The sequence below is a fragment of a genome, unplaced genomic scaffold (genome assembly GCF_019419815.1).
Source record: "Pyrus x bretschneideri cultivar Hongxiangsu unplaced genomic scaffold, Pyrus_bretschneideri_v1 Contig3, whole genome shotgun sequence".
In the NCBI taxonomy this organism is placed as follows: Eukaryota; Viridiplantae; Streptophyta; class Magnoliopsida; order Rosales; family Rosaceae; genus Pyrus; species Pyrus x bretschneideri.
Window position 1 is genome coordinate 1,797,026 of NW_025999612.1, and position 72,089 is coordinate 1,869,114.

At 39.1% G+C, this 72,089-nt stretch overlaps 3 protein-coding genes across 9 annotated transcripts; 2 read left to right on the forward strand and 1 right to left on the reverse strand.

Moving 5' to 3' along the window:
- The first annotated feature begins 8,871 nt into the window (after window positions 1-8,871).
- LOC103931839 lies at window positions 8,872-12,686 on the forward strand. 7 transcript variants are annotated; one of them, XM_048589015.1, is made up of 6 exons: window positions 8,899-9,043; window positions 10,519-10,602; window positions 10,889-10,975; window positions 11,061-11,169; window positions 11,444-11,795; window positions 11,883-12,686. In XM_048589015.1, coding segments are annotated over exons 4-6 (972 nt in total). In that variant the 5' UTR covers window positions 8,899-9,043; window positions 10,519-10,602; window positions 10,889-10,975; window positions 11,061-11,167; the 3' UTR covers window positions 12,501-12,686. The 7 variants fall into 7 exon arrangements, with proteins under 7 accessions (XP_048444966.1, XP_048444972.1, XP_048444971.1 ...); XM_048589014.1 differs by having other exon boundaries at window positions 10,921-10,975; XM_048589013.1 differs by having other exon boundaries at window positions 10,519-10,975.
- Window positions 12,687-14,811: 2,125 nt separating this feature from the next.
- Window positions 14,812-17,283, reverse strand: LOC103931840 (F-box protein PP2-A12-like). The gene is made up of 3 exons (XM_009341374.3): window positions 16,957-17,283; window positions 16,467-16,585; window positions 14,812-15,505 (listed from the first exon to the last, which is right to left on the reverse strand). Exons 1-3 carry the CDS (start codon window positions 17,281-17,283, stop codon window positions 15,082-15,084), a joined length of 870 nt encoding a protein of 289 aa, XP_009339649.2. The 3' UTR covers window positions 14,812-15,081.
- A 43,810-nt stretch (window positions 17,284-61,093) lies between these two features.
- Window positions 61,094-61,495, forward strand: LOC125479626. The gene has a single exon (XM_048589174.1). It carries the CDS (start codon window positions 61,094-61,096, stop codon window positions 61,493-61,495), a length of 402 nt encoding a protein of 133 aa, XP_048445131.1.
- Window positions 61,496-72,089: the final 10,594 nt, after the last annotated feature.

The following is a 72,089-nucleotide window of genomic DNA, read 5'->3' on the forward strand; positions in this document are numbered from 1 at the left end:
TTCACTCTCTTGGGCGATGTGGGATCTTACAACGTCACTACCGTAATAGCTAAACTCCACATACTTGAGCAAGCTCCTTGATCATTCTTAACACCATATATTTCTTCCACTCTTATCTTTTCTAATCTCTCTATATATATATAAACAATATACACACACACTAACACGTTGCATATAATTGTCATTATACAAAGTCTCAACAACATATTTATACATTTCTTTTGAATTCTCTAACACTGAAACATGTAGAATACATTTTGCATCAATATAACTACTCTCAAAATTCTTCTAACCAATATATAAATACCCAAATCCTCATATTGAAGCACTAATTCTCCTTCATAATTATGATTATGTATATAACAATAATTTTGCAAGTGATTCTCTAAAATCGTGAACCAACACTGAGTTCAAACCTAACTCCTAGAGCTCATATTAGCTATAGAATAATTCATAACTCAATTGCAAAATTACAAATCCAAAGAGATCATAATTCTTTGTAGGGGTGGAAAAAAAATACCAAATATTCCAAATCGAACTGAAACCAAATCGAAAATCCCAAAAATTTTGGTACCCAATACCCCACCGATCCTGAAATTTCAATATGGAAATCGGTCTCACATTTTCATTTGTTCGGTAATCCCAAACCTAACCGAAATAAAAAAAAATATATTATTTAATTTTAAATATATATTTGGAATTGTAACAACCATCGGATTTGGTTGAGATTTAATCTCAATCGTTGAATACAAATCAAACCCTCATAACTCAATCACTTTCTTTCTCCGTCTCTCGACTCAACCTCACCTCAGACCTCACCTCACCACCCTCCTCGCCGATTTCTCTCTCCGTCTTCGAATCCGGCCACACCCACATTACATAAGTGACTCACCTCTTTCTCGACTGGCCTATCACCTTTCTGATCTCTCTTTTTCTCTCTTTCTCTCTTTCTCTCTCGACTTCTCATCCCTCATTGTGGATGAGCCTTCCTTCATGACACAGAGGCAAAGCCACGGCCACCGGCGCCGCTCACCTCTCTAATCTTTCTCTCTCTCGACTTCTTCATCCAGATTCCAGTGCTCTGTGCACCAATTCTCCCCTAAATCAGGTAAATTTTGGAATTAATTTAGGGTTTGAAATTTAATTTAGGGTTCGAATTCTAGATTAGGGTTTGTGAAATTTAGCCCTTGGAAGATATTGATATGGAGGTTGATGATTTATGGTTTATACAGTTAGCTTTTACCCAGCAGAGTAAAGAAAGAGATCGTTGAAACTTGAACTTGATGTTAAAGATTTGGTATGTCACAAATCATCTCTCAAACTTAACTTTTTTTTGTCCATTATTTGATTTAGCTTCTTGTTTGGTTATGGGAAATTAAGATTTGATGTTAATGCTGAGTATATATTCGGATGTGGAGGAGGATATTTCAGATTGTGCATATGATGTATGTTAGATAATTACATTGAAAAATAAAGAAGAATTCTTGCATTTTTGTTGCTAATGTGGTTGAATTAGCATTGAAAAGAATTGTGCTTGGGTGAATTGGAGCCGTAGATTTTGTTATTTTGCGTAATAGTTGTGCTGAGTTTGTGTTGCCAAGTTCTTGTTTTGAGGGTCATGAAGTAGAAGATATGTAATGGGGGTTGAGCGGTCTAAGGGTGGAAAAAAAAATACCGAAAATACCAACCTGAACCGAAAAAATCCCGAAACCGAACCAAAAAAATACTAAACTGAAAATCCCGAAAATTTTGACCGAACCTATCCCGAACTTTCGATACGGGAATCGGTCTTACATTTCCATTTTTTCGATAATCCCGAACCGAACCAAAATAAAAAAAAATATATATATATATTATTTAATTTTAAATATATATTTGGAATTGTAACATCCATCGGATTTGGTTGATATTTAATCTCAACCGTTGAATACAAATGAAAGTTTAACCCTCAGAGAACTCAGTCACTCTCTCTCCGTCTCTCAAGCCTCGACTCGAACTCACCTCACCTTAGAGCTCAGATAACCTCTCCGTCACCACCTTCCTTGCCGATGTCTCCCTCTGTCTTCGAATCCAGCCACACCCACATCACACAAGTGACTCACCTCTCTGATCTCTCTCTCAAATCTGGTAAATTTTGGAATTAATTTAGGGTTTGAAATTTAGTTTAGGGTTCGAATTCTAGATTAGGGTTTGTGAAATTTAGCACTTGGAGTTGGAACTGATATGAAATTTAGTCCCTTTTGTCTAAATTTCAACACTTTCTCAAATTTCAAGAACTGGGGTTTGGGATTTCAGCTAAGTTTTGATTTTCCAATGCAGATTTTATGCACTTACTTCATGGTGCTTCCGCTGCGCGATGAGGGTGCAATTTCCTTAGGTCTGTTGAGCATGCCAACCCTGTTTGTGGGGTCATTGGCCCTCACCTCCATTGTCGCATCAGTTGCAACTCTATTTTCACTCTGCCCAACATTTCCAAAGGCAAGGTATATGTGGGTATTTTCACCATTTCTTCGATATGGGGAGCTTTGAAATTGTTGTTTTTTGTGGTAAAAATTGTTTATTTTCATGTGGGGTGTCCCTGTAACTTGTTATTTTTGGTTGAAAACAAAAGGGTATATTTGGTTCCTGCCAGATTTCGATATGTTGTGTTTCTGCCTTTTTTTTTTTTTTTTTTTATACAGGGAGTTCAAAATGATTGTTTTTGTGGTTGAAATTGATTCTTTTGATATGGGATGTTTCTGTATGGCGAGATTGGTTTTTCTCTCTACCTATGCCTAACAAGAAACAAGTAGATGATTGGTTTTTCTCTCTACCTATGCCTAACAAGAAACAAGTAGATGTCTTATCCTTACTTCCCTTGTAACGTTTATCTGAGGGAGGGGGGTTCTTGTTAAGTTTCTACAGTCAAGGTAGTAATTTTTAGTTTGATGGTGTCATAGTTATTAGTTTGTATGTTTAGGAGCATATAATATATAACTCCATTTGCTTTAATACATGGATAGGCATTATGCAATTTTTGGTGGAAGTGTTAGCATCAATATTGGTAAAGAATTATGCAGTATGTTAGGATTGTGCCTATATCTCGGACACAAGATTAGTTTTAAGATGTAACATTTCAGGTACTACCGTGCAATCTCTTTTCATGAAGGCCACTGCTTGAAACGTTTGGGAAACATTCCCTTGGATGAATACAATGTTTCAGTTATATGATGCATGTGTTGTCCTAAAATAAGCTCTCCGAGCTCTTGGGATTTCTGTGAGTCATGTCAATGAGATGTTCATGCTCTTGAGCAAGCTGTATCCTAGTATAAGCTGTATCCTTGGGATTTCTATGTATGAAGCTAAAGGCTAAAAGCCCAATATGTATGAAGTTATGCAATTGATATTGATTGCACAAATTAGGTTGGGCTATAAACCTAAATTATAATATAAAAAGATAAATTTTAGCCTAATAGCCCAAAAGTCCAAAACTATTTCGGGATTCCCAATTTGTCCAGAAATCCCGAAACTATTTAGGGATTATCGAAAATTTGGTTTGGAATTGGTCTTGACATTGGGATTCCCGAAAACATCGGTTTGGGAATCAGGACAAGGGTTTCGGTTCGGTATCCCATATTGAACCAGCCCTAAAGCGATCTATTGTAGTCCAGTTGATGTTGCATTATGCTTAAATAATGATGTACACAACTCCAATGTTTTGATTCTTGGAAGTTGAAACTTTTGTTGAAACTTCTGATGTTTTATGGTATCTTTATTGAAAATTTTAGTGCTAGTAGGTAATTGAAAACCTGTATACGTTGTATGTTTGATAATATGTTCTTGGATATATTATTTTCTCTCCCTTCCTTCTTGTTTGCATAATCGCAACTTGATCTCTGGCTTCTGAGTCTTCATTAATTATTATGTGGGTATAGAAATTCATATGTTTCGGTGAATTTTATAGTGTTCAGTTACATAGTGACTAGGTTGGATAAGTTATCCTTCATTTGTTGCATAAACCGAGAATTGAAATATTGGCTTGATCTTGGTTGTGCCAAGATAGTTTATAATACCACTGAATTTAAAGGAATTCAGGTTTGATGTTGCTTTGGGTTGATGCTTTTGTTATTAGAAACTAGAAAGACATGTTACCTGACAAAAGTGACGTCACCATCTATTACCTCATTCTTTGAATGCAGGCAAAGCTTGTTGAAAAGGTATCTCTTTTGCGTTGCTTTGAGAAGGTTTAGGGAGTTGCAATAGATTTTGAATGTCCTTTTCTTCCCTGATCTGTTCTAATTATGCGTATTTGAAAGTTTGTTGTACTGTGGTTAAGCAATGTCAAGTTGTCGTCACATAGAATTGCCTGTCATGCTTGTCCAATTCATATTTGAAATTTTGATTCTCTTTTTTGTTCAATGGTAGAAGAAGTAGTGAGAGAATGGAAGGTCCTCCTCAAAAGAAGGAGTGAGAGAATTCTTAAGCATTTGAAGAAATGCCCGGGTTCTAGTCTCTTTGAGAGTGGATCCGAATCAACCAACATTGACACAAGCAAGATAAGAGGTGCAATTGTCACTCACACTTTCAATAAAAAGACTTGATAGGAGATGTGTGAGATGGATTATAATAGTGGAGATACCTTTTAGGGTGGTCGATCAAGAGGACTTTCAAGCTTTTATTCGTGACTTGAATCCAAAGTACAAGCTTCCTAATAGGTATAAGGTGGCGGTAGTGGTTTTGGAGTTGTTTTTCGAAGAGAAGGCAAAAATAAAAAGTGTGCTTGAGGGGTTGAGAGTGAGTATCACAACTGATACTTGGACCTCGATTCAAAAGATAAACTACATGGTTATCACGGCCCATTTTTTGGACACTAATTGGGCATTGCATAAAAGGATCCTAAACTTTGTCCCAGTTACTTTCACAAAGGTGATGATATTAGAACATGTCTAGAGGGTTGCTTGAATGATTAGGGCATAGACAAGGTGTTTAGCATTACCGTTGACAATGTTAGTGCAAATGACACCACTATTGCATACATGAAAAGAAGACTTAAGTCAAATGGTACTCTTTTACTCGACAGGGCTCACTTGCACATGCTTGTCAAATCCTTAATTTGATAGTTAAGGGTGGAATGGCGGAGCTTAGTTGTGGGATTGATGCTATAAGAAATTGTGTGAAGTTGATATACTCATTCCCGGCAAGGTTGGAGTCTTTTAGGGAATATTGTGTCTTGTTGAGACTTAATAGGATGTCAAGTATCCCTTTTGATGTTTTCACAAGGTGGAATGCCACCTATGAAATGCTTAATAGTGCTTTCAAGTTTAAAGAAGTGTTCTCTAAGATGGCCTTTGAGTGTGACTCTTTTATTGCTTACTTTAAAGAGGAGGTCTCGAAAGAGGATGGGGTGACAACAAAGGCCAAGCGGGTGGGTCCTCCGGAGGTGGATAATTAGGAGAGGTTAGTGAGTTTTGCTCACTTTCTAAAAATGTTTTATGATTCCATCTTGGCATTGAGTGCAACCCTTACTCCAACGTCACACTTAATACTTAGCACGGTGATTGCTTTGCAAGTGGAGATAGAAGAACAAATTTTAAACACCTCTAATGCTACTTTGCAAAGTGTGGTTACCTCAATGAAGCTCAAGTTTGACAAATATTGCAGTGACATTAAAAAGGTGAACCCTATTATCTTTGTAGCCCAAGCACTTGATCCAAGGTACACATTTAAAATGTTGGAGACAAATTTGGAAGAGCTTGGCTATGGATGGGACAAAATAAGGGAGGAGAAAGTAAGGGTTAAAAGCTATGCAACTGAGTTGTATAATGCATATAAGGAAGGGTGTGGTAGTAGTACTAGTACTAGTACTAGTAGTAGTGATACTTTAAATGTGGAGCAAATATCAAGTGTTGTACTAGATGATGGGGGGAGGGGTGTGGTAAATATTGATGTTGCTAAAAGGATAACAAGGAAGATCCAACAAAAAAGAGCGGTGGCACAACAAAATAAGATAGCCAATGAAGTGGATATGTACTTTAATGATCCACATCAAAACTTAACATATGAGGGTTTCAATATTTTGGATTGGTGGAAAGGAAATAGGGGTACATATCCAACTCTTAGTAAAGTTGCTAAGGATGTATTGGCCCTTCCTAGTAGCACCGTTGCTAGTGAGAATGCCTTTAGTCCTTTTAGAGCTTCCTTAACACCTAAAACGGTTGAGGCTTTGGTGTGTTCTAGTGATTGGCTTCGAGGAAATGAATTTTGTTTCTACAAGGAGCTTACACTTGACGAATTCAATTTCTACAAGGAACTTGAACACTTTAAAAAAAGTAAGTAAATAATTTAATTTTTATTTTCTTGGTATTTATTATCTATTTCTATAATTCAATCTAAATTATTTGTGGTTTATTATTTTAGGCACGGCTAGTTTGGGAGGTGAGAAGCATACAACACAAGGAAATGAAATGTCACATCCACCTCCTCGACCACCTCAACTTTGAAGTTCAACAACGTCAAAATCAATCACTACCTCCACGAGCACCCATTTTAAGGGGAAGGGCTCAATCATCAACATCAAGGGGAAGAGTACCAACAAGAAGGGAGCAACCAACATCATCAACAAGATCAAGGGGCCGAAGAGGCCAACAATCTTCATAAACTTTAAGCTTTTGTTTTTGCTTTTGGTTTGTGACTTAATTTATTTTGAAAATTTGGCTTGTAACTAATTTTTTTGTTTTTGGGTTTGTTACTTAATTTATTTTGAAACTTTGGCTTGTAACTATTTTTTTTGCTTTTGGGTTTGTTACTTATTTATTTTGAAACTTTGGCTTGTAACTAATTTTGCTTTTGGATTTGTTACTTAATTTATTTTTGTTGCATTCATGTGTAGTAGAATATATTTGAAGAACAATTCATAATTTCTTATTTCAATTAGGCTATAAATCTATGATTGCACATATTGGTATGTATGAAGTTAAAGGCTCAAAATAGATTGTATTGGTGGCTCAAAATAGATTGTAGTGGGCTGATAATTTCAATATAAAAGGCTGAATTTTAGCCTAACAATCCAATATGTCAAGTTTCAGCCCAATAGACCAAAAGCCCAAAATTAAAATTTAATCCCAATTTGTCCCAAAAGGGAAGTGTTATTAGCACTTTAAAAATCTCATTTTACACTTCTCACAAAGTGTATTTTTCTTTCTAAATATAGAAAGTTTGGAGTGTAGAATGAAAATTTTGGACTGCCAATAACAATTCCCGTCCCGAAATCCGAAAACTATTTCGGGATTCCTGAAATTTGGGATTCCCTAAAATTTGGTTTGGGATCAGTCTTGAAATTGGGATTCCGGAAAATTTCAGAGGAATTGGGGTATGGTTTCCAGTTCGGTATCTTATATCGAACCAACCTTGATTCTTTGTATCATTTTAGGAATAAATCTGGCAATTTGTTCACAGGTTACTCACTGCATATATAATCCATCAACAAATTGTGACTTCTAGCTTCATATCTATCCCACAAGTAATTCATAGACCTATTCAAGCCTAAATTTCCTTTGTACATACTTGCTCTTACATCAAAATATATGAGTAACAAAATCTAAGTGTTCGTAGCATCTTAATCTCTAATATACTCATTCCAACATTGCACGTAACTAGCTTATTATAAAATCCTTTTGCATAAAATCCTTCTTATTTGTCCACTACTCAGGATCAAAACAACACCAGAAATTACAAAACTCTATGTCGCATCAAATTCTCGTCTCATTCAATTCTTAACTCTAAGATCAGTTCTAATCCCTCAACTAACTTAAAAATTTTCTCAAGAAATTCATTTTCTAGAATTTACTTGAAAAACTTCCTGTTTCCTTCACATTTAAAAGTCAAATGAGTTGAGTACATACTGACTTCTCCAATTTTTTTTTCATTACAGTGACCAAACCTAAAAAAACATAAAAAATGATAGATGTCCTATCTATCTTTGAATGGCAAAAACATTACAACTACGTACTCAGTTTATTTCTTACTTCTTACCACAATCCTCTTACTTAAGTCCACCTTTCAAGTCCTCTCGTCCTTTAGTTACTCCTAAACCCATTTCACCTGAGAAATTCATCTTAAAGTTATATGCATGCATTGCTTAACTTTCATCCTTTTCGTTTTTGGATCAAACTTAATTTCCTTTCTCAAAAGATCCACATATGAATTCAATTGTCAAGATCATGTGCAAAAATTGACTTCACATTTAAGCCTATTTGCACACTCTACATATCACTATAGGCCAACCAAAACCCTTACTTCCAAACCCATCGCATAGATTCTTCTAAATTCAAACTTATTTGGCTCATGCTAATCTTCTCCCACAGTTTTTATCCAAGGGTGTCTAATACCTATGCTATGATACCATCCTGTCACGCCTCAAACCCTGGTTCAAGGCGTGACGCATTACTGGCATGTGATACACATTGGAAGGTAAATTGGTAGTTTTTCCATAAAGTATTAGTGTATGAAGTTAACTTTGGAGGGTAAATTGGTAGTTTTTCATAAGAAATAGTGTAAGTTAACTTTGGAGGTAAATTAGACGTTAGATTCGCAACCTATACGAAATGTTAAGGGCTTATAGGTGAGAAGATGATAGGATTACACTCTAAAAAGTGACTTAAGTTGACGAAAAATTGGATAAAATAGCTTTGAATATAATATTAGAGATGAAAATAGCAATTTTTAATGAGTTTAGGGACTTATTTTACCAAAAAAATAATTCAAAAACGTAATTTTCACTGAAATGATAGTTCAGAGATTAAATCGACACTTCAACCTTTAACACATGACACGGATACTATTCCCACGGAAAATACGCCCAACGAAACCAACCCAATACGCCCAACAAAGGGCTCTTCTTCTAGTTCGATGTCTACATATGCGGTTTCGATATTCGAAAGGAACATTCCCGAGTCCACAACACTGAAGAAAATCCTCCACTGCGCGATTGGCGACACCAATCAAAATCGAGCGCCAACGACCCGAATCTTCTTCTTCTTCTTCTTCTTCTTCTTCTTCCCAAAATGTAAGTAATCCAGAGAACCCACCAATTCGAACTTACATTTTGAGTTCTTTTTTTTTTGTTGGGTTTTCTTTTCTTTTTCCAGTACAACTGTAGTTTATAATTTAATTTTTTTTAATATATTGTTATGGAATTTCGTAGTATAGTTGATATAGCTGAATCTGTGGGTAAAATTTTGTGAAGGCCAATGGAGATTGGTTGCAAGATTCCAAAAAAATTGAACCCTTGGTATTGAATGAATGAAGTTTGTTCTGCTCTGTGATCAACAAACACACACACACACACACACACACACACATACATATATATATGTATATATTTGTCTGTTAATTTAATTAGGAATTTAGGATTCAACCTTGTTTTTTATACCCTTTTTGTGTTTGATGGGGTTCCTAAATTTTTTTATGAGAAGAGAATTAGATGATGTGAATATTTTACCATGGAATGAATAACCGCAAACTGGTTAGTTTAGTGTTTTTATGTTTTTGTTCTGAAGCTGCCAGAATCAAATCTGCTTCCATGTTAAGCACGACATATAAGAATTATATGAGCAGGGACGGGGCTAGAAATTTTATTTACTGAGGCCAACTTCTGAAAACAAAATGAACTTATTATCCAAAAAAAAAAAAATGTTATAAATGATCGAATAATGATGTGTCACAATGTTATTGTTACAAAGATTTAGATTTGGGTGGATGATATTTGTTAGAGAGGTAAAGCGGGAGCTAAAAGGAAGAGAATTTGTATAGGATAGAAATCTCTTTCCTTGCCGGTTCTAGCATCTGTTAGCGTTGATCCAGCGGCAAGGGCAGAGCCTAATTGTTAATCTCATTGATCATATTCTTATACAACGATAAGTATCTTGGGTCACTACAGCCATAGAACTATGCAATTAACTAGGTGAGAGTAGGATGAGGATGAAATATTGGTTTATTGAGTTTAGAGAATGAAGGTTTATGTGGAACTAATGTATTCTTCACGATAATCATGAATACAAAGGTTTTTCTGTTTCTTTTTCTTACAAGTTGAGTGGGGGCAGCTGCCCCATCAGGGCAATTGCTAACTCCATCTATGGTTATGATGGATTAGGAGCTAGTTTGTTTCCGCTTTCCAGTTTACTTATTTCTTTGGCAATATATGATGGTCGAAATTATGATAGACAGATAGAGGTATCAACATATGAGCATAGATGTTAGCCTACAAGATTTGTTTTTCTTTCCATATTTTTTTTCTTTTTGGTGTGTTTTCGGTAGTTTTTACAAAAGAATATGGTTTTATTATAATGAAGAAAACAATATTTGTTTAGACCATGAGCAGACAGCTGACTGGAGGCATCTATCTTTGTGTATGCGATGTTTTTTTTACGCTGAGAAGTTTTCCTGATAAGTTAGTATAATGCACCTTCATACGTAAATAGAGCAAGATTCTTGGTAGTTTGTTTATCGTAAAGGGCTTAATATTCTCAATTGTTATGGCAGGTACTTATATGTAAATGAAATGCGTGCTGAGAATCTCAACCAAAACATTATGCTGTTGGTTTAATTATCAACTATCGTATTGTGGTCTGAATTCTTTCTTATAAAATTCAGCTGGTATTTTATCCATATTGAGATCTGTATGTGTATCATTCGTTTTTTAGCTCTCTCTCTCCGTCCATTTGTACTCTGTGTATCAAAAAATTTTGGTCTTTGTTTTCTTTTGTTCTGATTTATTTGCTAATTTTGGATAACTAAGTTTCTCATTTGCTAATCCAAAAGTCTTTTTTTGTCAAATCCTTTCAGTAAATTAGCATATCAAATTCATGGGAATTTAGGAATTAATGTACACTTGTTGATCTTTTTTCAAAAGCATATTCACTGAGTACACGTCCTGCGTAACAGACTTAGGTGGATATCAAAATTTATGTTTTGGAATGAGCTTCCTGCTAAAAGAAAGGTAATTTCTTGTACCAGCTTTGGACACATGCCTTTATCTTCTTCTGTCTTTGTATTTATATTTATTTTTCCTGAGTTGTGTCCAGATATGACATGAACTACGAAGGGAAGTAAGGATATCCAGCAATCCATTAGCGGTTGAAGAGCTAATTGATCGTATATCTTGGATTGTTAGTGTTTTTGTTTCGGAAACATGTGAGACTTTATGCATCATGTATATCTGTGCAATGTATATCCCTTATATCTTTATTGTAAAAAATATTAGTTCACTTACAATTTAACTCTATTCATCTTTGTCGTGTCATTACCGTTCATCTTACCGTTCTAAGTCACAGTCATTACCGTTCTAAGTCATTCCTTTTTTTAATTATTTTAAATTACGCAATTATCATTTTTACGCTATGCAATTATTGTTATGCTGTGTTTGTAGTTGTGTCACATGTTTTTTTTTATGTTGTTATTTTATTAGGATGACTTCTAATTCAGCTATAAGAAAACGAGGAAGGGGTCAAAACAAACGTTTCTGGACAACCAAAGAAGATTCTGCATTAGTTGAATCATTGCAAGAATTATATCGCAACACCAAGTGGCGAGCTGATAATGGTTTCAAAAATGGATACTTAACCCATATAGAGGCAATGCTGGAAGCTAAACTGCCGGGTTGTGGAATACAAGCGTCTCCTCACATTGAATCACGAGTTAAGACATTGAAGAAAAAGTATTGTGCCTTAACCGAGATGTTATCTCAAGGTGGATTTAGTTGGGATGATAAACAAATGATGTTGGTTTGCAATAGAAGTGTATATGATGAATGGGTGAAGGTAAGTCTGCAGATATCCTTATTCATTTTTTCTTATATTTTCCCGTCGACTATGGATTATAGTTTCTGTAATATTCTGTAATTGTAGAAAAGAAGGGATGCAAGTGGACTGTATAGCAAGCCATTTCCATTCTACCATGTTTTGCGGGAGATATATGAAAAAGGTCGTCATACTGGTACAAATGTTGGCAATGATGATGATGATGAAGAGGACATTAGGCAAGAGGATGCAAACATTGATCAAACTCATGGCGGGGACGATGATTTGGGTGAAAATGTGATTCTGAATGCGGATACGAATATAGAATCAGAGTCTGAAGGGATGGAACAGTTTGATGTATCATTTAGTACCCAACAACGAAGGCCTGCACAAAGTACCCCAAGTGTTTCAGATCCCGGTCGCAGGGTGAAAGCAAAGGTAATGGAGGAGGTGACAAAGAATTTTGGGAGTATGGCAGCTTCGGTACAAGCGATGACGTCTAAGATTGATGCTCTGATTAAAGTTCTTTCAACTGATAAACAAGTGGCTGAATTGCAAGCTAAACTTGACGGTGAGTTGAGCAAAATTGAAGGCCTTACCGGATTGCAAGTCTTTAGAGCGATAAATATACTGGCCACTAATCATGACCTGCTGAGAGTGTTCTTTACCATGTCCGAGGAAAGGAAAAAGGTATACATTACGCATCTGTTAGAGCATGGCTTATGAAGGATAATTATGCAGTCGCGTTTAATCTTCTAGTCAATTGTAATCATATATTTGGTATAAAACGGTATGACTGAAACATTATTGGCGCTGCTTATTAGTGACGATTGTGACAGTAATCTTTGTCATAATTGATCTAAATTTTGAAATCGAAAGAGCTTAGATGCCAAAGTGCTTTTGGAGAAGTAATTTGCAGGCTAAAACCGCAAAAGGCGTAACACTTTCTAACCCTTCGTTTCCATAGGAGTCAAAGCACCATAAGTCATTGCCCGACTCTAATGGAAAACGAATAACCATGACCAAGTAATGGATTATCTTTTGGTGGGGCCCATATCGAATCGGGTACTTGTTAGGGTTTTCTTGTTAGAGAAGTCTTGGTTCGAGTATGATGCTAACTCAAGTTGTTGGGTGTTCGGGAAGAAAATTTTAGAATTCAAAAGAGTACAAATAACATTAAGAATTCTAGTTTGTTGAGGGTGTGATTTAGTTTTATAGTTTGTTTGTAGTTTATTTTCATGAACGTTAAGATCTTGGGCTAGTTGGAGAATGATTATATAGGAAATACCGATGTCTATAAGCGTTTTTGTTGGACTTGCGTCACAAGTTCAACAAAATTTTTGTTAACTATTATTTTGAAGTGCTTCATGATGATTAGGTTGTTAACTCGGAGTTCTTGTACGCCCCTAAAATAATACAGGCCTAGAGAATGTCCAGCAAAAGCCCAAAGAAGATTCAGAGAAGAAGAAGACAACAAAGGCATTTGGCTAAAAAGTTGGCCTAATAGAACTAAGGGAAGCAACTCTGAGCACTATAGACGATCGCTCCACTGTCTGGTTTGACTATCGACAAGGAGGTCAATCACCTTCTCATAAAGTACTTTCCGACCACTTGAGGCAAGTGGGTAAACTGACAACTTTATAGCACGAGGCCCCATAAACAAACATACTTGGATGTCAACTCCAAGCCACTTGTTGGGCGTCAGTGAAAACAAAAACCTATAAAAAGACATAAAGGTCGTTAGACAAAGCGCTTGGGTAGGCATTTCCTCAGTTACTTAAGATCGAACGGAGCGCTCGATACGTGTTGACCCAAAAAACCTTTCAACTAGTTCTGAGCAACTATCACTTCATCTCTATGTGTTGACTAAATAGAGGAGTCATCAACAAGTTAAGCTTACATGTTAAGATCATTTAGTGCTAGAGCAGTGGGAGTCCTTGAGAACCTAGGACCTTTGGGCTCATTGGAGACCTATATAAGGGAGACGAGTACATCTTATAGACGGTCGGACACATAAGAGAAAATAAAAGGTTACACTATAACCGAACGCATCTTGTAATCTATATTCAGTACATACACAGAGCACTACACTGGGAGTAACCCAATTTTAAGGCTAAACCATTTAAACCTTGATGTCAAATTCTTATAGTCTGTATCGAAGCTCACCAAAGGCCCATCATATGGGTCTTTGTTGACCTCCTAATTTTAAGCATGAACAGATTGGCGCCATCTCTGACAAATGCATACAATTTGGTTGCATTTTTTTACCAAGCTAACCGAAGTATGTAATGTGCCGAGCATCATGATAGTGGTCTGACACCAGCAAACCCTCCCTAACATCCCCTGGACGTCGGAAGTGGAGGTTAGGATGCTCGCGAGGTAATGAACCGAAGAAGGATTCGAGCAGAATAAGACGCTCGGGAGAAGAGGGCGCAAACTTTTGAGCAAAAAACCAAGGATCCTGACCATAATCCCTAGGATCGCCCCGTTGAGGGCCGCCATGAAGAAAGTGATGGGTGTGAAGAGATGAAAAGCGTGTGAGACCTATTGGAGACAATCCCATAAAGCATGGGAGGTATCACAAGCAATAGTGATATGAAGTAAAGATTCAGAGATCGTACTCATGAGATTACTAATCATCAGTTGATCCTGTTGGTACAAACACAGGTACTCAGGACAAGCGACTTTAAGAGGAGAGAGAGGATCAATTTCTGTGTGTTTGGGACAGGGGTAGGCGACGGTGGGCGGGGGAGAGAGAACCATTGGCATATTTCCAGAGATCGTGACCAAGCCTTGAGTTGACGAACCCAAACATTGTCGTTGGTCGTAGAGAGATTACGGTTCTTTGCCTTCTACTTGCCTGCTAAATAAACCCAATTCTATTTTCGGTAACTCTAATTCAAACCCCCATCCGTCTCTCTTGCGCATTGGTGTGGAGCTGAAAGTTGCAACCGTTAGCGAAAGCAAATAATAAAGAAAATAATAGGTTGTGTTTCAAAATCTAATTCAATCTACACGCATTAGGGGAACCACGATATTCAATCAATTCTCAAACTGTAAATATTATGATTAATTTCTCAAAATCCCATAACGAAGCAGAAACCGTCAACCATGAAGACCGACGGACTTGCAAAATCTTAATCCACTGTCACTAATTAAACGAATCAAAAACGAATTTACACCCTTCTTTGCTTAAATACACAGGACACTCCAAAAGGACACATTCACTACCTAATTTCGATTTCTTTTCGACACCATCTACCGCTATGATACAGAGCTTCCTACCGATAAAAAGCTTAAGCGCAAACTAAAAATGCTTTAGCCTCTCTCTAAATTCACTAGGGTATATAAGTACAGAGTCTAAACAGAGACCGCCTTTGGTATGGGTGCAATCGATCTGGGTCATGGAGAGTTTAAGCTTCGTTGATGCATTCGGGTTCTCCACAACAAAGTCCCCAACAAGGTAGTAATTCCATTTTCCAGGTTCCGTTAAAAAGCACTGAGACGAGGCATAACGACCTTCTGAAGTCCATAGTTGGAACCTCACGGGTTTTATGTCCCAACCGTGGACATGCTCAATATTGCAAACTCGGCGACCAAACCTTTTCTGAGAAGACCGTCCCAGCTGCAACCTGAAGAATAGGCTGTATGTCCCGACAGGAAATGGAAACTCAACCTCCCCATCAACTTCAAACCACCATATTTGCTGAAGATATGCAACTGAGCAAAATCTGTGTTCCAGCAAAGAAAAATTACGAATTAATTCGACAAATACTTGTAGTTCAAAGGTAAGCAATACACAACCCTTCGATTTATTTCACACGATCACATTAAGATGCATTGTATTAGTCACAAAGCTCAAATGAGAACCATCATATGAATAAACATAAAAATACACACCAATCTCGTACTCTATATGCTTTGGGTTTCATTTTGTAACTGATTTTAGACACAGTTTGTAGGACGGAATCCACTAGCAGGAACGCAGCCATAAATGCAACAGTACAAACAAGTTCATAAAATGGCCTGTTAGCAATTCAAATACGCTCAAATCACGGAAAAATCTCAACTTTTTCTTAATACAGGGAGCTTTTTATTTTTAAATCGAGCCATTTCAATATCAGATGCTTCATAACTTCTGACAAGCTTAAATAACATCAACTTCAAGAAGAAACTATGTACTACAAATACTTCGTAGTCTCAAGGGACCGGGCACATCATCCTCAAATACGATATTAGCCCATTCTCGTTATTTTCGGTGACCAAATAAACTTACATATTTATAGACTCCTCCCTCCTATCCTTTCAAAAACAGAAAGGAAATACTTCTATGCAGATGATGAGATAACAGATCATGTTTAACCAAACAGTTAACATTGATCATTAGATCGATCGCAATCATATTGAAGAAAACATTGATCACTAGATCGATTGCAAACATCTCGAAAAAAACGAGATTGCCACAATGTTTTTTTCTGTTTTGGCATGCTTGACCTGAAAAACTTCAAAAGCCATTACCAAGCCACGGACAATCACAGCCACAACCTTCCAACCCCAAAATCGTGCATTAATAATTTAAAATTGCAAAAATATTTGGGAAAAGCCATAAAGTACCATCAATCCGCAACATACAAATCTTCACATTTCTCCAGAATCCAATGACTAAAAAAGAAAAAATGCCATTGTTCTTACCTAGATTCTACAGTTGGAATATGATTCCAATATCTTCGATCATCAATGCCGGTAATTGCTAATCCCTTGGAAGAAATCGACAAGCAAACTGATCCTGTACTTTTATCCAGCCAAATTGTCTACACCCACAACACAAAATTTATCAAACACCGCACTAAATCAAAACAAGGGAACAAAGAAACAAATTAATAAATTAAAAGATGGAAAATACTAATTCTTAAGGAAAGTCAAACTTGTTGAATTTCTAGTCCTGGCACTAGAAAATATCTAGACTTTGAACAATAAATTTTCATCTTTCAATACGATTTCTGCTAAACAAAAACCGAAAACGAATTCGATTTATGAGAAAACAGAGAAACCAATCAAACCCACACGACAATGATACAACATAATTCAAAGAATCTAACTTTCCCAATTTTCCCAAGCTTTCTCGGCACCCAAACAGAAAACAAGAAACAAAACCCAGAAAACAAAACGAAAGATGACCCACCTTGGTTCCATCATCGAAAGAGTTGGGCTGACAAAGCCTCGTATAAACATCTCTCTTACCCAGATTTTCCAATCCATCGCCGAACACTTTGCCCACAATAGTTTGATAATTCGACGGCAATTTCGATTCCCAAATGAAATCAGCCCAAGAAGCGCCGCGAAACGCCCGATTCAGCTTCGCCAATTTACAAATCTCCGGCGGGTCCAAATACCCCAGAATCATCGCCGCGCAGCTCTCCGGCAAATCGCCGAGACCGGGTTTCGATGGCAAAGATCCGACTGTAACTGGGTTTTCCGATTTGAAGACAGAAGAGAAACCCGCACCCATAGTCAAACAGAAGACAGCAATCCTAGAGAGAGAAAGAGAGAGAAAGCTAGGAGAATAGAGGAGAGAGAGAGGTGGGTATGGTGGGAGTTGACATGGAGGATTTAATGGTGGCAAAAAGTATGAAACTTGTTGATGATATGTAGAGGGACGGGACGCGTAGAAGAATACAAGCTGTGGGAGGATTGTGTTTGGCTGTTTGTTTGGTTCCCTAGAAAAGGAGGGAGGACAGCGGCCTGATGTGTGAGAATAAGATGGAGAGACCCTGATCTTGTCGTTTATTGAGATTTTTTTATTTAGAAAAAGATGGATAGCTGTGGACTTGAGAAATGATCATCTCCAGATCTATTCCTCTTAATTCATCAAATCAAAGAATCTATGCCGTTGAAAATTGATTAAACAGTTAAAGTTATTATAATTTTTAAAATAGATCCTTTTTTATAACTGTTAAATCAATTTTCAACTGTACGAATTTCTTTAATGAATTAGGAGGAAAGGATCAAGAGATGATCCCTTTCCGTGGAATAGTGATTGGTTTACACAGTAAACTGCTTCTGGTATTGGAATTTTTGACTTTGGTTTCTCACTTTGTTTTTTGGATAATGGATTTTAATTATTTCTCTTAATAGGAGATGCTTTCTTAAATTTTGTGGATTAGAGGTATTTTCTCAATTTGATTAACATATTGGAGGATAAGATTGTGGGCTAATTAGAATCATATTTTTTTTTCTTTTGTTGGAATTTGAATCAAATCATATCAGAATATTAGGGAAAATGGAGATTCTTAGATCAAATTAAGGAAATGGACATCATTGCAAAAATAAGGAAAATTAAGATAAAATGACTATTTTTGGATTAAAGATTTATCTCTTTAATTCTGTTGAACACTGTTTTATTGGTTACATTTTTTCTGGGTATGCGAACAACTCTGTTATCAATGACATGCCTTATTCATAAATAATAGATCATCTTGTCACTTAGTATTACAGTGAAATAGTATTTCTCTTCGCTTGTAAGTGAGATGTCGCTTGTAAGTGAGAGGTTTTAGATTTGATTATCATGAATCAAATCACATTTTGCTAATCAATTATGAGGCTAAATACAACCCCTTTTTTTAGTGTAGATAATATCGTTTGTTAAAAAATAAAAAATAAAAAAATCATCTTGATGCATGGTTAAGCAAATGTTTACTTCATCATCAGTGTTAGATAATTGATTTTGACAAACAAACAAAAAAAACAAAAAAACAGAAAGTGTTAGATAATTAATGGTCTTATTGTTTGACTATTTATACTACTACATAAAGCCAGCAGCCCTGTGACAGCCTGTTCCAGAAATATTAAAACGTACGTGTGAAAAGACAGTTTTACCCCTAGTGCGTTTCCTTTTCGTTTTATGGTTGTTTTTGAGTTTTGTTGGCATGTTGCAGGCCACACACACTTTCCCACACTTCACCACCTTTCCTCCTGTTTCCTGCACCTTGTCCCGAGCCCCATTCCTTCCCATTTCCTTTGAAACGTACAGACACACCCACAAACCCATTCAAATATCCACAGATCGAAGAAACCAAGACCATATTCTTGCTCGTGAGGCTTGTAGGAGTCCAACCATACCTTTTTCAGGTGAGAATACCTTCGTTTTCACGTCGAACTCACGATGCCCGATTTTGGTACTGTTCATGTGCACTTGATTTCTCACGTTTTAGGGAATTTCAAGCTTGTAGGTAGCTTGGTGAGGTCCCTAGGAGGCTCGGGGTGGTTCGTTTGAAGGTTTTGGACGTCGGGATCACTAGTTTCGAGGTTGGCCGAAGTTGGGTTGATTTTTCAGGTGAGATTTCGTGGATTTTAGCACTTGAAAGTGGTATGATTGTGTTCCTCTAGTTCTAAGCTTCATTTTGGTACCAATTTTATGAAATTTGGATGAAAAACGAAGAAGATAGGACAATTTAAAATTTTCCCAGTTTTCCGGCGCCGGCGACGGTGCCGGAGGCTCGCCGGAGAAGACGACGGAATATTCCGTCAAGTCTGATGGAATATTCTTGACGCCGTTGACGGAATCTGTTAAGTTTGACGGAATATTCCCAACGGCGTCAGTGAAAAATTATTTTAAAAATATGGGGATGTTCCTGAGGTTGAGTAGATCACGTTGGTGTATTCATACACCCCATTTGAGCATTGTATGAGAAGTTATTTCTAAAGGTTGGTTATGTGCTTTAAAATTAACGTTTTTGTAGTTGTTTCGCATATAGGTGATACCTATCCCGAGGACGAGCGTGGTCACTCGAGGCAGGGGGTTACGACCCTTCCACATACCAGTGAGTGGGTTTTTGGTTTCCCGTATATACCTATATACATATATTTTCCCAGAAATTGATTGAAACGTTTATTTGTCTTATGCCATGCATTATATTATCGTTGTTTATGCATCGTTAGTTGCATTATTAGTCGTTTATATATATATATATATGCATATTTGGTGCTGCGGACGCACATGTAAGTGTCAGGTAAGTGTTATTCATGTTTACATTCAGTAGTGATTCGAGATGCTTAGAGAGCTCATAACCTGCACCCACGGTGTTAGTGCTCCCGCCCAGAGTAGGGCACAGTCCTTCACGTGATGTTCACCTCCCGCACCACACGCTCAGCTTGGATCTAAGTTAGGTGCACAGTCATGTCGTACAGACCAATTTAGGTGGTTCCGACTCGTAGGTGACCCGCGATTATTCGCCCAACCTTCACGTGATCGTAGCACTAGAGCGTTTATATGTTACACCCAGGCTTGTCGTACAGACCACTTTAGGTGGTTCCGACTCGTGTGCAGGTCTAGATAGTGAGATTGAGATTTGAGCTCTAGATTCAGCCGTACAGGTCACGTTAGGTGACTCCGGCTGCCAGACTATACGATGTTGATATGACTATACTTGAGCACTTGCATTTTATTCTGAGATTTTGGCATGGCATATTCTTGAGCATGGTTGCTATATACATATATGTCTATATTCTGGGAAGTATACAGGTTTTACGGCGAGGGGTTAGAACTTATTTGTTAAATGGTTTTTGATAGGAGCATATTCATGCAACTTAAATGGCTTGTTCTCGTGCATTTACGTTATGTTTCTTTAGTTATTTTAGTACTTTAAGCTATTTTCGTGTGTTTGTAGGTCCAAAGGGCTAAAGGAGCAAAAAGATGCATTTTGGAGACTTTTGGAGCACTTTTGGGCTAAGGATGGATAGCTTATGCTTGGAGCCAAAGTGTTGGACGAAATTGAAGACCTAATTGAAGACCAAAGTGTTGGAACCTTGTTCCCTTTAGTTTTAGGACATTTAAACCTTTCCTAATCCCATTCATCAACACATGCATCCACATGCATTCACCCTTTAAACCATTAAATCCACATGCTTTCCTATTCAATTAAATCAGCCACATGCCTTCATCATCATAACCTAGCTGTCATTCCACTTCATTGCACATGCATCTTCAAATAAATCAGCCATTCCACATGCATATTCAACCTAGCTGTCATTGCACATGCATTCACTCTTTAATTCACATGCATTTACTCTTTAATTCACATGCAAAACATCCCATTCCATCTCCCATTTCAGATTGCATTCCATAATCATTCACTCACCTTTAATCCACATGCATCTTCCATAAATCAAATTAGCCACATTCACCACCACATTCACTCACCACAAACATTCCACATGCATTCATCAACATATCTAGTTGTCACTCACATGCATTTCCTTCATCATTTCCAACCCACATGTCCCTTTAATCATTCAAACATACACCCATTCACCACCAGAAATCATCCTTGCCATGAGTTCCCATCAGATTTCCATCATATTCACATGCATTCCATCCTTTAAAACATTGCACATGCACTCCCTTTAATTAATTAAGCCACATGCACTCCCATCCATTTCATCATTGCAGCCAACACATGCTTTCACATGCATTTTCAGATTGTCCCCTTGCACATGCAGCCACTTATTCAAAGCACATGCATTTCCACCCTTTAGCCACATGCATCTCCCATCACCATTCCAGATTTCCACCACCCTCCTAGCTGTCATGTTCCCCCCATTTCACCTATAAATAACCCTTCATTGCAGCCACAAAGGGGGGGATCCGTTCACCACAGAAATAAGGCCTTTGTGCCAGAAATTCACCCATTCCAAACACTCTTCCATAAACTCATCCATTGCAGAAATGTAGACCATCAAACCACCCCCTTTGTGCCGTGAGTCTCCCCTACAAATCCAAACACCATCCTTCCATTCCTCCACCACTACCCAAACCATTCACACCATCAAACTATCCCTAGACCTTGTGCTACAACGAAGAGGAAGAGAAGAGTGCCTAAACGTTCATACAATTCAAGTTTGAGTTGTTGGAATGTTTAGGTGTTTCTTTGATTTCAATGTTTAAATTCAATTCTCTTTGTTTTGTACGTATGAGGAATGGAAGAGAAGAGTGCCTAAACGTTCATACAATTCAAGTTTGAGTTGTTGGAATGTTTAGGTGTTTCTTTGATTTCAAAGTTATGAGGAAATTCGAAATATATGTTTATACTTACATTTTGATTTGATTACTTCTAATTGCGTTTCATAAGTTGTGATTCAATTTGTTTAACCGTTTGATTGATAACTTATTTATGTATGTTTATTGAGAGTGCACGCTTAATTTTCATGCATGAATATGATGCTAGAATATAAGTGAGTTTCACCTAATAGTTACGAACTTATATTCACAAGTAGTGGAGGTTGCTTATAAACAATCGCGTTAAACGAATTCTTGGCATAAGTTTCATGCAATCATAGTAACGAATGCCCCGTCAACACTTATAATTTTCATAGAGCGTAATGATTCTTGCTTGTATCTCTATTATGCAATCATGTAGGGGACTTGTGGGGAATGTTTTGGGTTGTCGTATGCAATCATCCAATTCAATAACGTTAGGAAGATTTGAAGGTTAATTAGTGCATCACGGTTAACTTGGAGTGTTGAGAATTAATGATTTATTGAAATGCAATTGGAAATCGTTTTATTATGCAAGTATAACATGTGTGGAGATGAATTCTTTTTCATCTTTTATTTTTCACACATTCACATTTACATTTTGCTTTTACTTACAATCTGTTCTTTTAGTTTAAATTCGTCAAAACCTAAATCCCCCTTTACTTTCTTGTCAAATTAGTTAGAAATCAATTTAGTTTGTGTTTATAAGTGTTGTGATTCAATTTGTTACATAAATTCGTCCAAAGTACTCAAAGTGCTCAAAACTGCCCAGAAAGTGATTTTAAGGCAGTTTTGAGTGTTTTGGGTAATGTTTGAGTCTTTTGGTTTGTTTTAGTGTTTTAAAGTTTAGTTTTGCATTCTTTGAGTCTAGTATAGTGTTTTATATTGTTATTTTACGTTTGAATCAAGCCATAATCTTAAATTCGTCCAACATTGGGTTTAAGGTCAGAAACTGCCTAGTTAGTGTTTTTAGGCAGTTTTGAGTCTTTTGAACTTGTTTTGAGTCCTTTGAGTCTTTGTGAACGTTTTTAACTTTGTTTTTATGTTTTTGAGTCAAATCCAAGTGATTAACAATCCCTCATAATCCCCGGTCCAGAACGATCCGTACTTGCACCTATACTACAATTTGACGAAAAGAGGGTTTAATTTGTGTGCGTATAAATCACGCATCAGTTTTCAAAAAGCTTTGTTTTTGCCCACTCACGCTTTTGTTTTGCGCCCCTCCAGGTTCTAGTTGGCTAGCACATTTAGTGGTTTCCTAGAGAGCTTTTCCGGCATATCTAACAGACGATCACCAGCGTAAGGTCACCTTCGGGTGTATTGTTGTTGCGTCGTTTTCTTTTGGACTGCTTTAGGCTTATTGCTCTGAACTTGTGTCTCACTTACGCTAGCACTTGTTTCTATTACCTTATGTATGCTAGTTTTTAGTTATTCATACTATTTATATTACTATTTTATTAGCTTCCGCACTGTGCACACGGTTACGTCACTCCCACGTGATGGCCATCATGCCCTGATCTCGATCGGGGTGTGTTAGTTTGGTATCAGAGCCTAGGTTTGGCAGTCCTGTGCTTTTATGAGTATTCTAATGTTTTTGGTGTCTTCTGTCAGAACTATACCGCCTCGTCGGGAACCACGTCGCTCTGCTGAGCCTAATTCCCCCGATATTGCTCAGCTGGGGGAAGCTATTGCTACACCTATTCAGTCGGCGATCCGTCCTCCTCAGAGGACTCCTCTGGAGACTATGTACAATTTGAAATTGGATAAGTTCGAAGGTAGTGAGGGTCACGAGGGTGCAGAGTGATGGTTAGAGCATATTGAGAAGACTTTTCGTGTGTTGCACAATCAGGGGAACCTTCCTGTCGAGAGGTGGGTTGAGACGACATCGTGGTTTTTGGGTAAGGAGTCTGCAGCTTGGTGGGAGCAGGAATCTCGCCGTTTGACTGCAGCTGAGAGGATTGATTGGGATGTTTTCTAAGAGTTGTTCAGGAGAAGGTTTGTGCCTCCTGAGTATATTGATCGAAAGAAACAGGAATTCACTGAGTTGAGACAGGGGAAGTTGACAGCTAATGAGTACTATCGGAGGTTCACTGATCTGTCTCGCTATCATCCAGATGTTGCTGGTAATCCGGCGGAGATGCTTCGTCGTTTCTATTTAGGCACTAAGAAGAAGTGGCGTTCGATGACGACCACTACCCACTATGATACCTACCAGGATTTCTACGAGATATTGTTGAGGATTGAGGATTCAGAAAACATGTCGAGCAAGAGTGAGGAGGAAGAGAAGGATGGTAATCAGAAGAAAGATGATAAGGGTAAAGGGCAGGCGTCGCTCAGACCTCGTAGGACACAGAACTTCAAGAGGGGTGGCTCTAGTTCGAGTTCTTCTAGCGGCGATTTTAGTGCCACTGGTCAGGGACGTGGAGGTAGGTTTGCTGGTGGTGCTAGAGGCCAGAGACAGGGTGATGGTGGTAGAGGTAGAGCCCCAGTCTGCCGCAGGTGTATTAATCGGCATTTTGGTGAGTGCAGGCGTGGCAGCAGTGGTTGCTTTACGTGTGGGCAGATGGGACATCGGGCTGCGAATTGTCCCCAGAGTCAGCAGCAGAAGCCGCATCAGACTTTCTTGCCGCCACCTGCGCCGATTCAGCAGATTCAGGGTCCGGGTAGTTATAGACAGACAGGTCGAGGTGGTGCCTACCATTATCAGGGTGATGCTGTTCCGTATGCCCCGGGACAATATCAGTATCCCCAAGACCCATATTCCCAGGGTTGTTATCCTCCGTATCCTGGCGGCTATATGCCGTATCCTCCAGCTTCAGCAGGTGGTTCTCAGTGGTTTCAGGGAGGACAGTTTCAGCCAAGAGAGATTGCTACGAGCAGCGCGGGGTCTTCGAGGCAGTCTGGTCAGCCCAGTCAGGGGCGTGGTACTCAGAGTCGTGGTGGTCAGACGAGCAGAGGTCGAGGTGGACGACAGCAGACCCAGGGGCGTATTCATAATATTTCGCTGTAGGATGCTCAGAACAATCCGGATTTGATTATGGGTACGTTAAATATCCTTGGTTATTTTGCTAGAGTATTAATTGATTGTGGTGCTACACATTTTGTGATTTCTCATACATTTGCTCAAGTGACGCAACCTCGCCCCACACCTCTAGGGTATGATTTAGAGTTCGCTATGCCTAGAGGGGAAAGATGTATTGTAGATCGTGTGTACCCAGGATGTCCAGTGGTAGTGGAGGATGTTGTTATGCTAGCTGATCTTATCCCGTTAGATATTGTTGACTTTGATGTGATTTTGGGCACAGATTCGTTGCATTTCAATCGTGCCAATATTGATTGTTACGGGAAAATTAGTTACGTTCCATCGTCCTAGACTACCTGTGGTTACTTTTGTGGGCGAGCAGAGTGGGGTGAGACATGGCGTTATTTTGGTTTTACGAGCGAAAAGGTTGTTGTCTAAAGGTTGCCAGGGATACTTAGCTCATGTGGTGTTGGATGAGGCTGCTCCTAGTAGAGTTGAGGATGTGAGGGTAGTCAGACATTTTCCCGATGTTTTCCCCAAGGATTTACCTGGTTTACCACCAGATTGAGACGTGGAGTTCACTATTGAGTTGCTTCCAGGTACTAATCCTATTTCCTTGACTCCTTATCGTATGGCTCCTGCTGAGTTAAGGGAATTGAAAGTTCAGTTGCAGGAATTAGTGGATAAGGGTTTCATTCAGCCTAGTACTTCACCTTGGGGCGCTCCCGTTTTGTTTGTGAGAAAGAAAGACGGAACTTTGAGGCTATGTATTGATTACAGGCAATTGAATCGGATGACGATTAAAATCCGTTATCCGTTGCCACGTATCGATGATTTGTTTGATCAGCTTCGAGGTGCTTGTGTATTCTCCAAGATTGACTTGAGGTCTGGATATTATCAGCTAAAGATTAGTAGGGATGACGTTCCTAAGACGGCGTTCAGGACTCGTTACGGTCATTACGAGTTTCTGGTTATGCCATTTGGGTTGACGAATGCACCAGCTGCTTTTATGGATTTAATGAACCGGGTGTTCCAGCCATATTTGGATAGGTTTGTTATTGTTTTCATCGACGATATTCTGGTGTATTCTAAGTCGAAAGCGGAGCATATTCGACATCTTACTTGGGTGTTGAAGAGGTTGAGGGAACACCAATTGTATGCTAAGTTTAGCAAGTGCCAGTTTTGGTTAGATCAAGTTGCGTTTTTGGGGCACATCATTTCTGCTCAGGGTATTTTGGTGGATCCGCAGAAGGTCGCAGCTGTGGAGAAATGGGAGCAACCGCGAACCGTCACTGAGGTGAGGAGTTTCCTTGGTTTGGCGGGGTATTATCGGCGATTTGTTAAGGATTTTTCTGTGATTGCTTTACCACTGACGAGGTTAACGAGGAAGGATGTTAAATTTAAGTGGAATGATAGGTGTGAGCAGAGTTTCGAGCAATTGAAGTATTGTCTCACTCATGCACCTATTTTGGCACTCTCGGACGATAGTGGTGATTTCGAGGTCTATAGTGATGCTTCCTTGAATGGTCTAGGATGTGTGTTGATGCAGCATGGTAGGGTGATTGCTTATGCTTCACGACAGTTGAAACCTCATGAGTTGAATTACCCTACACATGATTTGGAGTTGGCCGCTATTATCTTTGCGTTGAAGTTGTGGAGACACTGATAGGAGCATATTCATGCGACTTAAATGGCTTGTTCTCGTACATTTACGTTATGTTTCTTTAGTTATTTTAGTTCTTTATGCTTCTTTTGTGTGTTTTCAGGTTCTAAGGGCTTAGGGAGCAAGAAAGTGCATTTTGAGGCCATTTGGAGCATTTTTGGGCATGGATTGGATAGCTTATCCATGGAGCCAAAGTTTGGACGAATTTGAAGGCCTTATTTTCACTTTGGACATAAAACAAAGGGCCTAGCCCATTCTCTCTTATTCTATCCCTTATAGCCATGCAAAGAACCATCCATTCCATCAAAAACAATCCATCAATTCACATGCAAAACCACCATTAACATACATGCACCCAAACAAAGCCAACCTAGCTAACCCTACATGCATTATTTATTAGCATCTTTACAAGACATTATCATTGCATAACATTCCACTTCCACCTCTTTCCAACCTAATTCACATGCATATCAACCCTACATACATTAATTAGTCATTCTTTTCATATTACACTCAAATGCATTCACATGCATTTCAAGAAGCAAAACAACATTGTGCCGTGAGCTTCCCTTGCATTTTCAGCTTTCCTCCTTGCATTCACATGCATAACCAACCTAGTGTCACTCCCATTCATTCCCTTTAATTATTTAGCCATTATCATACATTTATTCTCCCATAAACAACCCAACAATGCCGTGAGTTCCCACTCCCATTTCCAGCTTTCCATAACTTTTCCTAGTTGTTTTATTACATACATTCCCCCTTCATTATTCCAAACACATGCACCCATAATCATTCATCCCCTCCTAGCTGCAATATTCCCTCTTTTGTTCCCCCATTTCACCTATAAATAAGCATCCAACACTCCTCAAAATTCATTCACTCTTCCATACACATTTTCAGTTACAAACACTTCCATTTTCTGTGCAGTTTTTCTCCTTCATTGCAGCCACTATCCAACCACTTCCCATCCCTCCAAAACACTTCACATAATCCCCAAAGCTCACCTTAGACCTTGTGCTACAACAACGAGGAAGAAAAGAGTGCCTAAACGTTCATACAATTCAAGTTTGAGTTGTTGGAATGTTTAGGTGTTTCTTTGATTTCAAAGTTTAAATTTAATTCTCTTTGTTTTGTACGTATGAGAATGGAAGAGAAGAGTGCCTAAACGTTCATACAATTCAAGTTTGAGTTGTTGGAATGTTTAGGTGTTTCTTTGATTTCAAAGTTATGAGGAACTAAACCCCCTTTAGCTAGGGGGTGATTCGAAACTATGTTTATATTTGCATTTTGAATTGATTACGTTTGGTTGGAATTTCATAAGTTGTGGATTCAATTCGTTTAACTGTTTGATTGATAACTTATTTATGTATGTTCATTGAGATTGCAAGCTTAATTTTCATGCATAAATATGACGCTAGAATATAAGTGAATTTCACCTAATCGTTATGAACTTATATTCACAAGTAGTAGAGGTTGCTTATAAACAATCTCGTTAAACGAATTCTTGGCATAAGTTTCATGCGTATTCCATAGTAACGAATGCCTCGTCGATGTTTATGATTTCCGTTGAACTTAATGATCTTGGTTAAATGTCTCTATCATGCGTATTCCATAGTTAGGGACTTTGATTAAGAATAATTTGGTTGTAATGCGTATTCCATTCAATCCAACGAATTTAGGGAAATCTGAAAGTTAATCTAAGCGGATCTAATTAACTTGGAGCATTGAGTTTCACAACTTATCGAAAGACCAACTGAGAGTCAATTTTGTTTGCAAGTGTAACATGTGTGGAGAAGAACCCCTTGGCTATTCCATCATCCATATTTTCATCACATTCATATTTACATTTTGCCTTTAATTATATTCTGTCTTTTTAATTTAATATCGTCCAACCACAATTTCCCCCCCCCTATTTTGTTAAGTCTTAATCATTCGTAATTGTTTTATTTTTGTATCTTTAAGCTTTTTGGAGTCATAAACAATTGCAAATTCGTCTAAATCAAGTTCTAGCTTCTATTTGAGTCAATTTGATTGTTTTAGACAATTTGAGTTTTTCAAAGCCATTCTGAGTCATAGTAGTCTTGTTAAGAGTATTTTAATTTAGTTTTTATGTTTTTAAGTCAATTTAGAAGGTTTTAGCAAGCCCTCCTAATCCCCGGTCTAGAACGATCCCTCACTTATCCATTCTACTACAATTGTCAAACGAGGGTTTAATTTGAGTGTCAAGTAAATCTCGCATCAAATTTTGGCGCCGTTGCCGGGGATTAGCAACTTTGCTAATCCTTTGTCTTTATTTTTATATTTTGTTTTTCGTGCATTCTTATTTCAGATTCTTAGTTTGTTTGTTTCCTTGTTTTTTAGGTACTGTGTATGACTCGTAGCTCTCGGCCTATTATAGAGAACATCTCCGACTTTGACGGTGATTTTGAACGCACTTTGAGGAGAACGAGGAGTCAACAAGAGCCACCACAACCTCCACCACAACCTGGGCTTGAAGAAGACGAAGTAGGTGTAGAAGAAAAGCCCACGGATCAGATTTTTGAAGAAGAACAAGCCATGGCAGCAGATAATAGAACCATCAAGGAGCTTTCGGCCTCGGGTTTGGATAATGCATTGCCTCTTTGTATCCAATACCCCACGGCTGCAGAGGGGAAGACTGAGGAATTTGAACTCAAGTCCAGTTTGTTACACCATATTCCGAAGTTCCATGGCTTGTCTATGGAAGACCCCAACAAACACTTGAAGGAGTTCGAGGTGGTTTGTTCGAGCATGACCCCCGTCAATGTGGATGGGAGTATATTGAAGATGAAGGCCTTTCCATTTTCACTTATGGACAAGGCCAAAGATTGGCTCTACGAACTAGCCCCGGGAACTGTGACTTCGTGGGAGAGTATGAAGCGTGCTTTCTTGGAGAAATTCTTCCCTACTTCGAGAGTGATTCTCCTACGGAAGAAAATTAGTGGTATTCAACAGAATCATGGTGAGACATTCCCGGCTTATTATGAGCGCTTCAAGGGCCTTGTAGCTTCATGTCCTCAACATCAAATGAAGGAGGAACTTCTCCTTCAATATTTCTATGAGGGCCTCCTTCCTATCGAACGTCAAATGCTTGATGCATCAGCGGGAGGAGCATTGGTGGACAAAACACCAAGGGACGCCAAGATTCTCATAGCCAACCGAGCGCTCAACGCTCAACAATATGAAGGAGTGGGCCAAAGGGAAGCCCCAAGGCAACAAAGTATAAATGAGGTGAGTGCTATTTCTGAAATTCAATCACAACTTGCTAATCTTAATTCTCTTGTTTCTCAGGTTGTGATTGGTCCAAAAGCACAAGAACACCAAGTTTGTGGCGTGTGCTCAATTCAAGGGCATCCATCCGACAAGTGCCCTCAACTAATCGAGAATGGTGGGTGGGAATCTGCCAATGCAATTGGTTTCCAAGGACAAAATCAAAACAACCCATACTCGAACACTTACAATGCCGGATGGAGGGACCATCCAAACTTTAAATGGAGGGAGCCACAACAAGCTGCCCAACAAGGAGGATTTAGGCCAAACCCCCCTGGTTTTTATTCCAAGCCGTATGCACCCCAACAACCCCAACAACCCCAACAACCTTCGACATCATCTCATTCAGGTACGTCCTTGGAAAGTGATCAAGCTATGCAATTACTAACCTCTATTTCGCAGGGGTTGCAAAATCAAAACAACCGGATAGCAAATAACGAGAAGGAAATGACGGATATGAAGAAACAAATAGGGCAGATTTCTGAGTTCCTTGGACAGATTAGAGAGCAAGGAAAGCTTCCTAGCTCAACCACAGTCAATCCAAAGGGAGGATTCGAATCCGCCAAGGCCATCACCCTAAGGGGTGGAAAAGAAGTTGGGACCGAGCCAAACAATCCCAAATCTGCCCAGAAAGTAGATGAAGAGACGACACAACCTGAGGCAGATCACCCTAACTCGGCCAAATCAGGTAATTTAAGTTCAAATTCATGTACTTCACGTCCTAATCTGCCCAATGTACCTTTTCCTCGCAGGTTCATGCAAGAAAAAAAGGAAGAAAGCGAGAAGGACATTCTTGAAACATTCCGGAAAGTGCAAGTGAACATACCGCTTCTCGATGCAATCAAACAGGTTCCAAAGTATGCTAAATTCCTCAAGGACCTATGCAATACAAAGAGAAGAAGGGCAAACAAAGAGGTAGTGAAGGTAAGCGAGAATGTGTCCGCTGTTTTGCAACGTAAACTGCCTACCAAGTGCAAAGACCCCGGTAGTTTCACGATTCCTTGTGTTATTGGACATAATCGTTTTGAACATGCCATGCTTGATTTAGGTGCATCCATAAATGTCATGCCTTATTCTATTTATGCATCTATGAATTTGGGTGAATTAAAACAAGATGGTGTAATTATACAATTGGCCGATCGTTCTAACGCGTATCCAAAAGGAGTTTTGGAAGATGTGCTTGTGCAGGTGAACCATTTAATTTTTCCGGCTGATTTCTACGTCTTAGACATGGAGGATTCAGCCCATTCTACATCTTTGCCAATTCTCCTTGGTAGGCCATTCATGAAGACGGCCCGAACGAAGATTGATGTATACAAAGGCACCTTGACAATGGAATTCGATGGGGAAGTGATTGATTTTAATATTTCTGAAACTATGAGATATCCCGTTGATGACCATTCTTGTTTTTCCATTGATGTTATCGATTCTTTGGCGCAGGTATACCTTGAAGAATTGAACGAGGACGCCCTGGAAACAACCATCACTAAGGCCATAAAGTGCAAAAATGAAGGATTTTGGCCAATGCAAGGCCACGGCAAGGAGGAGGAATTCTTTGCCATGGGTTCTAGTGAAGAAATAATTGAGGTTGTGGCAGCACTTGAGTCATTGCCACAACAATATGGTAAGGTTCCACTCTCACTTTCAAATTCAGTTTCCACTAAGATGCTACCTTCTGTTGTTCAGGCACCATCGCTTGAACTTAAGCCGTTGCCGGACCATTTGAAGTATGTGTTTTTGGGAGAAGGCGAAACATTGCCCGTCATCATTTCATCAAGTCTCACGGCAATGGAGGAGGAGAAGCTTGTGAGGGTGCTGCGAGAGCACAAAACGGCCATAGGGTGGACTTTGGCCGACATTAAAGGAATAAGCCCTACCACATGCATGCACCGTATACTTCTTGAGGAGGGGGCTAAACCAACTCGAGAGGCTCAACGCCGTCTCAACCCTCCGATGATGGAAGTGGTGAAGAAGGAAATAATCAAACTTTTGGATTGCGGAGTGATCTACCCTATCTCCGATAGCCGTTGGGTCTCTCCAGTTCAAGTCGTTCCCAAGAAGTCCGGAGTAACTGTTATCAAGAATGATGAGAATGAGCTCGTGCCTACACGCATTCAGACTGGATGGCGGGTATGTATCGATTACCGGAAGCTAAATGCCATGACTAGGAAAGATCACTTTCCTTTGCCATTCATCGACCAAATGCTCGAAAGGTTAGCCGGTCATGCTTTTTACTGTTTTCTTGATGGATACTCTGGATATAACCAAATTGTGATAGCCCCGGATGATCAAGAGAAGACCACATTCACATGTCCCTTTGGAACATTTGCTTATCGTCGCATGCCATTTGGCTTATGCAACGCACCGGCCACTTTCCAAAGGTGTATGGTAAGTATATTTTCCGATTTTGTTGAAAAGATCATTGAGGTTTTCATGGATGATTTCAGTGTATTTGGGAGTTCATTTGATAATTGCTTGGATAATCTGACCTTAATTTTGAAACGATGTGTTGAAACTAACCTTGTCTTGAATTGGGAGAAATGTCACTTTATGGTGAAACAAGGTATAGTTTTAGGAAATATTGTTTCAGAAAAAGGAATTGAAGTAGATAAATCAAAAATAGACCTTGTACGTCACTTACCCTCTCCTACTTCGGTTAGAGAGGTACGTTCGTTTCTTGGCCATGCAGGGTTCTATAGGCGTTTTATCAAGGACTTCTCCAAGATGTCCAACCCTCTTTGCCGATTGCTTCAAAAAGATGTGCCATTCAAGTTTGATGAAGAGTGTAATTCGGCATTTAACCAACTCAAGGAGAAGCTAGTCTCAGCCCCCATTATTGTACCTCCAGATTGGAGCCTTCCGTTCGAGCTCATGTGCGATGCATCCGACTATGCATTAGGAGCTGTTCTAGGACAAAGAAGAGACAAGCGGCCGCATGTCATATATTATGCCTCTCGGACTCTCAATGATGCCCAATTGAACTACTCCACGACGGAAAAAGAACTTCTAGCTGTGGTTTTTGCTTTAGATAAATTCCGTTCATATTTAATTGGTACTAAAGTAATCGTTTATTCTGATCATGCAGCTTTGAGGTACTTGCTCACGAAAAAGGAAGCAAAGCCGAGGCTTATCCGTTGGATTCTTCTTCTTCAAGAATTTGATATTGAAATCCGGGATAAGAAAGGAAGCGAGAATGTAGTGGCTGACCATTTAAGCCGAATGATCCATGAGGAGCATGAACATGCCGTACCTATCCCTGAAACTTTTCCCGATGAGCAGCTGCTTTCCATTGAGGTAAGTGAACCATGGTATGCAGATTTAGTGAATTACTTGGTGGCTAAACAAATTCCAAATGAACTAAACAAGCACCAACGTGATAAGCTTAAAAATGATGCACGTTTCTATGTTTGGGATGACCCTTATTTGTGGAAGTATTGCTCAGATCAAATTATACGTAGATGTGTGCATGATTCTGAATTTCACTCAATTCTAAGCTTTTGTCACACATATGCATGTGGTGGTCATTTTGGCACACAACGCACTGCCCTCAAGGTTTTAGAGTGTGGTTTTTATTGGCCGACTATATTTAGGGATGCTAGAACCTTTTGTATGTCTTGTGATCGTTGCCAACGAATGGGTAACATAGGTACCAAGGACCAAATGCCGCAAACCCCTGTCTTTAATGTTGAAATTTTTGATGTTTGGGGCATTGATTTCATGGGCCCTTTCCCTCCATCTTATGGTTTCACTTATATCTTGCTTGCCGTTGATTATGTTTCTAAATGGGTGGAAGCAAAAGCCACCCGTACTAACGATTCTAAGGTGGTTGCAGATTTCGTGAAAACTAACATTTTTGCTAGGTTTGGAATGCCGAGAGTAATCATAAGTGATGGAGGGTCTCACTTTTGCAATCGGACCATTGAGGCGTTGCTAAGAAAGTACCATGTCAACCATAAGGTCTCCACACCTTACCATCCTCAAACAAATGGCCAAGCCGAGGTGTCTAACCGAGAAATCAAACAAATTTTGGAGAAGACCGTTGGACCAACAAGGAGGGATTGGAGCTTACGTTTAGATGATGCACTGTGGGCATATCGTACGGCATACAAAACACCCATTGGGATGTCACCTTTTCGGCTCGTCTATGGTAAGCCATGTCATTTGCCCGTAGAGTTAGAGCACAAGGCACATTGGGCCGTGAAGACTTTCAACATGGACATAGATGCAGCGGGAGTTCATAGGAAGCTCCAATTGAATGAACTTGAGGAGATTCGGAATGAAGCCTATGAGAATGCCCGAATGTACAAAGCCAAGACCAAAGCATTCCATGATAAAATGATTCGAACCAAGACCTTCACAGTTGGGCAGAAAGTGTTACTTTTCAACTCTCGCCTACGTTTGTTTCCTGGTAAGTTGCGTTCTAAATGGATTGGCCCGTTTGTTGTTACTAATGTTTTCCCTCATGGTGCAGTGCAAATCAAAAGTTCAAGGACGCAGCAAGAATTCAAAGTGAATGGGCATCGATTGAAGCCCTATTACGAGATGTTTGAGGAGCATGTCGTGGAGGAGGTACCCCTCCATGCCGTGGAACCTAGTCAAGCTTAAACGGAGGTACCGTCCGGCTGCAAGACGTAAAAGAAAGCGCTTCGTGGGAGGCAACCCATGCATCCGAATAGAGAAGAACTTGGAAACCCCTTTAAGAGACTTATTTTTATTCCTTTCTTTTTCTTTACTGCCTTTACTTTGCTTTCTTTCTCGTATTTGTTTATTTGCTTGCTCTGTTGTGACTTTCTGCTTAAAACATTGAGGACAAAGTTTGATTTAAGTGTGGGGGGGTAAACAATTTGTATTTGCATGAATTTCGTGGGATTTATTCACCTTTCACTTAGAATGTTGTTTCTTGCTGTTTTAAGCGTTTTTAGAGTGTTTTAGTGTGTTTTATAGTGCCTTGGTATAAAACTCCGAAAATTTGATAAAAATTTAACTAAAAAAAAAAAAAAAAAAAAAAAAAAAACCTCAAATCCAGATTCCTAAAAAAAAAACTCTTCTCTTTGTTGCTATTTCGTTTCTGCCTTGTTAGGTTGTTTAGTAGTTATTGTTTGTTTGTTTATTAATTGTGTGAGTCTATGATTGTAACATTGAGAAAATGTTTGATTTATTGATAGGCACTGCTAAACAAAGAAAGATGGTGCTTCACAAAGGGTGTTTGCTTGAGGCCCCACTACGTGGCTTTACTCTTGAAGCGGAAGGCATCGGAGCGGAAGGCGTAGGAACGGAAGGCATCGGAGTGGAAGGCGTAGGAACAGATGGCATAGGAGCAGAAGGCATCGAAGATAGAGCATTCCAGGCCTCAATACTTGGCCAAGCGCTGGATGAGCCAGGAAAAAGGTGCCTCTGGAGGAAAGACGAGAACCTTTGACGGTCACTGTGAATCCGACCTTCAGACTCTTGTAGCTCATCAAGCTTCCTCTTCATGCCCGTCGAATAGTTGTTTGCAAGCACGTGCAAACTTCTATTCCCATACTTCAGCTGCTGGATCTCCTGCTTGAGACTTTCCACCTCTGCCATCAATGATTCCACCTGACGGGAGCGGGCAAGCAGGCGTTGGCCCATGTTGGACACAGAACTCGCACACTGAACACTAAGTGCGAGGGACTCTTGAACGGCCAACTCATCGGACCGTCCTGACAGCAGCCTACTATCTTTCGGAGTGAGGAGGTTCCTAGCTACTATTGTAGCTGTTGTGGCGTCCTGCATCACGGAGTCTTCACCTGTGAGAGGACCGTTAGAAGAAAAGAAAGAAGGGCGCCATACGTTACCTTGACGCGGCACGCCCGTATCACTGCTAAGGCTCAATTCCAAGCTAAGGTTCGATGAGTTTGCCATTTTTCAAAAGTGTTCAGAAAGAAGGGGTGGATGGAGTTAATTCTCAAAGGGCCGGAGTCGATTTTTCAAGAATGGGATTTCTTCAGAGTGTATTTGTTGGGGTGATCGATAGCTCCATAAAAAGCCATGGCGACGCGTCCACCGATTCAGAGATCCGGATTTTCCTCCGCAAATTTCGACGACGCATTCGCGGCTTTTCAGAAAACGCGTTCAGCTTTGTCAAAAGATATCTGACAAAGCTGATAGCACGTGGAGGCCATCATCTCATTTACACGTCTTTAGCCGACAAGCGCAAAGTTCGGCGACGCTTTCTCTGCTTTTCAGAAAACGCGTGCAGCTTTGTCAAAAGAGCCGCACCCGTGACTACTTTTGCCATGCAGAAATCGAAGAGCCGTTCGTTCAGAAATCGAAGGGGCGCCTGCTCAGAAATCGAAGAGGCGTGTTCAGAGATCGAAGAGGCGCCACTATTTCAAAAAGCCAGATTTGCGGGATCAAAACGTTTGTCGACAAAGGTAACAAGTACCACCACTTGATATTATCTCTATATATGTCGACCTTCGTCTTTTATGGCAGGGCAAACCTGAAGAAAAATGCCCAACTCTCCCTCACCTCTGAGGGCGTACTCCCAGCAAAGCCTTTCGAAAGACTCAATTCTTTCTTCTTCCCCAAAGATGATACCAGATGCCTGGAGTACATATGACCCAGGAGGAAACAGCACAACAAATACATGTGCTGATTCATTCACCGCTTCTTCAAAAGCAAAGGTATCTCATATCATCAAGGTCAAAAGCAAAAGTATCTCATATCATGCTCTTTCCCTGTCTTTTTCTTTGTCCTTGTTCTTACTCGCATGGCAAAGTAAAACAAGCAATCAGCCGGCACTTGGAGTCAGTCTTCCGTTCTGGAGCCAACTGTCTGGAATCTATTCCTGATTGCTTACCTAGCGTTGCTCTCGAGTAGTCATCTTCAACGGTTGATACACTTCCGGAGAAGGGACCACTTCTGCAAAGGGGAGCGAGTAAGGCAAGTGCAAATGATACATTGAAGCATGTGGAGACAAACATAGGCTGAGTTATCCTCCAACCCTTTTCAATACGAATTGGAAAGATTGAACAAAGAAACAGATAAAAGGGATAAGCTCAGACCTTCGGGGGAGACCAAAAGAACCATCCTGCTGCCCAGTTCAAGAAGTAGCACAAAGGAAAATCAACGATGGGCAGAAACCAGTTCAAGAGTAAGCCTGTGGAATCATCAAGATCAAGCCTCAATGCAATCAACAAAGAGAAGATGGAATCTACACTCTATAACCAGATTTGCGTCTCTAAACTCTTCTCTTTGTTAATTACATTATGCCATGTTTAGTATGTTTAAGTGCTTTTTGTGTATTTACTTATGCTTTGTGTGAATCTATGCTTAAAACATTGAGGACAATGTTTGATTTAAGTGTGGGGGGGTAACTAAGTATATTTGATGCAAATTCGTTGGATTTTATCACCTATCACTTCACATGTTGTTTCTCACTGTTTTAAAACTGTTTTAGTGTGTTTTGTCTTAAAAATTCGAAAATCCCATAAAAATTTGAAAAATTGTTTTGAAAAACCCAAAAAGAGTTGTTTTAAAGTTGTTTTTGTGTGTGTGTTTGTGTCTTAGGATACCTTCCAACACAATGATAAGGATTTGGTTTGTAATTGCATGACTGTTAAAAAGAGTTATTAACATAGAGAAAAGTTTGATTTACTCTTGGTATATGCTTGGTTATGGTTATAATGTATAACTTCACATGCAATCATAAAAGAAAATTTAGTTTTTGTAACATGCCTGAAGGAAGGAACTCAAACAAATGCTACAACCCTGAGAGACTTGAGCCTATAACGTTCTTTGGAGAGTATAATCTGTGATTTCTTGTTTTCTAAAATCGTTGCATGATCTCATTATTCTTTGCTTGGTTACTACTTAGAAGGCGTTTCATCATATAGTTCCAAATGCTAGAACTCATGCCCATTTCATTCAAAGCATGTTATTGATTTGCATAACATATATCAAGATGAAGTTGTGTAGTTGCCACCATAGCCAAATAGCCTCGCTTCCCATATTTCGTATATGTTGTAAGTTTTACCCCCGTTGAGCCATGTTAACCCATGTTCTTTGTTTACCCACTTTATCTTCACCTAACCTAGAATATGACCGTCCTTACCCTTGTTCTTAAAAGATAGTGAGCATGACTTAATTGAATTCCTTTTGAGTTACATTATGAAAGAAAATAAGTGTGGGGGAGAGAATGTTTAAGTGTTTTTGTTTTGAGATTCAAAAGAAAAAAAAAAAAAAAAAAAAAAAAAAAGAGAAAAGAATAAGTGATTGAAGAAAGGTTCCAAAACACCAATTCTGGGCGTAAATTGTCTAAATTCTCCTTTTTTGTTCAAAAGTTGAGTTTTCATTCAAAAGTGAATTCTAAGTTGATTAAAATGCTTTGCTCACTATTTCTTTAAGAACCTTTGTTTTCCATATCCCTTCTTTATCCACATACCCCAAGCCCCGTTACAACCCTTGACTTCTATCTTGAGTGTTGTGTATTTCAATTTGTGGAGTTTGAACTTGGTATGAGCTTATGGTGTCACTGGTTCTCGCGTCTAAGTAGTAGCATTCCATTCATGAGATCATATCTAAAATTGATTATTAACTCCAGAATTTGCGTTCTTTGTGATACATATATGTGAGTGTCGTTTTCATGTTTACATCAATCTTCTCACATATGACTAGATTAGGGTGTGTAGTTAGAAAATCTGAGTAAAAATTGAGTGCATATCTTGAAAGGAATTGAGCAAATTCTCTAAGGCATGTTACTACATTCAAAACATGGTTTTAAATGCTTAATTGTGAACTAGTATATGGTGACTATGATTAAGAATGTACTTAAATGTGAAGATGACTAAAATCTGTGAGAATGATGATTTTTAACTTGTCATGTGCATTGGAAATCCCTAAGACGGTTGTTGGAAGGTTTAGGTTGTGTTTTACGTGTTTAGTGTCGTTTTGTTTATTTGTTTTTATTCTGTTTTGCTCGAGGACTAGCAAAAGCTAAGTGTGGGGGTATTTGATAGGAGCATATTCATGCGACTTAAATGGCTTGTTCTCGTACATTTACGTTATGTTTCTTTAGTTATTTTAGTTCTTTATGCTTCTTTTGTGTGTTTTCAGGTTCTAAGGGCTTAGGGAGCAAGAAAGTGCATTTTGAGGCCATTTGGAGCATTTTTGGGCATGGATTGGATAGCTTATCCATGGAGCCAAAGTTTGGACGAATTTGAAGGCCTTATTTTCACTTTGGACATAAAACAAAGGGCCTAGCCCATTCTCTCTTATTCTATCCCTTATAGCCATGCAAAGAACCATCCATTCCATCAAAAACAATCCATCAATTCACATGCAAAACCACCATTAACATACATGCACCCAAACAAAGCCAACCTAGCTAACCCTACATGCATTATTTATTAGCATCTTTACAAGACATTATCATTGCATAACATTCCACTTCCACCTCTTTCCAACCTAATTCACATGCATATCAACCCTACATACATTAATTAGTCATTCTTTTCATATTACACTCAAATGCATTCACATGCATTTCAAGAAGCAAAACAACATTGTGCCGTGAGCTTCCCTTGCATTTTCAGCTTTCCTCCTTGCATTCACATGCATAACCAACCTAGTGTCACTCCCATTCATTCCCTTTAATTATTTAGCCATTATCATACATTTATTCTCCCATAAACAACCCAACAATGCCGTGAGTTCCCACTCCCATTTCCAGCTTTCCATAACTTTTCCTAGTTGTTTTATTACATACATTCCCCCTTCATTATTCCAAACACATGCACCCATAATCATTCATCCCCTCCTAGCTGCAATATTCCCTCTTTTGTTCCCCCATTTCACCTATAAATAAGCATCCAACACTCCTCAAAATTCATTCACTCTTCCATACACATTTTCAGTTACAAACACTTCCATTTTCTGTGCAGTTTTTCTCCTTCATTGCAGCCACTATCCAACCACTTCCCATCCCTCCAAAACACTTCACATAATCCCCAAAGCTCACCTTAGACCTTGTGCTACAACAACGAGGAAGAAAAGAGTGCCTAAACGTTCATACAATTCAAGTTTGAGTTGTTGGAATGTTTAGGTGTTTCTTTGATTTCAAAGTTTAAATTTAATTCTCTTTGTTTTGTACGTATGAGAATGGAAGAGAAGAGTGCCTAAACGTTCATACAATTCAAGTTTGAGTTGTTGGAATGTTTAGGTGTTTCTTTGATTTCAAAGTTATGAGGAACTAAACCCCCTTTAGCTAGGGGGTGATTCGAAACTATGTTTATATTTGCATTTTGAATTGATTACGTTTGGTTGGAATTTCATAAGTTGTGGATTCAATTCGTTTAACTGTTTGATTGATAACTTATTTATGTATGTTCATTGAGATTGCAAGCTTAATTTTCATGCATAAATATGACGCTAGAATATAAGTGAATTTCACCTAATCGTTATGAACTTATATTCACAAGTAGTAGAGGTTGCTTATAAACAATCTCGTTAAACGAATTCTTGGCATAAGTTTCATGCGTATTCCATAGTAACGAATGCCTCATCGATGTTTATGATTTCCGTTGAACTTAATGATCTTGGTTAAATGTCTCTATCATGCGTATTCCATAGTTAGGGACTTTGATTAAGAATAATTTGGTTGTAATGCGTATTCCATTCAATCCAACGAATTTAGGGAAATCTGAAAGTTAATCTAAGCGGATCTAATTAACTTGGAGCATTGAGTTTCACAACTTATCGAAAGACCAACTGAGAGTCAATTTTGTTTGCAAGTGTAATATGTGTGGAGAAGAACCCCTTGGCTATTCCATCATCCATATTTTCATCACATTCATATTTACATTTTGCCTTTAATTATATTCTGTCTTTTTAATTTAATATCGTCCAACCACAATTTCCCCCCCCTATTTTGTTAAGTCTTAATCATTCGTAATTGTTTTATTTTTGTATCTTTAAGCTTTTTGGAGTCATAAACAATTGCAAATTCGTCTAAATCAAGTTCTAGCTTCTATTTGAGTCAATTTGATTGTTTTAGACAATTTGAGTTTTTCAAAGCCATTCTGAGTCATAGTAGTCTTGTTAAGAGTATTTTAATTTAGTTTTTATGTTTTTAAGTCAATTTAGAAGGTTTTAGCAAGCCCTCCTAATCCCCGGTCTAGAACGATCCCTCACTTATCCATTCTACTACAATTGTCAAACGAGGGTTTAATTTGAGTGTCAAGTAAATCTCGCATCAGACACTACCTTTATGGAGAGAAATGTAGGATCTTTACAGATCACAAGAGTCTTCAGTATCTTTTTACTCAGAAGGAACTTAATCTTCGTCAGCGGAGGTGGATGGAGTTGCTCAGTGATTACGACTGCACGATTGATTATCACCCTGGTCGTGCAAACGTAGTGGCTGACGCACTGAGCAGGAAGTCTCAAGGCCGTATCAACGCGTTGTACGCTAGTCGTATTCCTCTTTTGGCAGACTTACGTTCTACGGGAGTGAGGATAGAGGCAGAAGATCGAGAAGTAGCTTTACTTGCTAATTTTCAAGTTAGACCAATTTTAGTTGACCGGGTGCTTGGAGCTCAGGTAGCGGATAGGGAAACCCAGGAATTTATCCAAGCTCGAGATCTGGGTAGGAGGAGAGACCTCAGAGTTCGTGAATCGGATGGCATGTTGATGCAGGAAGGTAGGATGTTCGTGCCTAATAATTTGGATTTAAAGAAAGAAATTCTCGATGAAGCACATATCTCGGCTTATGCCATGCATCCAGGAGCTACTAAAATGTATTATACCATTCGACCATTTTATTATTGGCCGGGTATAAAGAGGGAGATAGCTGAGTATGTGAGTAGGTGTGTTGTTTGTCAGCAAGTTAAGGCGGAAAGGAAGAAGTCGTTTGGGTTATTGCAACCGCTTCCCGTTCCAGAGTGGAAATGGGAAAATATTACTATGGATTTTGTGTACAAGCTTCTGCGTACACATAATGGTTTTGACGGCATTTGGGTGATCGTTGATCGGCTCACTAAGTCGGCACATTTTATTCCAGTGAGAGAGAAGTATTCTTTGGGTCGTTTAGCGGAGTTGTTTATCTCGAAGATTGTGAAATACCATGGTGTCCCTGTGAGTATTGTCTCGGATCGTGATCCACGATTTACATCTAAGTTTTGGGTGGCTTTTCAGGAAACTTTGGGTACGAGACTACTTTATAGTACGGCGTATCATCCTCAGACAGATGGACAGTCAGAAAGAACTATTCAGACCTTGGAGGATATGTTGCGAGCTTCGATGCTACAGTTTAGTGATGCTTGGCACAAGCGGTTGGATTTAATGGAATTTGCCTACAACAACAGCTTTCATTCGAGTATTGGCATGGCGCCATTTGAGGCATTGTATGGGAGATCTTGTCGCACGCCGTTGTGTTGGTCAAAGGTCAGAGAAAGAGTCTTAGTGGGCCCGGAGATCGTTGAGGAGACTACTCAAAATGTTCAGGTGATTAAGTCTAACCTGAAGGCAGCCCAGGACAAGCAGAAGAGTTTAGCAGATCGGCATGCTACGGACAGAGTGTATGAGGTTGGCGATTGGGTATTTTTGAAGCTTTCACCATGGAGAGGAGTTGTGCGGTTTGGAAGGAAAGACAAATTGAGTCCCAGGTACATTGGACCATACATGGTCACAGAGCGAGTTGGTGAGGTAGCTTACAGGTTGAAGTTGCCTCCGGAGTTGGCGAGAGTACATAACGTTTTTCACGTGTCTATGCTTCGACATTATGTTGCTGATCCGTCTCACGTGATACCTCCTCAGCCCTTGGAAATTAATCCAGATTTGACTTATGATGAGGAACCAGTGACGATAATAGATTGGAAGGAAAAGGTTCTGAGGAACAAGATAGTGATTTTGGTGAAAGTTTTGTGGAGAAATCATTCCGTGGAGGAAGCTACGTGGGAAACAGAAGATCGAATGAGGGATTTGTATCCTCGGTTGTTCTTTGACCACTAGGGGTTGTTGTTTGGTTGTTTTGAATTTTGGGACGAAATTCTAATAAGGTGGGTAGGTTGTGACAGCCCGTTCCAGAAATATTAAAACGTACGTGTGAAAAGACAGTTTTACCCCTAGTGCGTTTCCTTTTCGTTTTATGGTTGTTTTTGAGTTTTGTTGGCATGTTGTAGGCCACACACACTTTCCCACACTTCACCACCTTTCCTCCTGTTTCCTGCACCCTGTCCCGAGCCCCATTCCTTCCCATTTCCTTTGAAACGTACGGACACACCCACAAACCCATTCAAATATCCACAGATCGAAGAAACCAAGACCATATTCTTGCTCGTGAGGCTTGTAGGAGTCCAACTATACCTTTTTCAGGTGAGAATACCTTCGTTTTCACGTCGAACTCACGATGCCCGATTTTGGTACTGTTTATGTGCACTTGATTTCTCACGTTTTAGGGAATTTCAAGCTTGTAGGTAGCTTGGTGAGGTCCCTAGGAGGCTCGGGGTGGTTCGTTTGAAGGTTTTGGACGTCGGGATCACTAGTTTCGAGGTTGGCCGGAGTTGGGTTGATTTTTCAAGTGAGATTTCGTGGATTTTAGCACTTGAAAGTGGTATGATTATGTTCCTCTAGTTCTAAGCTTCATTTTGGTACCAATTTTATGAAATTTGGATGAAAAATGAAGAAGATAGGACAATTTAAAATTTTCCTAGTTTTCCGGCGCCGGCGACGGCGCCGAAGAAAACGACGGAATATTCCGTCAAGTCTGACGAAATATTCCTGACGCCGTTGACGGAATCTATTAAGTCTGACGGAATATTCCTAACGGCGTCAGTTGACGCCGTCAGCGTGCCAAGCACGTGCCTGCGCGTGGCCGGCGCGTGTGGTCGTGCATTGGCCGGCGCGTGCGGCGGTGAAAAATTATTTTAAAAATATGGGGATGTTCCTGAGGTTGAGTAGATCACGTTGGTGTATTCATACACCCCATTTGAGCATTGTATGAGAAGTTATTTCTAAAGGTTGGTTATGTTCTTTAAAATTAACGTTTTTGTAGTTGTTTCGCATATAGGTGATACCTATCCCGAGGATGAGCATGGTCACTCGAGGCAGGGGGTTACGACCCTTCCACATACCAGTGAGTGGGCTTTTGGTTTCCGTATATACCTATATACATATATTTTCCCAGAAATTGATTGAAACGTTTATTTGTCTTATGCCATGCATTATATTATCGTTGTTTATGCATCGTTAGTTGCATTATTAGTCGTTTATATATATATATATGCATATTTGGTGCTGCGGACGCACATGTAAGTGCCAGGTAAGTGTTATTCATGTTTACATTCAGTAGTGATTCGAGATGCTTAGAGAGCTCATAACCTGCACCCACGGTGTTAGTGCTCCCGCCCAGAGTAGGGCACAGTCCTTCACGTGATGTTCACCTCCCGCACCACACGCTCAGCTTGGATCCAAGTTAGGTGCACAGTCCTGTCGTACAGACCACTTTAGGTGGTTCCGACTCGTAGGTGACCCGTGATTATTCGCCCAGCCTTCACGTGATCGTAGCACTAGAGCGTTTATATGTTACACCCAGGCTTGTCGTACAGACCACTTTAGGTGGTTCCGACTCATGTGCAGGTCTAGATAGTGAGATTGAGATTTTAGCTCTAGATTCAGCCGTACAGGTCACGTTAGGTGACTCCGGCTGCCAGACTATACGATGTTGATATGACTATACTTGAGCACTTGCATTTTATTCTGAGATTTTGGCATGGCATATTCTTGAGCATGGTTGCTATATACATATATGTCTATATTCTGGGAAGTATACAGGTTTTACGGCGAGGGGTTAGAACTTATTTGTTAAATGGTTTTCGAAAAGCTTTGTTTTTGCCCACTCACGCTTTTGTTTTGCGCCCCTCCAGGTTTTAGTTGGCTAGCACATTTGGTGGTTTCCCAGAGGGCTTTTCCGGCATATCTAACAGACGATCACCAGCGTAAGGTCACCTTCGGGTGTATTGTTGTTGCGTCGTTTTCTTTTGGACTGCTTTAGGCTTATTACTCTGAACTTGTGTCTCACTCACGCTAGCACTTGTTTCTATTACCTTATGTATGCTAGTTTTTAGTTATTCGTACTATTTATATTACTATTTTATTAGCTTCCGCACTGTGCACATGGTTACGTCACTCCCACGTGACGGCCAGCATGCCCTGATCTCGATCGGGGTGTGTCAAGCCCTATCTGAGGTCACGAGCTTCATAAAAAAGAATGGAACAAAAATGCCTCCCAAACAAAAAAGTTCAAAGCAGACCAAATTAATGCATCAAATAATACAAGGATATTTTTGTAATATAAACAATGTTTTTTTTTTTAATTAGTACCTCACAATGGGTTAATAATAATGTGATACAATTAAAACATCTTTAAGAGGGGTAGTGTTGGTTATAAAAAATAAAAATAAAAAAAAAAATTTCGCACACACATAATAATGTGATTCAATTAGTTGTCAAATGATTGATTTTTTTTTTTTTTTTTTTTTTTTTTTTTTTTGAGGCTAGTGTGAATCAAATTGCAATATTTGTCTTTAATTTCACACCTTTTGGATTTAGGGGTTTGGGATTTATACCTCAAATGTGGTTATTAATTTTTTTTACCATAAGATGGCATCTAGGCACTCAAATATAACTTGAAGACACGTATATCAAATATTAGATCAAAATATGGAAATTGCTGAAATACATCCACTATTGTGGACATCTTCCATTTCTAATTCAAAAACTGGGCGGAAATGATAAGAAAGGCACTCCCCAAACAAATAACGCGACGAATTGGAAGTAGGTTTACGTTGTATATTGCAAAAGATTAAATGAGCACACAACTCTTGTTTAAATAGAAGGATTTACTTATGACAAGCATTCACGTAGGGGTGGGCATATGGGTCGTGGACCCACAAGTTGGGGTGGGTCTTTGTGGTTCGGGGCGGGTACAAAAATTACAAATACAAAACGGGGCAGGCCGGTTCTAGAGATTGAAGAAAACGGACCCTCGGCCGGACCGTTCATTGCCTATTACCCTATATTGTCTATTGGCCCAGCCCAGTCTGTATCTCGTCTCCTCCCACCCGCATACTCTCTGTCACTCGTCTTCTCCTCCTCGACCTCGACAACATCAATCTCAAAACCGCCGCAGCCATCGCACCACCTATCTCTCTATTCTCCTCCTCAACGAAGACCCCCATCATCAGCTGCGCGAGATTCCGGTTCTCCTCCCACCAACCTCTCGATTCTCCTATGTTCTTAGGCTTCCACAATAGGGATGATTCTGATTCCGATTCCGCTTTCAATTTGGAGGTGAATTTCAAAAACAGGTTTCGGATTCTAGTGAGAAATGAGATTGTTCTCAAGGGACATGCAAAAGTCGTTTCCGCCCTTACCGTCAATCACACTAGGTCTTGAGTTGTTTCCGACAACTACGACTACTCTGTGCGAATGTACGATTTCCAGGGAATGAATTCAAAGTTGCAGTCTTTCCGACAGCTCGAGCCATCAGAAGGCCACCAAGTTTGAACCATCAGCTGGGGCCTGACAATGGACCAGTTTCTCTGTGTTACTGGCTTGGCTACGGTGAAGGTGCTGCTCAACCTTACAATTCATCTTCCTCTTATTATTTTGCATTATTTGAATTGGGTTTCGTGTATTTGGGGTTGGTGTGTGATGGGCAATTTGCATTGCTTATACCCTTTTCTATTTCATGCAGATTTTGCAGATTTATGATCGTGATGGACTTAGCTTTTCATTGCGAAGGCAGAGGAGTTAAGGGGTTGTGATTCCTGGGATTGAGACTCTAAGGGCTTGAGGCATTCGGCATCAAAGGAGAGGACGGCATGGCCTCGGCAGATGGAGGCGGAGATGTTGAGGAAGGTGGTAGTTTCGTGAAAAAAAAAAAAAAAAAAAAAAAACCAAGGACCCATGTACCAGCCCCAAACCGGGCCGAGTTAGGTCTGGTTCCTATATTAAAATCTGTTGTCCCCAACCCGGCCCGAGCCGTTTCTTTTACACCCATATTCGGTCCGGTCCCTTCAAAATCGAGCCCGGCCCGACCCGTGCCCAACCCTACACTCACTTATGCATAAACAGCTTTCAAATTTACATTGGTTATTGATCAAATACCAGAGTCTAGCAAAGTGGTTTTATTTTTCTCTACATGCTTTTCTCCTTCAACCTTCATGCGTTGCTTGTAATCCTTAATGGCATCGGCAAGTACATAAAAAAAACACTCGATAGGTTTACCCATAAATAAAATAAACTAGATGGGCAACTAGTCTACGTAGAAGTTCTCGAGTGTTTATCGACAAAAACATAAAAAGGTCCGTAGCTATTCTTTCAAGGTTTAATCCGTGGCTATTTTTTCGAGGCTTATTTAGCTACGCCTTGTGAAACTGAATCTTAATTTTTTTTCTTTTTTGCTTTTTGTAACTTAAAGTTGTCACATTATTTCTTAAAATTCAAAAGTTATCATTTTATTATATAAAATTCAAAATTCGTTTCGCATTACTTTAATTATGTTAATTCCGTTGTGTGGATTTGATTTGGATGCACAATTCTAATCAATTTCATTTTTTTTTCTCGTCAACACAAGCACAATAACCCAAAAATATTTCAATTCTTAATTTTTTTTTTTTAACTTTATATTTTATGATTGGTTAATATTAACACATAGTGGAGATATATAATAAAATTTATTGGCATATGTGGCATTAGCCTTTTTGGATGGTGGGTCCTACATATGTTCTAGGGGACTACATTTGAGTTTCAAGGAGAAGAGAGATCCACAAGTCAAAGTTGAACAAATTCTGAGTTTCAGGCAGCAAAGTGGTGATATTTGAGTTACATGGACAAAGTGAGATCAAAATCGAATTCTAGAGGTCGTAGCTAAAAATAAGTCTTATTTCAATTAGAAATCCATTATATAACACCAAGTTGGGAGTCGTATGCATGGATGACAATGTAACTGGTTAAATTCGATAGCCATGAATAACCGTCTGAAAAGAGTGGATTCTGGGATAAAAGTTCGGATATTTTTCGGATATGAGAAAAAACCAATGAAAATTCAATGGTGTGTATGGGAGAGCTCAAAGGTTTTGACTTACATTGGATGTTTCAAATTCAATGCTTTAATAATGTTTATACTCCACAAGTTCCCTCATTTTATACATTAACGACTCGAAGTTATTATCTCTCTGTAAGAGTCTGCGAGCCAAGGAGCTGATGCATGTTGCCAATTCAATAGGTATTTGATGATTCGAATGTGAATAACGATTAATCGATGGAGAATTCGTTATTTGGTAAAAATAATTATAAATTATTCTGATAGTTAATTTACGATTAAGAATATGATCAATTTTCGTGAATAATATGAATATAACATTTCCGCCTCCAAATCATACCGTTGACTCGTATGATCCACACTCATAAAATTTGTCGAAAAATTCCTCATCCCAAATATTCATTAACAATTTTTGTATTCCATTCAAAAGAAAGAAGTGGTTTTGCATTCAAAACGAATGAAAAACTACGTGGACCAATCGTTCAAAAGAATAAAGTAATAAAGGAAATGAGGTGGACCAATCAGGATGTTTACAAGTAGTAAGAGAATGAGGATCCTCTCTAGATTCTCTTTGTGAGGATTACGGGAATCCTCCAATCACATCTATTCATCGTACATCGTGTGGCCAGTTTTTGTCAGGTACTTTTTATATTTAATTTTAAATAAAAAAATTTACAATAATTTTTAATCACACGATATACAATGAACGAATGTAATTGAAAGGTTTCTGGGAACCTCACAAAGAGGATCCATAAAGGATCCTCATTCGTAGTAAGAAGCACATTGAGGATGTCAACGTGGAAATGAGTCAACTTAGCCGACGTGTAACGCTTATAGTTTAGTATTCTCATGGCAAGAGACTGAGTTAGGGTTTCCTCTTGGTACCTCCATAATATGGATAAGGGAGAAGGCCAGCCTTTCCACTAGAGAGTAGGGCCTTTTTTTTTTTTTTTTTTGGTATTTTAATTTAAGTGCATGATAGATTCTTAGAGGATTTTATCATTAATAGTCTCAAAAATTGACGTAACTCCTTATTTTGGTTTTTTAAATTCATAGTCGATTAATTTTGTCCCTGAAATTTTGTGATGCTCATAAATTTGGACCTTCTGTTGGGATTCCGTTAATTATTTTGTTAGTGCGCTGACGTGGCGCACATATGGGACCCACAAGTCCAATGAGATGGTGATATGCTGAGCTCATTACCGCAATCGTGTGAACCACCTCAAGATACAGCTAAAGGCCATCAACCAAGAATTACAGTGACTATTAGCGCCAAATGACCAATCTAACCATGTTTCAGCTCAGCGATCTGATCAAAGTTGCTCATTCTCCACTACCTACAAATAGAACCAAAGATCTTCAAGCTCAAGACATTCGTCAAATTCAATCTCTACGATTAAACAAAACCCTGAGTATTTTTTAGTCAACCTAACTACTTTTTAGTACAAACCCAATTGCTCTTCAGCAAAAACTATGTTAGCTATTCAACTACAATCTCAAAGCCTTCTTTAGAAGAAAACATTGCCCACGATTGCCTCCCCCCTGGGGCCATGGTGGTATGATTCAGTTGATATGCAATTCCAACCACCCTGATTTCCTCTCTAAGGCACATATTTTGTATTCAGTCTAATCTAACACCAGTGATCTCAATGGACTTCTCTAGAATTATCTTGCCCTTCATGACTTGAATCTTGCTCAAGTTTTACCACTTTCTCGACATTTCCTGTCATTTTACATTTCAAGCTATGTATCTTGGCCCATCGGCCTCGATCTTACTTTTATAAACGTTATTTTCTCGCTTTATGTTTCTATTTCTGTTTCGCTTACTTTTTAGGCATTCATACATGAAATTGCACTGAATTTTAGATCCTCGTTTACTTAAGGCACCAAAAAGAACTTAGTTGAATCAGCGTTTCACTCGATGCACAATGTTTGGTTAAGAAGTTAGATTAACGTGCAACTTTCACACATACTCAAACACAAACACAATATGTTAACAGCCTCTAACGGTGGCACGCATATTCTCTCTTACTCTCGAGTCGTCTCGTGACACTGAGACCGAAAACAACACTCAGGACCAATACGTGTTGAAGTATAAATTATAAGATTCTTTTGATGTCTTTAAGTTGAAGTAGCATCTTTCAAGTTACAACCACTTGTAAATGGGAGGCAAGGCCTTTTGGCTTAATTTATAACCATTTTGAAGTGATTTTGGTAGGGTTAAAATCACTTTTGTAAAAATGATAAGAATTTTTCTAAAAAATTATTTAAAGAGGTTTTTATTAGTGATTTTATGGAGAAGCATATAGGATGTGCAAAAATGATTATGAGTCTTCTTAGAGTCGAACCGAGTTCTACTTGAATAGGAGCTTAGTCAGCTAGAAGTAGGAGAGCTATTTAAATTCAAGACCAAAGGAAAACTTGTTTGAAAATTAATTAAAGTCTAAGTCTATGGTTGAATACCACAGGCCACCTGCCAAAACTTATTTAAATTGGCAAAGTTGGCATATTTAACTAGGTCAAGACTTCTAGTGGTTTTCAACTTCTTGCATTGGGGAAACTGTCTGCCAATAACATGACATATGCAGTAGAAATTGAACCAAAAAATGAAATAAAGGTTTGTTCTTTTTATTTATTTATTTTTTATTATTATTTTTTAAATAAAAAGGGATCAGCTGGTAGTTTGTTGTGGCAGTTCACCTTTCTGGAGTTGAAAAGATTCACAAAAGCATTTTAACCTCCCCTTGACGGTCATCCTACGATTCTCCGATGTCAAGAATCGAATACAGGATGTATCGTGTGCACATAACCCTTTTAATAGTTTGTTAACTGTAATGCTGACATGTCCCTTGATTTTTCATCGTTGCCAACTTCTTTTCAAGAAAATATCCCAAATTTTTATCATTTTCAATTGAATTATGTCGGAGAGATGTCAAGAAAGTATATTGAAAATTAATTAATCAATTTATGGGGTTTCCTTGGATAGTGATATTAAATATGACAATAAACGTCTGTTTATTAATTTGGAAAATTGGCTAAGAGAAAAATACATATTTCAATGATCAGTTTTTGGAACTTTATCTATCTGTTCTAAATATTTGATCGACAATGTCACCATTAATTTATAGACATGCCATCATTATTTATTATTAGGGTGAAATGTCGATTTAGTTTGTGAACTGTTACTTAAGTGAGAATTAGGTTCCTGAAATATTTTTTTGGGTAATATAAGTCCCTAAATTAATTAAAATTGCTAATTTCATCTTTACTATTTTATTCAAAACTATTTTATTCAATCTTTCATCAACTTAAGTCACTTAACATATTTTAGAGTGTAATACTGTCATTTTCTTACCTATAAGTTCTTAACAGTTCATATAGGTTGCGAATCTAATGTTAAATTTACCTTCCAAAGTATTATTATCATCATTATCATCATCATCATCATCATCATCTAAAACTACATTAATGAAACATTTTTTGTCAACCAAAACAGGATGAAAAGACAACTTTACCTTCTATCACAACAAAAAAGTTAAGGACAGTAATGTAATTTCACAAGACAAAATTTTACTTTTTTTATAAACCTCACATACCTGTAATATAATCATCTCTAATTTAAAAATAAAAAATAAAAAAAATAAAAACCTCTCTCCTTACCTTCTCTCTCACTATCTTCCTCTCTCCTTCGATTTTAACAAGTAAAAAATTTCACACACTTTATGTGTAGGCATATACTAATTATTATTATTATTGTTATTTTATTATTATTATTATTGTTATTTTGTAATTATTATTATTATTTTAGTAATTAAGATTTGTAATATTATTTCAACCGATTTTTCTATATTTTCTATTAACATAGCGGCCACCTAGATATCCACCGTTTTTTGTAATGATTTGTCCAAAATCACATCAAATGTCTGCTGTCGAACGTCTAGGTAGTTGCCCAGGATGAATTTTAGAACGCTGTTAATCTATAGACTAGCCGTACGTATAAGTTCTACTTTGATGTTACAAGAAGAGCCCCAAAACATTGTTGAGGATGACAATAACCTTGAACCTTCCATTGACTGCTGCACAAACAAGGATGAAGAGGAAGTAGACAAAGAAGATGAATAGTTAATTGACAATAACTTGAACAAATTGACACCGCAAAAATTAGGTCTTGATTTCGACATTAGCGGCAAATCGAAGGAGGAGGACCGGAGGAGGGGCCATCTCTACAGAAAGTTATTCTTTCCTGGTAATTGCGCCAATTTCTTGATAAGGAATTTACTACACACGTAAACGGGCTAAAAACTCCTATAATACTTACAAGAATGACAAGGTTATTGTAGCATAAATGGATCTCGCAAGGTTGTTTTCTACATAGATTATTAAATAATTCGAAACAAATCAAATTCTAACTAATTATTGTAAAATAGAAATTTGAGATAATTGCTTTTTATGACCTAATTTAATAAAACGAATTTAATTAATAAAAATAAAACAATCTGGAATATTAAAGCTGAAAGAAAAGGAAAAGTTTTTGGAGAAATCAAATTAAGAAAGCACTAGGGTTCTGTGGAGCCAAAAATAATCAAGAGGTGACACGTGGATTTTTGGGCAAAAAGGACAAAATTACCCTTGAGGAGCACCGGAATTCCTACGCACAAGTAGTGGACAAACATCCCACAATCAAGTCAAAAGTGCCCAAAATAGGTAACAAATTCAAAGTTATTTCATCCATCCTCATCCTATATTTTCCACAAGGTAATTATTTCTTAAGCTTCAAAACATTCCATATAAATTGAGTGAATTGGCTAATTAATGGATTTATTCCTAATTAATCCATTAATTACCAATTAAATCACTCATTTCACACAAAAATACCCCAAAGGGCCGGCCACCTTTTCTCAAGAGGGGGACCGGCTATGCACTATATATTCAACCTCATTTCCTCTAAAAACATAGGTCTTGACTCTTGCTAAACACTCAAAAATTCCCCCAACACTTTTCTCTCAAAATTCTAACTTTGACATCGGAGGTTCTTCAGCCAAAGCCCCCCCCCCATTCATCGTGGGCGCGTGAGGCTTCTTGGCCTTGACCAAAGGTGTTATTGTTTTGTAGGTGCAATTTTGTCGAGGACGAAATTTGCATCTACAAATTGGTGCTTTCATTGAGAGTTGAAGTACACACATTTGTAGAAGACTCTCACATAGAAGGTTTTTCTCTATTTTTTTCTTGTCCATTTATATATTTTTCGTACATTCTTATTATTAGAATTTTTTATTTGCAAAGATTCTTTGATAAAACGTAAAAGAGAAATACAATGGCTAGAAATTTAGAAAATTCCAATATTCAAGAAATGGACTGCGACGATCCACGAGGCTAAATGTGATCATAGGTGGAGCGGCACCACCGCTACGGGGCTCCACTATGGCAACCATCGCGGTGGCCACCATGGCCACCATTCGCGGCGAGGTCCATGGCACCACCACCATGGCTCGAGCCGTGCCATCTAAGGCCCACAGCACCAAAACCATGGCCCAAGTCATGTCACTCCAAGTCCAATGCGTTGCCAAGCCGAAGCTCACACCCATGTGCGCCACACGCCGAGCAGCCCACTCCCATGGCCCAACCTACTCCTGCTAAGCAACTTGCTCTCGTGGCCTAACCTGCTCCCACCGAGCAGCCTGTTCCTGCGGCCCAGTCTGCTCCTTTGGCCTTCTAAGCAGCCCAAATCGATCCAAGATTAGTTCAATGATGCGAGATTTATACGCACACAAATTAAACCCTCTTTTTGTCAATTGTAGTAAGTATGTAAGTAGGGATCGTTCTTAACCGGGGATTAGGAGGGATTGCAAATCACTTGGAAACTGACTCAAAAACGTAAAATAAAGTTTAAAACACTAAACTAGACTCAAAGAATGCGAAACTAAATGCTTGAAACACTAAAACAAACTAAAACACTCTAAAACAACTTAAAAACACCTTAAAACAGCAAGGAACAACATTTGAAGTTGTTGGTGATAAAATCCCACAAATTTGCATCAAATATACTTAGTTACCCCCCCCCCCCCCCCCCCACACTTAAATCAAACATTGTCCTCAATGTTTTAAGCATAGATTCACACAAAACATAAGTAAACACACAAAAAGCACTTAAACATACTAAACATGGCAGAATGTAATTAACAAAGAGAAGAGTTTAGGGACGCAAATCTGGTTATGGAGTGTAAATTCCCTCTTTTCCTTGGTGATTGCATTGAGGCTTTGATCTTGGTGATTCCACAGGCTTTCTCTTGAACTGGTTTCCGCCCATCGTTGATTTTCCTTTGTGCTACTCTTGAACTGGGCATCAGGATTCTTTTGGTCTTCCCCCGAAGGTCTGAGCTTCCTCCTTTTATCTGTTTCTTTGTTCAATCTTTCCAATTCGTATTGAAGAGGGTTAGAGGATAGCTCAGCATATGCAGTTGTTGCTTGTCTCCACATGCTTCAATGTATCATTTTCACTTGCCTTACTTGCTCCGTTGAAGATGACTACTCGAGAGCAACGCTAGGTAAGCAACCAGGAATAGATTCCAGGCAGTCGGCTCCAGATCGAAAGACTGACTCCAAGTGCCGGCTGATTGCTTCTTTCACTTTGCCATGCGAGTAAGAACAAGGACAAAGAAAAAGACAGGGAAAGAGCATGATATGAGATACTTTTGCTTTTGACCTTGATGATATGAGATACCTTTGCTTTTGAAGAAGCGGTGAATGAATCAGCACATGTATTTGTTGTGCTGTTTCCTCCTGGGTCATCTGTACTCCAGGCATCTGGTATCATCTTTGGGGAAGAAGAAAAAAATGAGTATTTCGAAAGGCTTTGCGGCCTCAGAGGTGAGGAAGAGCTGGGCATTTTCTTCAGGTCTGCCTTGCCATAAAAGATGAAGGTCGACATATATAGAGATAATAGCAAGTGGTGGTACTGTTTTTTTACCCTTGTCGACAAACGTTTTGATCATGCAAATCCGGCTTTTTGACATAGTGGCGCCTCTTCGATCTTTGAAGACGCCTCTTCGATTTCTGAGCAGGCGCCCCTTCGCTTTCTGAACGACACGTAGTAGTGCGGATGCGGCTCCTTTTGACAAAGCTGCACGCGTCTTCTGAAAAACAGAGAAAGCGTCGCCGAACTTTGCGCTTGTCGGCTAAAGATGTGTAGTTGCGATGATGGCCTCCACGTGTTTTCAGCTTTGTCAGAAATCTTTTGACAAAGTTGAACGCGTCTTCTGAAAAGCCAAGAAAGCGTCGCCTAAATTACGCCGGAAAATCCGGCTCTTTGAATCGGTGGACGCGTCGCCTTGGCTTTTTATAGAGCTATCGATCACCGCCAACATACATACTCTGAAGATCTCCCATTCTTGAAAATCGTCTCCGGCCCTTTGAAAATTTACTCCATCCACCCCTTCTCTTTGAACACTTTTGAAAAAATGGCAAACTCATCGAACCTTAGCTTAGATTTGAGTCTCAGCAGCGATCCGGTTGCGCCCCGTCAAGGTAATGTATAGCGCCCTTCTTTTTTATCTTCTAACGGTCTTCTTACAGGTGAAGACTCCGTGATGCAGGACGCCACAACAGCTACAATAGTAGCTAGGAACCTCCTTACTCCAAAAGATAGTAGGCTGCTGTCAGGACGGTCCGATGAGTTGGCCGTTCAAGAGTCCCTCGCACTTAGTGTTCAGTGTGCGAGCTCTGTGTCTAACATGGGCCAACGCCTGCTTGCCCGCTCCCGTCAGGTGGAATCATTGATGGCAGAGGTGGAAAGTCTTAAGCAAGAGATCCAGCAGCTTAAGTACGAGAATAGAAGTTTGCATGTGCTTGCAAATAACTATTCGTCGGGCATGAAGAGGAAGCTTGATGAGCTGCAAGAATCTGAGGGTCGAATTCACAGTGACCTTCAAAGGCTTGCGGCTTATCTCCAGAGGCACCTTTTTCCTGGGTCATCCAGCGTTTGGCCAATTATTGAGGCCTGGAATGCTCTAGCTCCGATGCCTTCCGCTCCGATGCCTTCCGCTTCTATGCCTCCCGCTTCTATGCCTTCCGCTCTTATGCCTTCCGCTTCTATGCCTTTTGCTTCGACGCCTCGTAGTGGGGCTTCACGTAAACATCATCTGTGAAGGCTACATCTGCTTTATTTTTTTTCTTTTTTTTCTTTTGTTTTTTTTTTTTTTTTTTTTTTTTATTCTGAATCAATCGGCATGGAATTTATCTTTGAATGGGCGATGATACTTGAAATGATCCGGTAATGGTTTAAATTCAAGATTGGATGCCTGAATCATTAACAACATGTTAGTATAAAAGAAAATTGAAATTGGAGGAGGTGGCTTACTTATGTGCTCCGACATGAACTCAAGGATAAACACATCTTCTTTGAACATTTCAGGAACTTTGCCCTTGGACAGATTTGATGTGAGGATTGGTCCTTGTCTTGTGTCATAAAATTCAACTTCTTTGGGGTTGTTTGCCTCAAGAACGTCCTCTTTGATGAATTCATGATATTCCCTACTTTGCACCTTTGGAAGGGCTTCCAAGATGTCTTTTTCACCTTCTTCTTCCTTGGAAGTCATGAGTCTGCAAGGAATAGGGATACTTGTTGGAATGGGGTTAAAAATAATGAAATTTGGAACAACCATACCCGAATTAGATGGCATAGGAGCAATAGGTGCCTCCGGTAAAGGTGTTTCCACCATTTCCGTGGGTTGGGTGTATTCCTCTTCCTTGTGATTTGATTTTGATGGTTGAGGGTCCGTTCCAACCTCCTTGTCACTTCTCAACATGATTTCCTTGGCAGTTTCAAATTCTCCTTTCGAATTTGCAATGGTTGAACTAGGGAGTTCGCCTTGGTCTCGAAACTGTCCTACGAACTCCGCGATCTGCCCAATTTGCATTTCCAAGTGGTCCAACCTTTTGTCTTCTTGTTGAGCCTCATTGTCTTGATTTTGTGAGCCCTGCACCAAACAAATTAATTCATTAAGCTTTTGATTATAATCTATTGACGAACTTGAGTTTGGTTGGGCATATTGAATATGAGGTGGCTGCTAATATCCTTCTTGTTGAACATTTTGAGGTTCCCACCACATAGAAGTTGAATGATCACTCCAATCCGAATTGTAAGTATTGGAAAACATATTATTCCTTGATTGAAGATCAAATATATCAACGCTTTGCATTTGGGACCGTTCCATGAGCTGTGACAAAAGAGAAGCATTATCAAGTGCCATGTTGTTCTTCTCTAGTACTTGAATTCAACAAACAAAACAAAAATAAAAAATTAAAACTAAAATACATAACAGAAATGAACAATCCAAGAGATTAGCAAAGTTGCTAATCCCCGGCAACGGCGCCAAAATTTGATGCGAGATTTATACGCACACAAATTAAACCCTCTTTTTGTCAATTGTAGTAAGTATGTAAGTAGGGATCGTTCTTAACCGGGGATTAGGAGGGATTGCAAATCACTTGGAAACTGACTCAAAAACGTAAAATAAAGTTTAAAACACTAAACTAGACTCAAAGAATGCGAAACTAAATGCTTGAAACACTAAAACAAACCAAAAGACTCAAACATCACCCAAAACACTCAAAACTGCCTTAAAAACACTTTCTGGGCAGTTTTGAGCACTTTGGTGAATTTGGACGAATTTGTGAAACAAATTGAATCAAAACACTTATAAACACAAACTAATACACTTTCTAACTAAATTGGACATTAAAGTAAAGGGGGATTTAGGATTTGACGAAAATTGAAATAACGAAACAAGTTAATAAACTAGACAGAATGTAAATATGAAATTGATGAAATGGAATGAATGGATGATAGAATAGCTAAGGGGTTCATCTCCATACATGTTACACTTGCATAATAAAACGATTTCCAATTGCATTTCAATAAACCATTAATTCTCAACGCTTCAAGTTAATTAGGTCCGCTTAAATTAACTTTCAAATCTTCCTAACGTTATTGAATTGGATGATTGCATACGACAACCCAAAACATTCCCCACAAGTCCCCTACATGATTGCATAATAGAGATACAAACAAGAATCATTACGCTCTATGAAAATTATAAGTGTTGACGAGACATTCGTTACTATGGAATACGCATGAAACTTATGCCAAGAATTCGTTTAACGCGATTGTTTATAAGCAACCTCCACTACTTGCGAATATAAGTTCGTAACTATTAGGTGAAACTCACTTATATTCTAGCGTCATATTCATGCATGAAAATTAAGCGCGCATTCTCAATAAACATACATAAATAAGTTATCAATCAAACGGTTAAACAAATTGAATCCACAACTTATGAAACGCAATTAGAAGTAATCAAATCAAATCAAAATGCAAGCATAAACATATATTTCGAATCCCCCCCTAGCCAAGGGGGGGTTTAGTTCCTCATAACTTTGAAATCAAAGAAACACTTAAACATTCCAACAACTCAAACTTGAATTGTATGAACGTTTAGGCACTCTTCTCTTCCATTCCTCATACGTACAAAACAAAGAGAATTGAATTTAAACATTGAAATCAAAGAAACACCTAAACATTCCAACAACTCAAACTTGAATTGTATGAACGTTTAGGCACTCTTCTCTTCCTCGTTGTTGTAGTACAAGGTCTAAGGTGAGTTTTGGGGATTATGGATGCAATGGATTGATGGCTGAAATATGGATGGAATGGATGGAATTATGGTGTGATGGGCACGGCCCCAAGGGACCAATTTCTGTGGTGTTTTCGAATATGGAAGAGTGTCTTAAAATGAATGCAATGGATGCTTATTTATAGGTGAAATGGGGGGAACATGACAGCTAGGAGGGAATGTGGCTGCATGTTTGAATGATTAAAGGATGCATGTGGGTTGGAAATGCATGTGCAATGAATATGTGGCTGCATGTGCAAGGGGACAATCTGAAAATGCATGTGAAAGCATGTGAAAGCTGGAATTGGGATGGGTAGCCACGGCAATGAGAGGTTTGTGCATGTGGAGTGCTTGATTGAATGAGTAATGCACGGGTTGGCTGATTAGAACTAGGGTGAATGGTGTGTTGGATGTGCATGTGAATTAAAGCTAGGTTGAATTAATTAAAGGGATTGCATGTGAGTTGAATATGTGGCTGAAATAAACAAAGAGTGAGGGGAATGATATGCACGGTTTTGGGAGAAAGGTGAATGAATGTGCATGTTTTGCACGACAAAGGGGAATGGGTGATGTGTGATTGAATGATTAAAGTGCATGTGGGTTGTTTTAAAGGATGGAATGCATGTGAATATGCTAGAAATGTAGGGAACTCACGGCATGGGCTTGTTGTTGGTGAAAATGTGGCTGAATGGTTTAATTAATGGGAGTGTATGTTTGAATGATTAAAGGGACATGTGGGGTGGCTTGTGCAGCTAGGTTATGATGAGTGGGAATGCTGAAATGTGTTGATATGCACGGCAAAGTGTTTGTAATTTCTGCAATGGTTGCAATGATGAAATGGATAGGAGTGCATGTGGCTTGGGTGCATGTGTGATGTGTGAATGTGGTTGAATGATTAAGTGGCTGAATTGGATTAAAGAATGGGAATGCTAGGTTGGAAATGATGAAGGAAATGCATGTGAGTGACAACTAGATATGTTGATGAATGCATGTGGAATGTTTGTGGTGAGTGAATGTGCACGGCAATGAGTGATTTCTGGTGGTGAATGGGTGATGCAATTGCATGTGGATTAGGTTGTGAAAGCATGTGAATGCATGTGTAGATTTATGAAGATGCATGTGCAATGAAGTGGAATGATAGCTAGGTTGAATATGCATGTGAAATGGCTTCATTTCTGAAATGTTGAATGATTACTTGGTGAGGGGATGCACGGCATGGGTAGGATAGATGATTATGGATGCATGTGTTGAAGTGGTGATGAATGTGGATTAAAGGAATGCATGTGCAATGGATATAGGAAAGGTTTAAATGTCCTAGAACTAAAGAGAACAAGGTTCCAACACTTTGGTCTTCAATTAGGTCTTCAATTTCGTCCAACACTTTGGCTCCAAGCATAAGCTATCCATCCTTAGCCCAAAAGTGCTCCAAAAGTATCCAAAATGCATCTTTTTGCTCCTTTAGCCCTTTGGACCTACAAACACACGAAAATAGCTTAAAGTACTAAAATAACTAAAGAAACATAACGTAAATGCACGAGAACAAGCCATTTAAGTCGCATGAATATGCTCCTATCATTCAACTGTCCCAGCTCCAAATTTCTGGACTGACGATCGAACTGGAAGCATTTTCACCACATGTTTTTGCTGATTTGACATTTCCTAACTCAAATCTTGCGCCCGGAGTCTACCACACTTCCATTGCTTAAGGAGACGCATTCCTTCCAAGCTATTCCAACCCAAATGGAGAAAAATACTTGTCTCTACAAGTCATAGAGTTGACGAGCGCCCTCGCACAGCAGACAACCTTGGTGAACCAGCTCTTACAGCGCACCAAGATGCAATGTGCCCTAGACAAGGTGTCTCGAAGTAGGACAAGGGCAAACAAATAACCTTTTCAGCAGCGTCCCGGCAAGCAGTCACAAACCGAGCGTTCGGGCAGTGTACACTCCCGATTGGGCCATCGAGATAGCGTATACTCCCGTCTTATTGCACGAAAAAGTGTGCACTCTCAACTAAGCCCACGGACGAGTGTACATTCATGGTTGTGGTCACACTCTGATAGTCAACATGAGCAACCTTTTAGGCGAAGTGTTCATTCGCTGCTAAGCCTACAAAGAGCATCATTCCCCTTACATCAGAGTAAGCAGAACGACGGACGGAGATAAACAGTCACTCAATCTAGGCTCAGGTTCAACCGGTAGCCTGCGAAGTACTCGCTCGCTTGCTAGGAATGCACCACACACACTGCATCCACGGCATAGACGAGCCAAACACGTGGAAGAGCAGCCTAGACCAGCAAGTCACGGTTAGGGGCAGCTGAGAGCTCCTTACCCTAACAAAGACAAATTCAAGAAAAAGTAAAGAAACTTTTGACCAAGCGATTACACAATTTCCAACGCAACGAGGTCACCGACGAGGCATTACGACAGAAGATGACCAACATAAGCAAGTCACCCTTCACAGACAAGATCGAGCAGGCCGAGCCTCCATGTTAGTTCAGCATGCCACATTTCACATCTTTCAAAAGGGATGAAGACCGAAAGAGACACTTAAAACACTACCGAAGAGTAATGATCCTCTATCGAAACAATGACGATCTCATGTGCAAGATATTCGCCACCACTCTCCAAGGTGAGGCACAAGATTGGTTCTACGCCCTGCCGCCACAATCTATCCGGAGTTTCGACGAACTTTCTTTGGTTTTCACCAAAGAATATTCATCCTATTGCTCGATCAAAAAGAAGTCCGACCATTTGTTTAAAGTCAAGAAAAACCCAAAAGAGTCGCTTCGTGCTTATGTGAAGAGGTTCAAAGAAGAGAAGGCAAGGATAGTCGGATGCAACAACTCGATAGCTAAAGCAGCCTTCCAAAAAGGACTTCCAGCAGACCACTCGTTGTTCGAAAAATTGATCATGAAAGAAGATCTAACTCTAGTAAACTTTTTCACTTTGGTAGAGAAGCATGCACTTTAGGACGAGGCTCGCCAATGCACATTCAAGGACTTGAAGAAGTACCCGACATCACCTCCCTACTATCCAAACCAGAAGTATAGGAGAACTTATTCATATGTTTGACAATATCTGAAGCATCAATAAGCTTTACAATCATACGAGAAGAGCTAAGGGCTTGACTACCTCTATTCCACCATTCAAAAGCTAACTTTGGCGATAGCTGTTGCAACCCAAAAGCTTAAGTTTTACCTTTAAACGCACACAGTCATCCTCATGACGCATTATTCTACCCAATCTATACGCGCGACGATAAAGGCCTAGACCCTGGTGGATGCAAAGTTTTCTGACGAATGTAACAACCTGGCCCAAAAGACACGCCAAGGGCAGACGAACATTGGAAAGACACACTTGAAAGCAAGTTTTGCCTCGTTGCCCCAAAAGATTCTACATATATGCAACATGTACCGGCAGTTGAGCACTACCTCCTGCTGCACGTCACACGTCCTTAGCCAACTCTTGCTCCATAATTTAGCTCTAGAATGGTCCAATACCGGTAGTTGAGCATCTCTTACTAAGTGTAATATGGCCCCAGCTTCACAACTCCCTTCCATGCATTCACAACGCAATAGTGGCCCAACGACGCCCTAAAGGTAGTCGACCATGCCCTAGCTGCACCTGCTTTACCCGATAGAGACTTCTGGCATTTGCATGTTGACGGCTCATCCAAACTACAAAGGTTCGAGAACAGGCGTAGTCCTTGTCACCCCAGACGATACGATACCCGAACAGGCGATCACTCTAGGCTTCAAAGTACCTAACAAACGAAACAGAGTATGAGACCCTACTAGCAGGCTTTCGAATGGTAAAAGACTTAACGGCAGACAATGCTCACGTGGATGCACTAGCCGGCCTAGGCTTTGCCCTCGACCACAAACTTAAACGATCTATCCTGAAGGAATATCTAGACAAGCCAAGCATAGAGGTGAAGCTAGCAGCTGAGGTGTCACAAGTTAGTACAACTCCAAATTTGTAAGATTCCATTGTAGACTACCCAGTCAATAACACATTCCCCATGAAAATATTAGAGTCTAGGAAGCTCCAAATCAAGGCAGCATGCTGCTATATGTGGAACAACATTCTCATCAGAAAATCCTACACCGAACCACATCTCTGCTGTCTAGCGTCTTCCGATGACTTAAAGGTTCTAAGCTTAATCCACGAAGGTGTTTGTGGAAATCACTTCGAAGGTCGATCCTTAGCACATAAGGCTCTTAACGCAGGCTACTATTGGCCTACCATGCACCAAGATACTAAGGAGTTAGTACAAAAATACGACTGCTGCCAACGCTACAAGCCGATACCAGTATTGTCTGCCAGCAAGCTACACCCGCATATGAGTCCTTGGCTGTTCATGCAGTGGTCAATCGACCTGGTAGGACTTATGCCGCATGCTACTGGGGGGCAAAGGCATGATGATCGTGGCAACCGATTACTTCACTAAATGGGTAGAAGTAGAGCCCAAGATGACCACGACTCAAACGAACATAAAGCACTTCATATGGAGGAACATCATATGCCGATTTGGCATTCCTCAATCCATCGTCACTGACAACGGCCCGCAATTCGTGGGCAAAGATATGGCAAAGTTCTTCCAAAAGTATGGCATCAAGCAGTACATATCCACGTTGAGATATCCTCAAGGCAATAGGCAGGCCGAAGCATCCAACAAGATGATCCTCGACTGCCTCAAGAAATCCCTCACCAACAAGAAGGGAAAATGGCCAGATGAACTCCCCGGATGTCTATGGGCATATCGCACCACCAAAAGACGAGCAACCGGTGAGACTCATTTCTCTTTAGCATTTGGCTCAGAAGCAATCATTCATCCTAATGTCATCAAGCCAAGTATCATCTCTCTATTACCAAGCATTGAGCAGAACAATAAGAAGATGGCCATAAGCTTAGATCTGGCAGAGGAAAAGTGCGAGCGGACCATCACCCGCATCACAGCCTACCAGCAGCAGCTCCTCTCCAACTACAACAAAAAGGCTAAGATCCGACAGTTCTAGCCCGAAGATCTAGTCTTAAGAAAAGCCTTCATCACTGCCTATAGAGAAGGCTCCAAAAAGATGGATCCCATATGGGAAGTGACAAGAGTAATTACATCCTCGCCACCATGAAATGACAAAAAGATCGAAAAGCAGTGGATCGCCTACAATCTAAGGAAGTGCCATGTGTGACCTTCCACTACATTAAAGCCCAAAGACTCATGTAGCTCGACGGGCACCACCTCACAAGTCGAGGACTATCCAGTTGTTATGCAGTTCCTACCTTACAGCTAAGTTCTCGTTCGTTTCACTCGTTTTTCAATGAGGAATTCAGAAGTAATCACAACTTGGCTCGGTTATATGCTTACAACAATTGATCACTCATGCACTTCAAAAGAAGACCGCGCCCTTTTTAGGGACTCATCGTAGGAATTGCACCCCTCTAGGGACCAACCATGCTCTCCAGTGCGAGAGGGTGAACCAATTCCCCGACACCTATATAGGTCAATTCCTAAGACAAGAAGATAAACTCTACACTCCGAATATCCAAACGTGGATGAGCTTGGCTGCCCTAGTATAACTAGATGCACGATAGCTTGCGCTAGGATTCCTAGAAGTAGCCACAATGGTCTTTTTCAAGGCTTAGCTAACTGAAGGAATTTGTGTCTCTTGGCCTAATCCATGGGGAACCAAGCCCTAGAGACGGAGGGGGCATATTATGCAGTACATCTGATGGACGGCTGCCCTGGAACCCTAAAGCTGTTATCAAGTGCACTAAGGTAGCCTATGGTTTCCAGAAGATTGCCTAAGGCTTGCCCTTCGAGCAATAAAGCCACGCTAGACTTATACAACCGCACATTCTTGTGAAAGGTTAAACAAGTTAACGTGCATATACGAAGCTTTATCCACTGCCGACATGCTACGTAGTCAATAAGCTTCACCTCTGCCAAGCGCGAAACAACTTACACCAAATCCTAAAATGTTGTGATACTTACTACACAACCTACAGAATTAGAGAAAGCCAAGGTTAACAACCTAGTGGTTACGCGGACTTGTCTACTTCTGTATGTAAGGCATCCAGCTGTCAACCCTATGGCTAACAACTTTGCAAAGTTCTACATCAACACCTACAGCTGCATAAGCTATTTGGGCCTGGCTTCTTATAGAAAAGTAGCACGCTTGCCACTGCTCTATAAAGTCTAAAGGTTAGGGTATGAACAAAAGAAGCGAATATGAAGAAAAGCGAAGGAAGCATGTTTATAAACAACTTGCAAAGGCCGAAGGAGTTCAAGAAAAACAAGAGCTACAAGGAAAAACAAAGAAAATCCTAAAGGCTAAACAGCAAAATGAAGCTCAGAAATTGCAAACTCGAGATCTTGAATCTGAGGTATGTAACATCCAATCTCCTTCTCTGCACTTTCATACTTAACTTGGATCGCGTCAAGCCTACTCTTCAAGTTAACGATTTCTTGGCGAGCGGTCTCAAGCTATAGAGAAGTGGGGGCAGAAATATTATCCTCTTGATCTCCTCTGTCGAGAAATAAACTTCAGCTGCTATAGTCTTCACCACCTCCTTGGCACCCTTGCTATATATACATCATAGCAAGTAGAGCAGTCCTTCTATATTGGGTCGTATGCTTCACAAATGAACTTGGGCAAACAAACCTTTTTAATGCCATTAACAAACTTGGCACAAACGTCCATATCTTCAAGCAGATATGGTTTCAAGAGCACACAGATCTCAGCAGCTTCCTCAGAAGCAAGCTTAGTGGATTTCTCACAGCTGCCCATGTGAGCAGTCTCCTCCTTCCCAACAGGCGAATCAGTCTCAACAGTAGAGGGAGTGGGCTTTAGCACCACTTTAGCAGCAGAGTCCACCTTATCGCTCTTCATAATAGCAAGTCTTTCCGAATGAGAACTGTAGTTAGCTCCCAACAGACGTCTTGGCACAGACTTCGGCACTAGGGGCATAACAAGACCTTTATACTGAGCAATACTATCAGCAATTGAATTAGCCATTCTTAACATAGCAGACACCATAGGCTCAAATCTAGCAGCCTCATTTTTCTTCCAATTGGAAGAAGTCATGTCAATCATAAGCCTCTCAACAATAAGTGGACCCTCACGCACAACGGAAGAAGTCTTCAGTTTTTTCTTAACCAACATCTCTTGAACAGACAGGGAAAATCTCTTCTTTCCACCTTCATTCACAGCAGCCTCCACGATAGTGATCAGACGAGCCAAAGTATCCACCTTGATCTTCTTTACCTTTTCTCTCGGGAATAACCCACATTTCTCCCAACGAAGAGAACTAAGTAGCTAACGTTATTCACGGTACTCAGCAAGCGAACTCAACCCATACTAGTTTTTTCCTTATTTTTTCTCTCAGACAGGCAGGAGGCCTGCATGCCCAACATTCCAGAAGCCCATGAGGCATTCGACTTCCTCATCTCTCTCAATCGCCGGCCTGGCCCCCGTCAAGTCCAAGAACCCAAAGGACATAAACCATGCAGCTCGCCTAGCACTGCGCCTCAGCGCTTCAATCCGCGGCCCCAGCCACATAAGTTTCCCTTGGCTTTAACCAAGCCGAGCAACCCAAGCAGTGGTCCTTGCCACAACACCTTCTAGGCCCAATCCGAGCCGGTTCTTGGCCCCTGTCAGCCGACGTGTCGTACCACCTTGACGGCTGCCTCGGGACAACACTATCCAAGAAAAAGACAAGGAAAATTAATTTTTTCTTACCTCGGTGTAGCGCAGAGAAGACGAAGAAAGCAACGAAAGATAATCTTTTGCACGGGCAAGATGTAGAAGATTGCTAGAAGAGGGGGAACAAATATCCTCTAAGCTCTCTCTCTCTTGTAGGGTAGAATAAATCGCCATCCAAAGTTGATTTAATAACCCACTTAAGGTGGACTTAAATAGGCTTTGAGAGAAATTTATTTCCCTTTCCTAGAAGGATTTAATTTCCTATTACAGAGAGAATCAATATCAAAATAGGAAACAATCCTACGTTTCCTAAAGCAAGAAGATCTCTACACCTGCTGCCTTTTCATACGAGCAACCCAACAGGTGTGGGGGCATTTGTGGAGCCAAAAATAATCAAGAGGTGACACGTGGATTTTTGGGCAAAAAGGATAAAATTACCCTTGAGGAGCACCGGAATTCCTACGCGCAAGCAATGGACAAACATTCCATAATCAAGTCAAAAGTGCCCAAAATAGGTAACAAATTCAAAGTTATTTCATCTATCCTCATCCTATATTTTCCACAAGGTAATTATTTCATAACCTTCAAAACATTCCATATAAATTGAGTTAATTGGCTAATTAATGGATTTATTCTTAATGAATCCATTAATTACCAAAAGGCCAGCCACCTTTTCTCAAGAGGGGGACCGGCCATGCACTATACATTCAACCTCATTTCTTCTAAAAACCTAGGTCTTGACTCTTGCTAAACACTCAAAAATTCCCCAAACACTTTTCTCTCAAAATTTTAACTTTGGCATCGGAGTTTCTTCGGCCAAAGCCCCCCCCCCCCCCAATTAATCGTGGGCGCGTAAAGCTATTGGCCTTGACCAAAGGTGTTATTTGTTTTGTAGGTACAATTTTGTCCAAGATCAAAGAGGAAGAAATTTGCATCCACAGGTTCCACCATCACCTAGCAATCCTATGAACTTTTTACCAATTACTTATGATCTACACATGCCACTTTGAAGGTTAGGTTTTCCTAATTTATATTCTACTTGGAACCTCCAACATAGAATGTATATCTAATATGCAACATGTCCGAACAAAACAATAGAATGCGTATCCCATCAAAACGATAGATTTACTAACACTTAGAGTTTATTTATACTTTCATTAAGTATAACATAAGATTTTGTGATATCCACTAGTGTAAATATTTTAAATTGAAGATAGAATTCATTCATTGTATTCATATGGGGTCAAGGAGTGTAGCTGTAAAAAAATCATCAAAATCGGAGTTAAAATAACTGTTCAATTGTGATTTTTCGTTGATAACCGTTGAAAAGTTTTGTCCTTCATACTTGATCTATGAATGTTTGTTTTTTGCATGTTTTGGCATTTGCAATCTCGAAGTATAGACAAACATGTTTGACGGTTGGATCATTCAAACTAGTTTCGTAGAATTCGTATCCCATCAAAACAATAGATTCACAGTTCACTAACACTTAAGAATTTATTCATACTTTTATTAAGTATAACATAACATTTTGTGGTATAGTGTAAATATTTTAAATTAAAGATCGAGTTCATTCATTGTATCCATATAGGGTCAAGGAGTATAGCTGTAAAAAATCATCAAAATTAGAGTTAAAATAACCGTTAAATCGTGATTTTTCGTTGATAACCGTTGAAAAGTTTTCTCCCATTACTTGATCTCTAAATGTTTTTTTTTTGTGATTTTTGGCGTATGTGATCTTGAAGAATATACAAACAAGTTTGACTGTTGGATTGTTGAAATGAGTTTCGTAGAATGCGTATTCCATCAAAACGATAGATTCACTAACACTTAGAGTTTATTTATACTTTCATTAAGTAAAACATAAGATTTTGTGATATCCACTAATGTAAATATTTTAAATTGAAGATCGAATTCATTGATTGTATTAATATAGGGTCATGGAGTGTAGCTGTAAAAAATCATCAAAATCGGAGTTAAAATAACCGTTAAATCGTGATTTTTCGTCGATAACCGTTGAAAAGTTTTGTCCCATTACTTGATCTATGAATGTTTGTTTTTTGCAATTTTTGGCGTATGCGATCTCGAAGCATACACAAACATGTTTGACGGTTGGATCGTTGAAACTAGTTTCGTAGAATGCGTATCCCATCAAAACAATAGATTCACTAACACTTAAGAGTTTATTCATACTTTCATTAAGTATAACATAACATTTTGTGGTATAGTGTAAATATTTTAAATTAAAGATCGAGTTCATTCATTGTATTCATATAGGGTCAAGGAGTGTAGCTATAAAAAAATCATCAAAATTGGAGTTAAAATAATCGTTAAATCGTGATTGTTCGTTGATAATCGTCGAAAAGTTTTGTCTCGTTACTTGATCTCTGAATGTCTTGTCCCGTCAAAAAGTTCAATGGTATATATATATTAAGTAGATTTAAATTTATTTATTTTGTACGTATAACACTTAAGAAATTGAATTGTACATATATTTAAGACGATCCAACGGTCACCAATTTTTAAAATTATAAAATTAATATTTTGCTTATCGTGTATTGTGTTACCCACGTGTATACCTGAACCAACCCGTTATTTTAACAAGTGCTTATCGGGTTACCCGATTCGTTATTGTGTCGACCCGAACACCTGTTAATTTCGTGTCGTGTCGTGTCGGGTTATCGAGTCGTGTCAGAAATTGCCAGGCCTGCTTCCGACCACAATTTCATCAAATTACTTTTCTAAAGATCCTAATGGTGATCAAGCATTAAGACAATTAGATAGCTTTAATCACGGTGTTTAATAATTCAAAGTGTGCACGCAATCGATCATAAGCGATTAAATAAAAATCACATATTCATGCTAAGGCTCAAGGCTTCGCTCTAGCAAAAGGAAGTAGTTACGCTTATTCATAATTAAAATCATAGAAAATATTATTAAGAAAAGGATTGAAAACACCTTAAAATAGAAAATCTCCAAGAACCCTAGCAATTACTCTCTGTCTCCAAAGTTGCATAAAGGAAAGCGTAGAGAAAAATTGTAGATGGCAAAGCCTTAAAATCCCCTCTATGTATCGCACAAATCTAGCAATCAAGTCTCTTATTTCCACTAGGAAGCCATCTAATAATAAAATATATTAAAACATAAAATCCTAATTAAGTTAGGATAAACTGCACAGAAACGATCCAACCACGTTTTAGCCTCAAATCTACTCCCAATCTGGCCCAAGATAGCTTGTTTTACAGATCAAGACGTTCTGAACACATCTCTAGAAGGCCACAAGACCATCCAAGGTCATCTTGGGCTCCAAGAATGCAAGTCAAGCCCAAAACATCATTATTCCAGTACAGTGCATTGCTCCTTTATTTTATAGCCAGAAAATAACTGCTTGGTGGAAAAATATGATATTTTGATACCATCAAGCTAAGTAACTCACAAACGTCCTCCAACTAGAAGTACTCCAAAATTCGTCCATTTGGTTCTATTTTCCTCCAGAGGAAGCCGGATGTCTTATATTCGGATGTCTTATATTGAAAATATAAATTAAAGTATCAAAATTCTTCCAAAATAATTACCAAAACATACTAAGAATAGGGTAAAATATACAATATGAAATTAACTCATCAGGTGTCATACCACTATGTCATGTAGAAGATCAAATTGACAATAGATTTTTCAATGTAATCGGTACACGGGTTGGTATATCACGTGATATTATACAAATGGTGGGATATGTGTGCTAAAAAGTTAATAACTTAAAAAATAAAACATCTCACCACTGCTATTTAAACACGTGTTGTACCACTTGTGTTCCCATCACAATTAAAAATTTCTCCAAATCGACAACCTTGTGGGTCAAATTTAGGTTTCCTTTCTGCATTTGGAGGTTGTCAGCGTCAAATGTTTCATTCATAAATACAAACAATAAAATATCTACAGGGTAATTCATCTAGAATGGAACAACTCGTTCATAACAAAGTCACGCCAAAAATTACAGCTAGTCACAAAAAGGAATTGAACTCAACAAACGAGTATCAGACTAAAGTAAATGGAGATAGTTAAGTTAATTAACTACGACTAAAGTAAGCATCAAAACTTTACCTGGGAGAGATTTTTCTTTTTTTGTTGAATAAATAATATTATCTACACTAAAGAAGAAGAGGATGAATTTAGTCTCACAATGGGAATCAGTTAAGTTAATTAACTATGACTAATGTAAGCATCAAAACTTTATCTAAGTGAGATTTTTTGTTCCACTAGGTGATAGGAGGCAAATTATGCTTATTTTAGCTTATTATGAATAAACTTTGGGAGTTTTAACGAAAAACCCACGGTACTCTTCACTTTTGAAAAACCACATTTTTACACTAAAAAGTCAATCCTGGTACTATTTACTTTACTTTTTATTTTGTCCTTATCATTAAAACTCAAAGTTTTAAAAACCTTTTTCATTAGTTTTCCGATAAACTTTTCCTTGTTATTGCTCTACCAGGTGGTGGTAAGCGATGCATTTTGCGTCACGGGAAAACACGTTTCAAGCTTATCCTAGTAGGCTACAAAATTGGCTTTAGCCTTTGGTTTCATATCAATATAGCATGGTCCACCATAGACAATGAAAGAGGAGATTCAGATCAAATTGTAATTAGATACTAATCCAAGATAACTTATTTTAACCCTACATTGTGGAATATGTACGTAAGATCACGCAGCAACTTGTAATATGCTAATTATGTGATGATGAAAAGTATGAAACTATGTTACATGATAAAACGACAGTACGAAGATATTATTGTACATGTTAGATTGTCACTAGCCAGCTGGCAAACTGAAACTGATTAGGAATATAGGACAACAATGAAATGACATTTCTTTTTGAGATAAAACAAACAAAATTATGTGAGAGTGAAATTAAATATTAAATTTTAGATACAAGAGTTAATGTTCTTAATCAAGTAATTTTACATTTTGTAAAATTAAGAACGATCTTAATTATAATGATGTGAGACTGTGAGGTAATACAACTAGATATAAAGATTCAATACAGGAATTGAACTGACTATTCTAACATAATGACATCATGATATTGTATAAAGTAAAAATTGATGAAGTGTCGGGTGACTCCAATAGTAAAATACATGCATACATACATGTATATATACACACACACAAAAGCAATTTTACCTGTTGGAGAAGGGTAAGGGCAAGGCAAGGACAAGAGCTTTGGAATTGCTCTTTGAAAAGTGATGGCCTTTGTGCAACTCTACTCGTTGGTCAAGGGCAAAGGCAAAGGCAAGTAGAGAGCGATTTCTATTTGCAAGTAATTTTTTTATTTATGCTTTGTGAATTTGTTAAGTGTGAACTTCGTAAGTTTGTTCTTTGAAAATAAAACTCAATTTTGAACTCAAATAATTTAATTTCAAATATCAAGCAAAGCATAGCACTACAACAAGTGTAATTAATTAAAAATAAAAGGTGAATGAAGTAGATGGTTGGATAATTATAGAAAAAAATTTAAACTTTTTCCCCTTTTTTATCTTTTGTTTTTTTTTCTTTTTTTTTTCTTTCTAATTGTTAACTCTCAAAATTTGCAGGTTAACTAATTAAAATATAAGGCCGTTGGTGGGCTTATGATATGGCTAAAATGAGATAGACAAAAAGATTTAAGTGGTTCACCCTTTAAAATGGACTACGTCTACTGTGTTGCTCGAATTCTATTGATTGCAAGACTAAAAATAGCACTCGGCTAATAAATGAACTCTCTCTCGGTAGTATGACCCCAATAGAGGAGGCTCTCACCCCTTTATATAGGCCCTCAATGAACACCCCAGCCTTGGATCTTCCCAACTTGACATTTAATATGC

Coding starts and splice junctions, on each gene's coding strand:
- LOC103931839 (XM_048589009.1), top strand. CDS start 8,887: ATGTCTACATATGCGGTTTCGATATTCGAAAGGAACATTCCCGAGTCC. Junction 9,044..10,920: donor CTTCTTCTTCTTCCCAAAAT/GTAAGTAATCCA, acceptor CCTGCGTAACAG/ACTTAGGTGGATATCAAAAT. Junction 10,976..11,443: donor AGCTTCCTGCTAAAAGAAAG/GTAATTTCTTGT, acceptor TTATTTTATTAG/GATGACTTCTAATTCAGCTA.
- LOC103931840 (XM_009341374.3), bottom strand. CDS start 17,283: ATGGGTGCGGGTTTCTCTTCTGTCTTCAAATCGGAAAACCCAGTTACA. Junction 16,586..16,956: donor CTTTCGATGATGGAACCAAG/GTGGGTCATCTT, acceptor TTGTGGGTGTAG/ACAATTTGGCTGGATAAAAG. Junction 15,506..16,466: donor ATTCCAACTGTAGAATCTAG/GTAAGAACAATG, acceptor GCTGGAACACAG/ATTTTGCTCAGTTGCATATC.
- LOC125479626 (XM_048589174.1), top strand. CDS start 61,094: ATGATCCTCTATCGAAACAATGACGATCTCATGTGCAAGATATTCGCC.